This window comes from Dreissena polymorpha, chromosome 14 (assembly GCF_020536995.1).
Source record: "Dreissena polymorpha isolate Duluth1 chromosome 14, UMN_Dpol_1.0, whole genome shotgun sequence".
NCBI lineage: Eukaryota > Metazoa > Mollusca > Bivalvia > Myida > Dreissenidae > Dreissena > Dreissena polymorpha.
In genome coordinates, this window is record NC_068368.1 from 8,988,916 (window position 1) to 9,061,004 (window position 72,089).

The 72,089-nt window shown below is 35.8% G+C and overlaps 2 protein-coding genes and 2 long non-coding RNA genes across 6 annotated transcripts; all 4 read right to left on the reverse strand.

Moving 5' to 3' along the window:
• Nucleotides 1–17,490: 17,490 nt before the first annotated feature.
• LOC127858312 (microtubule-associated tumor suppressor candidate 2 homolog) lies at nt 17,491–40,821 on the reverse strand. Of its 2 annotated transcripts, XM_052395337.1 has the most exons (5): nt 40,709–40,821; nt 26,169–26,341; nt 23,777–23,896; nt 22,901–22,998; nt 17,491–22,223 (listed from the first exon to the last, which is right to left on the reverse strand). In XM_052395337.1, the coding sequence occupies exons 1-5, from the start codon at nt 40,767–40,769 to the stop codon at nt 21,842–21,844; spliced, it is 834 nt and encodes a 277-aa protein (XP_052251297.1). In that variant the 5' UTR covers nt 40,770–40,821; the 3' UTR covers nt 17,491–21,841. The 2 variants fall into 2 exon arrangements, with proteins under 2 accessions (XP_052251297.1, XP_052251298.1); XM_052395338.1 differs by lacking the exon at nt 23,777–23,896.
• Nucleotides 28,127–32,088, reverse strand: LOC127858313 (uncharacterized). The gene is made up of 3 exons (XR_008038847.1): nt 31,671–32,088; nt 29,801–30,025; nt 28,127–28,233 (listed from the first exon to the last, which is right to left on the reverse strand). It is a non-coding gene; the product is annotated as an uncharacterized LOC127858313 (long non-coding RNA).
• Nucleotides 40,822–44,075: 3,254 nt separating the features above from the next.
• Nucleotides 44,076–45,437, reverse strand: LOC127858314 (uncharacterized). Its single transcript, XR_008038848.1, has 3 exons — nt 44,864–45,437; nt 44,400–44,562; nt 44,076–44,240 (listed from the first exon to the last, which is right to left on the reverse strand). It is a non-coding gene; the product is annotated as an uncharacterized LOC127858314 (long non-coding RNA).
• A 16,486-nt stretch (nt 45,438–61,923) lies between these two features.
• Nucleotides 61,924–63,576, reverse strand: LOC127858222 (uncharacterized transmembrane protein DDB_G0285607-like). Of its 2 annotated transcripts, XM_052395207.1 has the most exons (3): nt 63,292–63,576; nt 62,358–62,596; nt 61,924–62,077 (listed from the first exon to the last, which is right to left on the reverse strand). In XM_052395207.1, the coding sequence occupies exons 2-3, from the start codon at nt 62,590–62,592 to the stop codon at nt 62,034–62,036; spliced, it is 279 nt and encodes a 92-aa protein (XP_052251167.1). In that variant the 5' UTR covers nt 62,593–62,596; nt 63,292–63,576; the 3' UTR covers nt 61,924–62,033. The 2 variants fall into 2 exon arrangements, with proteins under 2 accessions (XP_052251167.1, XP_052251166.1); XM_052395206.1 differs by lacking the exon at nt 63,292–63,576 and having other exon boundaries at nt 62,358–62,942.
• Between the last annotated feature and the right edge of the window lie 8,513 nt (nt 63,577–72,089).

The window sequence follows — 72,089 nt, forward strand, 5'->3', positions numbered from 1 at the left end:
TCGTTATACGGTTACAATCATATTCGCGAACCTTTTTATGAACAAAAAATACTCAAAAATTGAAAATCTTTCAGATTAAATTGAATCCAATTAACGAACACAAATAAGGACGAAAACAAACAACAAATTGATTGATTTTATGTAATCAAAATATAAAAACTGATTTGAACCTATTTGTCTGTAAAAACTTACCTTGTTACAGATTAACTTTATCCTCTTGATAAATGTAAATGTTTTTATTCATTTAATTGTTCCATCAATTTTGACACTCTTTGTTTCAGCATTTTTAACCCAGTGTTTAATTGCCCCTTTGTTTATCACAAACCGACTATCTCGATATGATCGGATACTGTCCAGACAATTGACATGACGCCTTAATCAGTGATCGCTCCGCCCACTTAATCACGTGGCTCAGCGGGAAGAAAACCTAGACAAGCTAACACCAAAATGGCTTCTTTGCCTATAGAATGCATATAGATTTACGCGATATTCCGGATGATTTTATGGACTTGTTTAACACCATAATACACTTGTAAAGGGGTTGATGCCATTTAGTTATTCTGCAAATGCAAAAAATATACGATTAAAGAGAACATCAGCTATTTATAACGGGTAAATCGGTACATTAAACACGCTCTCAAACGCTTGCGCGCTTACCGAAATCGAACCCGTTATTACGTGTCATGGTGGTATTTGCAATAAATTAACACTTCACCGGTATTTACCCGTGTTACTAACAAAATTATTACCGAAACATTCTCCCCCCCCCCCCTACCCGTGTATTTGACACGAAATAGCGCTTTATAACTGAGAATTCGGTGAAGTTTTACGCGCTTTCTGACGCCGGGTGGATTCCTCAATCCCACATGTTATTGCGTATAAAGTGATATTGATCATATTTAACATTGCTTATGGGACATTTATCAATCACTATAATTTAAAGCGCAAAAACAACACAGTAAGTTTGGACATTGTCTGATATATAATTAGCGTTGTACGAAATGGAATACGGTCAGGCTATTATAAATTAATAAGGCTACCAATATCAGACGCTCGCGAAGGTACCGACTTCCCCGAAGTTACCGCATTTATTGGTTAACTAATATCAGTAATAATTACTCTTTTATAATAGCATTTATCGATACGTCTTTATTAAAATAATAACATATGGTTTTCACTTGTTTCTGACACACACAGAAACGCGATTTTTAACGGGGATTTCGTAAAGTTACACGAATTGGGTACCAAAATTCTCAATTATTTTACATGCACACGTGACATAATACATACTTAATAATGCTTAGTTATTGCTTATATGACATTTCAAGTTTGTGAAATAAATTAATGTTCTATAAATGGGATCTCGGTAATTCTTGAGGCTTCCACTCGCTCTTGTCAAGACCGCATTGTCGCGTTGGAAATGGTATAAATTTAATTCATCTAACTTATCTTTCTGGTTACCAAATGTCAGAGTTGCATTAACCCTTTTTACACCGTTTTTTGCCATATTTCATTTCCGTTTTTTAATCCGAACAAAATAAACGAAACTCGTTTAAAAAATGAGATCTAGGCATTCGAGCTCCTAGTGTGGATTAAAAGCGTTTATTGGTGACACCACATAAGTGCAAATGTGTAGATACCGTTAATAAGATAATATATCACATGTCACCTTCAAATAACATGTATGATGTCAATTAAGTGCATTACTATCAGAGTAATAAAACACAGCACGAATTAGGCTTCATGCTAGGTTTTATTTCTCTTTAAGTAATGCAGATGAACCTCGCTTCTGACCTAGTAACTGATCAAACTATTTTTTTAAAGTGAAATATTATGTGATAATCATATCGATAACATAAACTATTTAAATCTGCTAGTATATCCGATAAAAAATATGTTAAAATTGTCTTTGACAGTGTTGACGTTCAGTTGTTCGTGGTGACGACCGCATGTATTTATACATCTCTTACACTTCTCAAGATCTCTTTTCGGCTTTGGAAACGATATAAATTAAATGTCACCAACTAATCTTTCAGGATATCGATTGTCCGAGTTACATAATCCCCATTGACACCGTTTAACCATTTTTAATCGCTTTTTTAAAGAGGAAAACAAAAGAAACTCGTTGGAATAAAAGTGAACCTAAACATGTAGCTTGTCTAGAAAATGGCGGACAGGTCGTTGCTAACGAGTGCGCCCGATTAATCGATCGCTGATTGGTGGATCAATTCTAGTGGGCGGAGCGATCATAGATAAGGCGTCATGTCAATTACTAAGAAAACAGTGTGTCATAAACCCAGAGACCTATGCTTGTATGACTCTGTATGGGGTCTCTGCATAAACAACATGTGTCTGGTCATTAAACACAATTTATGATACCTCCATGTCATCTCTTGGTATATAAAGTCAAAAACTTAACAATTGCTTAAACTTGCTTTAATTAAATATTTGAACATATTAAAAAATAGACATTTGTCCGAAATGGATTAACAGCTAGGAACTATTAAGTATATATAAATTAACGAGTGGAAACACAACAATAAAGTGTTTAATAACTATACATTTAAAATATTGTACAAGTTTACTACTACACAATTAACGTATTTAACGGGTACCTGCAAATGTAAACTCTGATATAATGTGTAAAGATCGTGCGTTACTGCAGTGTTCGAAACATCATCATGAAAACAAGCAATCGCATTTGGTCATCATAGGGATATAAAATACTTGCGATAAATAAATTAAATGTGTAGATTTATGGTATCATAAAGTGCTAGATTTGTATCGCTCAGTATCACTACAGAAGAGTTTTCAATATACATTTACATGCAAAGACATTTCAATTTGCAAAATATGCAGGTGTTTTTTTCAATTTGAATGCTTAAATTTATTAATAGTTTCATTCAATGCAAATTAAACGAAAATTCATTCAATGTAAAATAAAATTAAAACTACATTTCAAGATTGAAATGTATTAAGCTATTTTAGGGCTTTGTTTTATAACTGATTCAATGCACCCCTTACACTAAATTTCAATCGCTGATGAAAAATAACACTATCGCATCCACACCACTTATAGTAATATTCAAATTATTATATGTTTTATTATTTTTTAAATATCATTTATTAAAGACTTACTTAAAAAAAGAATACGGGTATTGATAGTTTTGTTTTCTGAAATTGTAAGTATTGTAAAATTGACGGCCAATCTATTTTTAGTAACGGAAAACCCCTCTTGTGACGTCACACAAAAACCTCCTATATCGATGATGTACATGTATTGCGTTGTAAATAAATATGGTTATGCGTAATTAACTGTGTTGAACCGGTTTGCCTATTCTAAGGTAAATATTTTGAGTTAGCACACATAGAATTTAATGACATGCATTTTTTCAAAAGATTATGCATTTATCTTTCCAATGATGTATGATGATATAGTGGGTATGCGCTTGATCATGGTAGAAATTGATATCGAAATTCAACAATTTTATATTTAATATAGAAGGAAATTAATTGCGCATGCGTTACCTGTAAGCACATCCGACCAAGTTAGTCGTCTGCCAGAATTTTGACAATTAACCATCAAAAACTCTCTGTATTGGAAAACATAACTGCCAGATGTCATTTGACCCAAATTAGGGCTGTTTGCAATTGGGCTGTTGCATTTGGGGTCATAAGGGGGGTAAATGCCGGAAAATCACACCGAAACCTGTTCCGAAAACATATTCTGAGACTACTTAAACACTCTGTATTGTTTTTCTATGACATTTTGACATTAATTTGCATCAATCTCAATAATGAACTTAATGCATGTCTCTACTTCATCTGTATTTATTTTTATTGTTTACTTTTTGTCAAGTTTTTGAGCCTTTTACTGTTAAAAATGCCTGCCAAGTTTGGACCGACACTGCTATCTGCCTTCGCCTTCAACCCCGTCAGACAGATCTATTCAGAATAACACTACTTTGCTTTAATTTTTTTGGATATCTTGCAGAGTTTAAGTAAAATCAAGTATTCAGCTGAAAACACAAAATGATAATAATATTATGCTTTCTTTCCCTGGAAGAATGTTGTTGTGATAGACCCTGTGTGAAAAACACCAGAGAATCTGTATTTAAGTGACCTCAATATTATGCGTTTACCTAAGTGTGCATTTGTAGGCGGTGTCGAAATGGGTCTTTAGCTCTGCCTGAACTGTCGTCCAATTGGTTTTCAAGTCCGGCTGAAGTGACAGGCCATCATAAACTGTACAGCATGACTGATTCGGAGACGGCCCTCAACACTCACCCAGTCGTGTCGAAAGGATCGGTGTCTTTGCAATTTAGTACTTCGTTATTTTCAATTAAATCTATTGTAAAATGATTTTTTAATATCCTGGCACACTTTTGTCACCAAAATTAGGAATATTGGGTATTTTACATTTACTGCACCTCTTAAACCACATTTTGTGGCGATAACTTTGCCAGTGTGCCAGACTATGTGATGCAGGCGTGGTGAATTATTCATTTGCAGCAACTTAAGCAACAAATGCTATTGAAAGCTTACTCTAATTGTATCTAACTTACATTAGTTGGCAACGTAATGGGTAAATGTGCACAAAAAAACTTTTTGTTTTCTCAGATAACACGGAATTGAGCACCCGGGCCAGACTGACACTTTCCGGAGCTGTCCGAGACGGAACTCGAGCCGAGGAAGCATAGGTCCAGGTGTGACAAAAGACTAAAAGCTCATGTCTGACAATGACTATGTTTTTTACTCATGAAGTCAAGATGTTGTTTTTTCATGCAAGCAAACCTTTTTGTTGGGTTAAATGACATTAGAAATGCTGCTTCTACATGGATTTACCTAAAATATGCCAAATTAAAAAAAAAAGTTTGTTCAATTCCGGTTCAAAACCTGCTTTTATGCACAAATATTGCCATTGATGATTTTTTTTCACATATGAAGTCATATGTTACATCAGCTTTGCCTATTAGAATCGATAGTGATGCCTTGTATGGAGTCTAAGTGCTGCATGTATGATATAACCAAGTTTGGCTTTTCTACCTTAATTCTTGAGGCGAAACGCTGTTACGCATGGCGCTTTCAACGGCAGCTTTTATGAATAGATCTGTGTGTCATTGTACCGGAATTTTGTGATCTTTCTCAAAACAGATTACACCTGTGGGAAAAGTGCCTTTTATTCAAATTTGAAGGGGTTGGGTTCTCTGGAAGGTCAAATAACCCCAAACCGGAGCTCCTGTTTTTAGGGTTACATGCAGTCAGTTTGATACTTAGCACTCATTGTTGAGTGCATGCTGCCTAGGATTTGTAAAATACATTGCAAATGGTTAGTTTTGGTATCAACTTGAAGGTTTATTTGTAAGAAATAAGAAAATAAGACATTTTCGTGCTCTACTTTTTGTGTTGATGGTTCCCAGCTTTGAAAGTAGGTCAAAATGTTTGTCTGCACAGCTGTCAAAACCGGTTTGCCTATTCTAAGGTAAATATTTTGAGTTAACACGCATAGAATTTAATGATATGCATTTTTTTTTAAAGATGATGCATTTATCTTTCTAATGACGTATGATGATATAGTGGGTATGCGCTTGATCATGGAAAAAAATGATATCGAACTTCAACTATTTTATATGTAATATAGAAGGAAATTAATTGCGCATGCGTAACCTTATGCGTAATTAACAGTGCTTGCAGTGTTTTAAGTACAGTATCTTCAGCGAAATACATAGATATAAAATTGATTTAAGAATATATGTTCAGATTATATATATATCTGCAGATAAAAATAAAATAAAATCTGATTACAAACCAAATTCAGTTCCAGAAATGTATGATCCCGACCACTGTTTTTATCATTAATTTAATTTAATTAATTAATAATGATACAATGAACAAAGAATGAATGAAAAGCCAAAAGCAAGCTGCATCATGCATATTTTACCTATGACCTGCTGTTTGTTTGGCTTTAACATTAAATCTCAGGACACAGGGGTAGCACATCACACAATAGTTATTATTTGACGCAACTTAATTCCAAAATGCATGATAACTTCTGACTTGAACGTACAGTTGCACACATGGTATACAAAAAATACAATTAAACATCCAGTTTTGAAGTCAAATCAATTAATATAACACATTTATATATGCAAGTGTCTATTTTACTGCTAATTTGCAACATCAATTAATACAGCAGGTAAAACTGCATATAATGAATTGTTAAAAATACACAGTTTATTCAAATATTAATTTCTTGTTCCAACTTCACATAATAGTGTGTTCATAAAATGGATATAAACAACCCATGCGAAAGACATTGGACCTCGGACAAATCCGATAAAATATGACGAGGTCCAAAAATATTTCCGAAATTGTCAGACCTTGTGTCCGACAAAAAAACAACAACATGTAAATCATTTAATAAAAGAACACGAAACTTAAAATATGTAAAAAAGGACTAATTTATGTTTACTTTTCTTCTACAGATTTTTTAACTTTAAAATAAATTAAACCAACCGACGAACTGGCTGTATTTGATGGTGACGTAACAAACTCCAAGTGTGATTCTTAGAACCAGTCAAATATTGCACCTTGTTTTGTGACGTAGGCGACACATCATTGAGTGGTTGAATTGTATTTTACTGTTTTCAAGCGTTGTGATGATCATTAATTGAAAGCGGGGAACCACATGACCGTTGCCTGTCCCATGTCAAGATTTGATAAACATTGTAAACATCATAATAATACGTCGTTATAATAAAACTATAAAAATGACGAGATTTTGTGCTGACGAAAATAAACAGTTTCACAGTTTTACTCTTTATTGGATACACAGTTATTGATATATTGCACAGCAACAGCCTGGAATAGAAAATAAGACAGAAATGCAGAAATCAGAACTGAATCCCAACCAGATCCACCGCATACAAAACAGGTGTTTGATCAACCATTGTTATTAACCGACCAATGTTGATGACAGGCTGCTGCAAGAGTATGAAGTGTTAACATTTAAGTATTAAGTTTTCGTTTACTTAACATATATTTATTAAGCATAGCTGCTTTAGAAGTAAAACACTCAACACTTTCATGGGTAAAATAACATGGGCAAAGGCAATGACATTTTAGCAAGACCCTGCATAATCATATACGCTATTTGTGCAGCCATAGTTATATGATACATGCCAATTTTTTTGTATATATTTAATGAACTGAATTTCAATAATTTTTACTTCATACAACAAGAAACCATCGGAGACGGTTGATGCTCCCCAAAGATTTTTTGTTACAATAGTGCACTTTATATTCAGATAAAAGGAAACATCTTGAGGGGCATAACTTTGGACAAAATAATACGATTGATGGTTTAGCAACTTAAAAATTTAAAAGGGCCATAACTCTCTAAATAAATCATCTAACCAGAACCCACTACTAACATGCCCATCTTCTCAAGGTAGTTAAGCTTCCAATAAAGCTTCATTGAATTCCAGTCAGTAGTTGGGGAGAAATAGCCCGGACAAGAATTGCACTATATGTACAGTTTATAGAAAATTTCAAAGGGCCATAACTCTGTGAACAAGAGCACCGCATAGCTATTGCCAACGCTCGACTGAGGGTGCTTGGATTATTTATTTTTTACCTTTGACCTTGAAGGTCATCATTTCCCTTGACCTTTTCACCACTCCAAATGTGCAGGTCGATGAGATACACATGAAAATGTTTGACCTTTGACCTTGAAGGATGACCTTGACCTTTCACCACTCAAAATATGCAGCTCCATGAGATACACATGCATGCTAAATATAAAGTTGCTATCTTCAATATTGCAAAAGTTATGGCCAATGTGCTTGGATTTTGTTTTTTTGACCTTTGACCTTGAAGGTCATCATTGACCTTGACCTTTACACCACTCCAATTGTTCAGGTCGATGAGATACACATGAAAAAACAAATAAGGACGACGCCGCGGAAGGACGAGAGGGCTATGACAATACCTAAGGTTTTCTTCAAAAACAGCTAAGCTGAAAATCATCCGACCATAACCGGCTGATAATATGCACATCTCCTGTTGGTAGTGAAGATTCCAATTAAGTTGCATTGAATTTCTGTAATAAGTTGCTGAGAAATAGCTCGGACAAGAATTGCACTATTTGTACGATGGGAAATTTCAAAAGGCCATAACTCTGTGAAAAATCATCCGAATATAACCGGCTGATAATATGCACATCTATTGTTAATAGTGAAGCTTCCTATAAAGTTTCATTGAATACCCGTTATTAGTTGCTGAGAAAGAGCTCCGACAAGAATTGCACTATATCGACAAGAATTGCACTATATGTACAATGGGAAATTTCAAAGGGCCATCACTCTGTGAAAAATCATCCAACTAGAACCGGCTGATAATATGCACATCTTCTCTTGTTAGTGAAGCTTCCCATAAAGTTTCATAGAATTCCAGCCATTAGTTGCTGAGAAATAGCTCGGGAAAGAATTGCACTATATGTACAATGGAACATTTCAAAGAGCCATTACTCTGTGACAAATCATCCGACCAGAAACCGCTGATAATATAGACCTCTCCTCTTGGTAGTAAAGCTTCCCATAAAGTTTCATTGAAATCCGGTCATTAGTTGCTGAGAAATAGACCGGGAAAATTTATGCACACACACACGCACGCATGCACGCACGCACGCGCGCGCGCGCACACGCACACACACACACACACACACACACACACACACACACACACACACACACACACTTGTTCAACAACTCATGTGAGCACCGAGTTAAACATCAGGAATATGAGGACGTCCCTTTCCCATGGGCAGAGCGCTTCGCCAAAAATGCGTTATTTCCATATTTATGCCGTTTATGGATTGCGCTATCAAGGAACTTTGTTACACCCTCTCTAATGGGGAGAAAACTAAAGCGATGAAATATGTGTAGTATACTTCTGAGGACTACACAAACAGGACCTTCATTTGCATATCATTTGCATATGTTGCACATATTTCTTCAATGCATACGTTATGAGGACTTTCGTTACAAGCCGTCAAACTGAGGACCTTCATTTGCATATTTTACACTCTAGTATAAAAACACGTTTTGAAGACGTTTTGAGGACCTCTATTTGAATCACAGTAGAAAACTTCGCCTGTACATTTCTGTTTTTCCAAGATTCAGGTTATTTCTTAGACTATGTTAATGCATTTGAATGAAACTTATCATAAGAAAATAAAATCAGCTAGCTACACATTTTAAGCGGTTGAAAATCTGTCGTCGGGTTTTCATGAAGCGAATAACATACGTTTATCGGCACGCAAATATTAGACGCCGAACACGTGCAAATTAAAAAATAATATTCTCCAGTCAGTATTCAAATGATTCTATTTCGATTGACGCGTTTGTCGACACTAAATGATGTAGTTGTATTTTCTTTAAATGACTTTTCCACAAAATAAGTAAGGAATTTTACATTTTATAAGTTACTAAAATAGTCGCATTTAAGCAAAAAGTGATTCATAGATATAACGCAGGAGTAACGAAGCAATACTACACGTTCAAACAACGATGATTACTCATCCGACAATTATGTATATTACGGAGCAGGTAATGCCACTTTTAAAGCTGTAACTTCTTCCACAAAGCACAGACAGACAGTCTTCAATATAAAATTTTCTTTCTTATCTGATATTTGTCGAACATAGTCAGTTTTATAATTGTTTCGATTTTATTACGTTGTAAATTATTTCTACGAGTTTGCCTCAGGAACTCTTTTTTATACTAGCTCTACACATAAAGAATCCTTATAGCATTACCATATTTAGTAACGTTTAAAACTGAAAATTTAAGTGTAACTATCATTTTTAAAGCGCACATCTTACCCTCAAGTCGCTTTTGGCAGACCAAGCTGTGGTACCCTTTGTACGACTCCGGCGTTTGGCAATACAAATTAAAAATAGTTACTTTCATCAATATACTGTTCATTTTTAAGCTCTTGATTAATTTCTAAGCAGCACACTATTTGCACCAGGAAGCCGTTTCTGGTACAATGCATAAGTCGCACTAAAATTAATTTACACACATATAGTAACGTGCAACATGTAATTTCGAAAGTGCGTTTCTAGACGTAGTTGCTAAGATCGAACATCCTTAAAATAGAGTTCTCTAGGTGTGAACCGTATACTAGTTTTGTGATTACATGTTCGATGCAAAGAAAAAGTTGAAAACGAATTGAGAAAAAATGTAATGTAGGGTTATTTTCAGCGATATAACTCTTCGCAGAATCGACCCAGTTCAAATCCACTATTTCATCATTAGCGCTATGTAGTATATTTTTACATTACTGCAGTGAGCAGTCATAGTTTATGTTCCCTATAAAATATGTCAAATTTAAGTTTGACTACATCACTGCAAACACGAAATAAGGAATGTCTAAATGCGTAAAATCGCAATTTACCGGTAATATAAAAATGCGACTGTTGCTATTGCGTTAAATACTAAAGCAACGATTGCAAAATGCGTTGACAGTACCTCCATAAATGCGTTGAAATGTTTCGTTGATGTGGCTACTTGAAAATACAGAGTTACAGTTAGCCATGTTAGAAATGAATCCATTTGGTTTATATACTTATAACCGATACGATTTGTTTCTTCAGGCAAGTGCGACGAATTTATAAGTAGTGACTTGTTAAACCCAAGTAACACTGGAATGGGCGCTTCCATGGCGTCCAAAAAAGCAGAACGCCGATGTGCGCGCCGTGCAGTCCACAGCAACGCTGTGGGTGCGCCATTCTATCGCCTCTTACGTCCATCAGAGCGATAATTTTAAATATTCAAAGAAATCGACGCGGCCCGCTGTCCGTGAGCGCGGTGAAGCCGCACCGTGATGTGTTGTCCGTACGCTGCACATGTTGGTGGTTTTTGCACTGTATTTGGCTTATATTACGGCTGCGCAATAGGGCTATGAGCCAAACGTTTGCTAGTGGAAAGAATCAGGCTTTATTACAGCCTCATGATTTAACTGTGATGGTGCTAGGCCCAATGGCAGACGTCATGTAATTGGCTGCTAGTGAAAGAATATGTTTCCTTGTCTCGCCTGTCCTTGAACCTGTCTCAGTATGAACATACGTCTGTAAATATGTATTTTCAAAGGAACTGATTGGACCATGTTAACGCTTTTAAATAGATTTAATGAGAAAATAACATCACAACGCTGACAATTTAAGCTTTTCTATATCCCGTCATAAAACTGTGTGATTGACAATTACGTTTATGTTAAAGACACGCGTCATCAAGAATGACAAAACTTGGGAGCGATTCCGAGTCGGGTGTGCTTATCCTTGTTGCATAACCGTATTGCGTATTGAGTAACCACTAAAACAGAGCTTGCCATTTTTAAGGCTAACGCTCTTTGGCAAACTGTGCTAAGGAAGTAATTCCTTATAACAATATCTTTGTTTTTAAGCTCAAAATAAATTTATAAGCAGCAGTGATTTCTGGCGTATGATAGTTTGTACATGAGACTGAGTATCAAAAGTCAATCAGTACAAAAGTAAACAAGAAAATGTACGTTGGTTAGATTGTTAATAACTCCATGGCATTTTTTTCACAGCAGCCGAGTTAAAGCAAAAACAAATTACAACGAGAGCGCCGATGGCGTTGAAAGTATATTTGCAAGATACAGAAAAGTTGCTGCTGAAGTAAATGTTAAGGGTACAGTTGACTGAATGAAAATCTAAAATGCTATCAAGAAGAAAAGATTTTTTCTTTGATTAAGTACAAATCAGTTAAACAGGAAGTGATGAAATATTGCAAAAACATCCTATATCAATCGGAAAATCGGAAACAACCACGGAAACATGTACCAAGCGAGCTTGGTATTTTGCGAGCGAGTTAATGCCCGGGTTTAAATGTTATTTCTGATTTGCCGGACGTTTATTAATGTTCTTGTTTTAAATTGGAGAAAAATAGTTCCCAACAGATCTGTCCGTTGTTTGTTTATTGAAAAGATGAAGTAACTCATATAACTATTACATGCTCCTTTGAGATATTTGTTGTAAGCGTAAGATGTAAACAAAGCGATAGCCTTTCAGGAATGTTTGAATAAACGAAGAAAATGTGTATTTATGTAAGTTTATTGAAAAAATGTACAGAAAATATATTAAACAAGGGCTGTTTGTAAAACATGCATGCCCCCATATGGGCTGTCAGTTGTAGTGGCAGCCATTGTGAGAATACGTTTTTTTGTCACTGTGACATTGACCTTTGACCTGAAAATCAATAGGGGTCATCTGCCAGTCATGATCAATGTACCAATGAAGTTTCATGATCCTATGCGTAAGCATTCTTGAGTTATCATCCGGAAACCATTTCACTATTTCGAGTCACTGTGACATTGACCTTTGACCTAGTGACCTGAAAATCAAAAGCGGTCATCTGCCAGTCATGATCAATGTTTCTATGAAGTTTCATGATCATAGGCCTTAGCATTTTTTAGTTATCATCCGGAAACCATTTTACGTTTTCGAGTCACTGTGACCTTGACCTTTGACCTAGTGACCTGAAAATCAATAGGGGTCATCTGCCAGTCATGATCAATGTACCTATGAAGTTTCATGATCTTAGGCGTAAGCATTCGTGAGCTATCATCCGGAAACCATTTAACTGTTTTGAGTCACTGAGACCTTGACCTTTGACCTAGTGACCTGAACATCAATAGGGGTCATTTGCCGGTCATGATCAATGAACCTATGAAGTTTCATGATCCAAGACGTAAGTATTGTTGAGTTATCATCCGGAAACCATTTTACTATTTCGAGTCTCTGTGACCTTGACCTTTGACCTAGTGACCTGAAATTCAATAGGAGTCATCTGCCAGTCATGATCAATGAACCTATGAAGTTTCATTATCCTAGGCCTGACGTTCTTGAGTTATCATCAGGAAACCATCTGGTGGACGGACCGACCGACAGACCGACGGACCGACATGTGCAAAACAATATACCCCCTCTTCTTCGAAGGGGGGCATAACAAGTTGATAGTACATGTATATATAATTATTTCCAAACCAGTTTTTGCGCACCGAAAAACAAAAAACTGGTTGGCTTGAACAAATTTTGGGACAGCGCTAGCCCTGGTAGATAGACCCCACGACATCAGTACATAATATAATCTGCAAATGTGGTCATTTGGAAGCAAAACCTGCATCCAAGAATGAGTCACTGTGACCTTGACCTTTGACCTAGTGACCTCAAAATCAATAGGGGTCATCTGCCAGTCATGATCAATGTACCTATGAAGTTTCATGATCCGAGGCGTAAGCGTTCTTGAGTTATCATTCGGAAACCATCTGGTGGACGGACAGACCGACCTACCGACGGACCGACATGTGCAAAACAATATACCCCCTCTTCTTCGAAGAGGGGCATAATAAGCAAAAGCGATATTTTTCTCAGCCGCATAAGTGTTAATAGTTTGATGATAATGAATATCACAAAATGAAAGTGAAAGTAGAACTGTCACAAATGACAACCTGTCAACGTGTTGTTTTTGCTGGCACGAGAGGGCGATAACACTCTGACAATGTTTTCACATTTTTACCAAAGGCTTTGTCAATGACCTTCATAGTATGAGCGGCTTTGTTATTTTTAATTGCTATCATGTAATTGCATGATTGTGTATATGATTACAATACACAAAGCACAAATAATTAAATTATTATATTGATATAAATATACTGATTGAGCTTATATTAATCTGATAACTATAGCCAGGGCAATTAAGGACTTAAAATACAATTTTTTTGTCCTGAATTCATCAAGACTTGAGATATTTATGCACATAGGGTATCAAGATATGGGGTGATCCACAAATAAAAAGTATTTTTGATCTGTGTTGTGCAAGCTCTTTTTCCATGACTGAAAAATGAAATTTCCATGTGGAAAGAATGTCAATTTTTTCTGAAGTATTTCATTCAACTATTGCATAAAATGAATTATTCTGCATATAATTTGCCATTTTGATAGGTGTTTGTTAGGTGATAAAAAGGAGATGACCAGGGATCCTGAGAAAAGGGATACACATTTGAGATCTGGTCAGTGCTCCATATGAAAGTGGTAAAATGATATTCATTTTATATTTGACCAGTGCTCAAGAGAAAATGGGTATACATTTAAAAAAAAAATACCATTAAAAAATGTTTAAATACCTCTTGACTGAGGCTCTTAATTCATCTAGCATGAACATTTGTACTACAATGTATATCTTTTTAATACTAATAACATTAAATGTAAAAATTTAATCTAGCAATGTGTACAGATACTACTTAAATATATTTGACTGTATTGAATGTAGGAACTTGCTAAAATATCCATTAGAAAAAGATCAGGGGGTGAAATATGCATTGCCTGAAGCTCTGACCCTGGGGCTATGTTTATATATCAAACACATTGATTAAAGAAGTAAAACAATATATTGATACAACAGATGGAAAATCATCCCCTCTTAACAACATGATACATAATTATGTATAATATTTTTGGATCTGGATCTGCACACAACAGGACCTTTCGGTATGCTCGCTGCGGGAGAGAGATGGGAGTGACTTAAATTTTGGATTTAATATAATTCACTGAAATTCATCATTGAAGTTACAGTATGATCTCATTTGATATACATGATGTACATGATTGTATCAAGCAACATATATTAAATAATTATCAGTATAAATTACTGTTTTGATTTCAGTATCATTTAAATGATTTCAATCAAGTTTATCATTCATATTATACATTAATTTTGTAAATATTATCAATATATGTATACTAGATGCAAACATAGTTGAAATAATACAGTTTGATATACTGTATAATATAATTGACCAGTCCCCTTTTACGAGATCGCTCCGCCCACTAAGTTGTGTTTTCATAAAACGCTTTATCCATTACTCCGACAGTCTTTGTTTGTCGGACCATGTGGCCGCAATAAACGAAATCTTATTGGTTATTTCGTGAGTTTGATTGACAGCTGGCGACTGGTCAATTATAATGTAACTACACATCCAAGCAGTTGATCAAACCATTGCAGCCAAGCCACCTGGTGTGCCGACGCACCAGCAGAAAATTCAAATGCCTTCTGACTTAGTGCATTTTACTATTATAACATCTACATTAGTTAAAGATACATGTTTACATTTGTATGTATTTGAAATTTGTTTTTATCTTTAATGACATCATCTGACCATGCATGTCCTAGATTTCAATATCAAGGCCCTGGTCTGAAACATTGGTTACATTTAAATGAAACTGTTACCAGGCTTCTGAAATTAGTTTTTATTGAACTATGTAAGGAAATCTAAATCAGGCACTGATTTTTCTTGTTTTAAAACAGTCATCATTAAGATCAGTTGTGGCGTGTTGGTAATGACCCATTGTTTGCTTACTTGGCACACCCTTAATACTTTCCACAGTTCTATAATAGCAAATCTGGATTTAGGTGATCTTCAATAGGACATTCACACTTTAGCTCTGTCACAAGAATGCTGGTTAAGTCAAGTCATATATTTAAATCTAGGCCATATCAACTCAAAGTGTCAAAGACAAATGAAAGATGCGTTTATAAATTATTGTCCCATTGTTTACTACTGCTGTGAGTTTTTATATAATATAACTCATGATGACCATCAATCATGTGAAAGAAAATTCACATTATCTTAGTATATCAGTTTTAGAAGCCTTTTAGATTACAAAGTATGTTAGTTTTCAATGTCGCTTCTGGGGATCAAACCCGCAGTGCAACCTTCTGCAATCAAAGTCTACACTCTAACACTAGGCTTTTAGGAAGATTCTGAAACAAATTATCCCTCGAGTGCAACCAAACCAAAACTTAAGTCATATATTGCCGACTCGGTTTTATTGAGTCGGTTCATGAGAGATAATGGAAGGTGCAACATCTCTCATGCCCCCCTAGCAGCGCCTTAAGCGGTATTCAATTCTCAACACGACAGCGCTGGAGTCATTGATCCCGAGGGACCAGAAAAAAGTACTTGATTAATGTTCGAAATAAAATCATTTGATTAATGACAATTCTATTATTTGAGCCAGGTCACAACAAGAACTGTGTTTGTGAAACACAATGTCCCCTGCTGCGCTTTGAAGCCATATATTTGACCTTTGATCTTAAAGGATGACCTTGACCTTTCAAGACTGAAATGTGCAGCTCCATGAGATACACATGCATTCCAAATATCATGTTGCTATCTTCAATATTGCAAAAGTTATGACCAAGGTTAAAGTTTTGGGACAGAATGACAGACAGACAAGCCAAAAACAATATACCCCCGATCATTCATCCGGGGGCATAACAACAAATTCTCTGAGCAAGGTTCCACAACTCAGGTTATGTTGCAAACATTAGAACGAAAATATGGAGATGCCCAGTTTATATTGTAGTTAGTACAATTGCAAAGATTTATCTCTCTAGCACAAATGTTTGAGTTACGCATGACACAAAAAAGTGGGACAGACGGAAGAGCAATAGCTATTCTATATCCCTCCCTCTCATAACAAGGGGGCACAAGAATCAGATGTTGGCAACATGGTGAGATTGAAAGCTTACATTTACTTTATAAGTCAAGCTAAAAGCAAACAAATATTACAGCCTGATTAACAAAATCATGATTATTCTTATTGTTCAGTCCATACAATTTCATAAAGTTCCACAGGTAAAACGTGAAATTCTTATTTTGTTTCCTTAAAAGTTGATGAATCTATTATTAATGTTTTTTCTCCATGTCTTTATTTTGTTACTTTCACTGACAGCACTTACACTAGAGTTAAAGGGACTGTCAACCAGATTGTCGAAAAAAAAAGTTCTATAATACTGAATTTTTTTTACAATTATAAGTTTATATTGACTAAAATATCACTACTGGTATATTACATTACTTGGAAATAGTTAATATTTTTAGTATATTCTGTAATAAAATTTTGCGATGTGAAATCGAAAGAACATCGCGAAAATAGGTGACATAACAATATACACACTATAAATAACGCAAGTAGATTGATCATTTTATATATAAAATATATACAATTCACTTCGCATGCACAATTTGCATTCCTGGGTTTACCACGTGACAATGATGATCAATCTACTTGCGTTATTTATAGTTAGCTGGTAGTTACCTGGATCACATACCCAGTAAACTTTTATTAGCAAATATACTGAAAATATGAAAACTTAACAACTTTTTCAAGTAATGTAATAGACAATTTGTGATATTTTTATCAATATAATCTAATAATTGTAAAAAAAAAACACGGTATTTTAGAACTTTTCTTTTTTTCGTCAATCTGATTGACGTTCCCTTTAAGGCATGTAGAGTTGCAGTCATATTGGCAACTTTGCAACTGTAGCTAATGTCAACAAATACTGCGCAATAGATGACGCACATTGAATTGTCCAGGTCAGCATAACACAAAGTGGAAAAGGCAGTTCCAACTAATATTCCTTCATTAAATATTTACAGGTACAATTACGATGGAAAATAACTGAACACACTCATTTGCATATATATAGTATTTTACAGGGCATTTAAATACATTTTCAAGTTAAACAATACAAATGCCATCGATCACAAACTTCAAAATATAAATAATTTAAACTAGAAATTGTATAACCATATTCAATTTGTAGTTTGAAACAACAAAGATCATAAATCAAAATGCACAATTGACTGGAACACAAAAGCACTCATGGATGTGAATAATTAAGGCATATTCAATCCAGACACTGACAGCACAGATGAAACATTCACATGAAATACCAAACCATCTATTATAGTTAACTACGCATAACAAATATTTAACAATAGAAATAGAAGATTTTCATAAACAGGATTTAATACAAAATGATGTTAGGATTTCAATTCCCACTTGTTTATATTTAAATCAAAGTGGCAAATAACTTAACAAATGACTGTAGACACTTGTATCCTAGACCTGTTATCCTTATACACAGTTTTCCAGGTAATTCATAAAGTTTTGTAAAGTAAACTCACACTTACCGCTCGACTAAAACAAACCTATAAACATCACAGGAATTTTAACCTTAATTACATCTGTTAGGTACAATATATATTTCAACAATAATGAAACATGCCACATACATATTAATACATATATTAAAGAGAAATAACACAATTTACATATTGGTCCCATTGAAAATGACAATTTGAATAATTTTTCATGTTAACTCCTCCAGAACAAGTATCAAGCAGGGATTTTTGCCGGCTACAACTTTTAACTACAAGTTTCTGTGAATCTAATGTAGATGGGACTTGTCGTAACTTCAAAATTGTAAATCATACTCTTTTTTTGTTGGGGGGGGGGGGGGGCACTACTTATGATTGATATATATATTTTGAACATTATCTAATGACATAAAGCAATTTGCAGGTCCCATATCTAAACTTTGAATATAATTTGGGTCTGTGATGTATTATAAAACAAGCGATGTGTTTGTGAAACACTTTGTCCCCATATATTTGACCTTTGACCTTGAAGGATGACCTTGCCCTTTCACCACTCAAAATGTGCACCTCCATGAGATACACATGCATGCCAAATATCAAGTTGCTATCTTCAATATTGCAAAAGTTATAGCAAATGTTAAAGTTTGACGCAAACACACAAACAAACCAACGGACAGGGCAAAAACAATATGTCCCCCACTATAGTGGTGGAAGACATAAAAACACTTCACTTTGGTGATTGGGAGTATGTGCTAGAATAAATATTAAAGTAATTGTTTGTGCATATATGGAAAAAAATCAAAAAAATCACCAATCATCATGAACATCTAAGTTTGATAAGTAATCAAAGGTTATATGAGGGGTATCATGTGAACATGCCTGCACACTCCTGCAGTCTGGTCAGTAGTTATGCTGACAATCAATAATAAGTTATGAAGCCAAATAAAACAAGAGCACCGCAGAACGGGTGCCACGCTTGGCTGCGGGTGCAGTTTTGAATAAATTAAAGCTTTTCAGATTTTTTTTAGAGGTCACAGTGACCTTGACCTTTGCCCTAGTGACCCAAAAATAGGTGTGGCATGTAGAACTAATCAAGGTGCAGCTACATATAAAGTTTTAAAATTGTAGGTTGAAGCACTTTGATTTGAGAGCCAATGTTCAACAAAATGTTAAGGTTTTAGCATGACGCGGACGACGAGCTGGCTAAGACAATACCTCGGGTTTTCTCCGAAAACAGCCGAGCTAAAAATGTGGAGGTTCAACTTCCTAATGTATTATAATCACAGGGAAACAAAAACAAACAAGCGATTGCCAAGCAATATTGTCCCCTACCAGTGAAACTCCCCATTGTCAGTAAAAATTTTATATATTTTTTTTTATATATATTTGTTGCCATAGCAACCATAATTCTTGACGTAGGAACAAAATGAAATGATGTGCATAATCTCTATCCAGGTTACAAGTTTCATGAAAAAATATGAATAACTTAAAGTTATCGCAGGATCCAGAAAAGTGTGTCTGACTGACAGAAAGACAGAGCGCACACCATAATTCCCCTCCGGTTTCAGCAGCAGGAGACAAATATGCAATTGTAAGATGACAATGTGTGATAATCACCTGAATGAAACAGTTTTATGCATTCATTCATCTGAAACTAGAGCTTTGTCACAGACGTGACAAATACCTCCACATGCCGCATTGACACATAATATTTTGCATGTCGCCTTCACAAAAAAACAGCGGACACCATGCTCAATTTTTAAAACGCACTTAGTGACCCCTTGACCTAGTTTTTGACCCAGAAAGGCCCATGTTCTAACTTGGCCTTTAGATCATCTCCATAAAACTTCTGACCAAGTTTGGTGAAGATCGGATGTAAACTACTTGAATTAGAGAGCGGACACCATGCTGAATGTTAAAAAACGCACTTGGTGACCCCGTGACCTAGTTTTAGGCCCGGAATGGCCCATGTTCAAATGTGTCATAGAGATCATTTAGATAAAACTTGTGACCAAGTTTGGTGAGGATTGGATGAAAACTACTTGAATTAGAGAGCGGACAACATGGTGAGGTTTAAAACGCACTAAGATACCCCGTGACCCAGTTTTTGACCCGGCATGACCCATATTCAAACTTGACCTAGTCATCATCTAGATACAACTTCTGACCAAGTTTGGTGAAGATTGGATGAAAGCTACTTGAATTAGAGAGCGGACAACATTGTGATGTTTAAAAAGCACTAAGTGACCCCGTAACCAAGTTTTTGACCCGGCAAGGCCCATGTTTGAACTTGGCCTTAAGATCATCTAGATACAACTTCTGACCAAGTTTGTTGAAGATCGGATGAAAACTACTTGAATAAGAGAGCGGACAACATGCTGAACGTTTAAAACGCACTAAGTGACCCCGTGACCTAGTTTTTGACCCGGCAAGGCCCATGTTCGAACTTGGCCTAGAAATCATGTAGATACAAATTCTGACCAAGTTTGGTGAAGATCGGATGAAAACTACTTGAATTAGAGAGCGGACACTTAATACCGACCGACAGACAGACCGACCGACAGGTTCACTTCTATATACCCCCCTAAACTTCGTTTGTGGGGGTATAATAAAGCTTAATTGAAAACTAAGCAAAATAATTTGATAACATTAATTATAAATCAATACTCTTCGAACCTTCTATAATTGACATGGATAGAGGTAAGAATTTCCTCACTTTGGCCATGATTAATTCAATCAGACCCATTTAAAATTGACTTCTACGCTACTAACAGTCAGTAATATTGATTCAGTCCTGCTTATCTGTTCACTATCATTTTATCAATTGGGGAGTTTATTAGCACGTAAAAAACAGAGATGTTTTGACTATCACCTCATAACAATGGACAAGTTAATTGGCAAGTGATATTCAAGGCCTGCACACCAAAGTGACCGCCCCCCCCCCCCACCTGCCCACTAGGAATGATCTTAGACATGCATTACATACACTTGTACACATGACTGACCGACAAACATTCCAAAGTTGTTGTTTTTTTAATCAGATATCTTAGAATTGACATGGCAACGAAATTGTGAGTCTGGGGAAAAATCCCCCGCAACATTTTATGCTTACAAATAAAAATGGTTTTGCAGTAATTGCTTTTCAACACAAACACTGTAACTACTTAAACGAAAAGTTTGTTCAATACAAAAAAGATCATACAGTTTTTTCTGTGTGACCTCTACGTCTTGCTGATCCTGTGTCATTTTCTTCTTCAATGTTTACTGGCAGTTTTGAAGATGGGCAGGAAAGAGTTTCAGATCGAAGTGTGTCGACAGAAGTAATGGAAGAGGTAGAGTAATTTGTATCAGAATCAGTATTGGCATGTTTATTATTCATCACACAGAAATTTTCGTTGAACACATGGTCACTTTCCGAAAATGGCACTATTTCTGGGACAGCCTTTGGCTCTGTTTTTTGTGGTGATTCTCCACTCTTGCACGTGACAAGTTCAGACTCAACGGACGTCTGGACATCGCCGTTTACGCTGTTGGAATTGGAATTATCCGTTTCCATTTTCAAAATAGAAACTTGTTCAGTTCTCAATCTATCACTTACTTCTGGAGAAACTGACTTCCCATGCGATTGTTTATCTGTGTTGGATTTGCTCCGAGGAATCTTGCTGACTACTGCTTGCGATTGGTTCTCATCCTTTTCCATTTCAACACACCAGGACTGGGACATGGCAGTGCAATTACGACCATTCGAGCGCGTTGGCGAACTTGACAGAGAACCACTACCTGGTGACCACGACTTCGTGAGTGGGTTTTACACACTTTGCTTTGCAAGAGGACTAGTGGCCCTGTGCTTCATTTCGTCTATTAAATAATTTCCAGAACGTCTCTTCATTTTTTTCTCATCCCGATCGTCAGCACTCAAGGACAAAGTCCTTCTGGTGGCAGGACTTTTGGAGGGACTGCTTTCCGAACTAGACGGCGTTCTCAACTTTCTGCCAAGGCCGGGTGAAGTTAGATCACCGTTGGGGGACATTCCCATTTTCTGGTACAACTCCAGGGTTCCCAGGTCAGGGTCGGTGAATGACTCGGACAGTTTCCACATCAGCTCCTCGTAATCCATGGACAGGCGCTTGTTTGCTCGCGATTCCTTGTCGTACTTCTTCATCAAACTCGGGCATCGCTCATGAAGGACTCTGAAATTTGTGGAAAATGTTCTTGTCCAAAAATGTGTATGCACAACCAATATATGTTGACAAATAATGTTATTAATAAAATGTGTCAACAGAAAACTTGGAAGTGAAAGTCCTATCCTAAAGCTATCCAACAAATGTTGATATTTTCAATCAGACTCAAAATAAGTTACATAAACATTTTCATCATAATGTGTTGAAAGTTGTAGTCTCAAATATAAGTTACAAGTATCTAATGCTTTTGAAAAACAGGTTTAATGCATGTGCGTACAGCAACCTTTTCCGCCTAAACTGGATATTTGCAAAGAAGACTTCCTTTAATAAAAAAAAAATCATTAAAAGCAGAATTGTCATCCCTCAATAACTTATGCAGACTACACAGACTAATCTGGGATATATATTTTTCTAATGTGACCTTGGTTGTAGGAAAAATTTACTAATATAATGCATGTGCGTAAAGTGTCATCTCAGATAAGACTGTGCAGTCTGCACAGGCTAAACAGCGACATTTTTCACCTAACTGGATTTTTTGTACAAAATACTTCCTTCAATAAAAGCGAAAAGTGTCATTACTGATTAGCCTGTGGAGGCTGCGCAGGCTTATCAGGGACGACACTACACACAAAAAAATAATCCCAGTACAAGGCTCATATATAAACAATACAATAAAGGTTTCCTACTTCTCATGGTCTGTCTTCATGCTAATAATGGCCTCCAAGTTCTCCTTCTTCTGCCGCAGACTGATGATCTGTTCCCTAGCAACGGGCAGCTCCTCAAGCTGAAGGTACAAACGTGAGTCCATGAACTGTGCAATTAAGGCATCATTGGAATACAGGTAAAACAGGTTAAAATAGAGTTTGTGAACTGTGCAACTGAGGTATCATTGGAAAACGACTTTCAAATATCAGAACTCTTGTGAATCATTTATGCCCAATCATGAAGTAAAATGTAAAAAGTGTTCTGGTAAATATGAAATCTATGTAAAACTGTTTAAATATCTGATCGTGAGGGAAGATACAAAAGTAGTGTAATGGCTGACATCATAAAATTCATATACCATGATATCTTTGAATAGGTGGGACAGGGGGGAAGGGTTGGGAAGTATGGGGTAATAGGCATGTGCAAGGCAGGTAGGGCCATTGCTTACCTCTTTACCACTTTGATGGGTTTAGAAAACCAAATTAAATTTAAGACCTTCTTCAAGTTTTAAAGCCCTGGACCCTGTGATACAGATTAGCTGCAAACAGCATAAAACCTGAACAGACTGCGAGTTGCATACAGCCATTAAAACTTGCTTCTGAGCAGGCAAAGGTTAACCCTTTCAGTGCTGGAACCAAATTTTGAAGGCCTTTGCAAACAGTTTGGATCCAGATGAGACGCCACAGAACGTGGCGTCTTATCAGGATCCAAACTGTTTGCTATTCTGATAGTATTCTTTGAAAAAAATTTGAAGAAAATGCTAATTTTAGAAATTCAGCAGACGACATTTTAGCAGACGACAAATTTCCCAGCATGCAAAGGGTTAACTATGTCTGCAACTGACAGATGAGCCTTACCTTATTCTGCAGCTCAATATTGTGGGTGCGTAGCTTGTTGATTTCCTCGTTCTTCATTTCCAGGACAGTCTTTAGACTCTCTATCTCCTGCGGCAGACTGCGGTAGGGGGCCAGTGCGCACTGAACATGAGACACAAACCATATGTACCCTGTGATATAAATATACCGAACAGTGACTTTGATTTCTTACAAATTTTACTAAAATATCTGTGTTATATTCACTCACCAAAGCATGGTGTTGAAATATGTGTGTGTCTGAAACTTCAGTTTGCCGGTTATGACAGACAGAAACTGCAATTTGACAGTTTAATAAACAAATGGCAACATTTTTATGATTCTATTTAGCAAAAAAATATTCTTTATAAATTCACTTAAAATATCACCAAAATGACAGGAATTAAAACATCCTACTATATATTTGGCTCAAGACCATTTCAATATTTGGTTAACTACAAACACAAACACATTTTTTTGGCCCTTCTGTGTAAGATGGGTTTTGACATAGATTTCTATAAATTATTACCTACATACAGTGGTAAATTAGACTGTCACTGGAATTGCACATATTTTCAAGTTTAAGGCTATGCAAACTTAAACAAGAAACCGTCGGAGACGGGTGATGCTCCCCAAAGGTTTTTTGTCACAATATTGCACTATATATTCAGATAAAAGGAAACGTCTTGAGGGGCATAACTAAATTGGACAAAATAATGCGATGGATGGTTTAGAAACTTAAAATTTCAAAGGGCCATAACTCTCTAAATAAATCATCTAACCAGAACCCACTTATAACATGCGCATCTCCTCAAGGTAGTTAAGCTTCCCATAAAGCTTCATTGTATTCCAGTCAGTAGATGGGGAGAAATAGCCCGGACAAGAATTGCACTATATGTACACTTTATAGAAAATTTTAAAGGGCCATAACTCTGTGAAAAATCATCTAACCAGAACCCACTTATAACATGCGCATCTCCTCAAGGTAGTTAAGCTTCCCATAAAGTTTCATTGAATTTCCGTAATAAGTTGCTGAGAAATAGCTCGGACAAGAATTGCACTATATGTACAATGGAAAATTTCAAAGGGCCATAACTCTAAGAAATATCATCCGACCCGAACAGGCTGATAATATGCACATCTCCTCTTGGTAGTGAAGCTTCCCATAAAGTTTCATTGAATTCCCGTAATAAGTTGCTGAGAAATAGCTCGGACAAGAATTGCACTATATGTACAATGGAAAATTTCAAAGGGCCATAACTCTGTGAAAAATTATCCGATGAGAACCGGCTGATAATATGCACATTTCCTCTTGGTAGTGAAGCTTCCAATAAAGTTCCATTGAATTCCGGTCACGAGTGGCTGATAAATAGCCCGGACAAGAATTGCACTATATGTACAGTTAATGGAAAATTTCAAAGGGCCATAACTCTGTGAAAAATCATCCGACCAGAACCAGCTGATAATATGCACATCTCCTCTTGGTAGTGAAGCATCCCATAAAGTTTCATTGAATTCCGGTCATTAGTTGCTGAGAAATAGCCCGGACAAAAATTGTGCACAGACGGACAGACGAAGCGGCGATGATATGCTCCCCCCAATTTGTTTGGGGGGGGAAGCATAAAAAACTCGAACTGAACATATTTATGAACATTTTTTTTACATTTGGTTTGTGATCAGAATGTTTCATTCGTAAACAGAAATAAATAAATTGTGTATCTAGCCTACAAAACACAACACTCTTTAAATGCTGAATATCTTGGCTTGGGTTTCTACATAGCCGTATTATATAAACATGTCTGCCTTACACAATTATTAGGTTTCAACAATTAAAGGCAAAATGATAGACAAAAAAAGACGTATGCCTATGGGGCACTGATGTCCTACAGTCTACTTTTGTCTCAAAACTCTGGTTTAGTAAAAACACCTGTCAATGACCAACTTATACTTATGAAATCTAAGTGTGACCTTGAAATTTGAGGTAATGTGATGATTGGTATATGTGATACTCAATCTCCTCATGGTAGTCATTTGTGGTAAGTTATCTACAAATTGAATAATGAATGACAAAGTAACAGCACTGACATGCTGTTTTAGAGTCAAATTCGACCTTTGACCTCTAAGTGTGACCTTGACCTCAGCTGCAGGAGACAGGTGTAAAACAAAATGCCATCTCCTCATGGTTGTTCTACAAGCTTTTTCTTGTATTTTATATAGTGACCTAATTTTTGACTCCACAGGTCCCAGTTTTGAACTCAGGCGATGTAAAAGTTGACAGCTTATGACCCATGCCGAAAATAAAGAAAGGTACAAAAGCTAACTAGAAGTACAAAGGTGATTTTAAACAAACGCGAGAAATCTGTAAACCAGCCACTTTACTACTATAAAGATCTACTACCTGTACTTTGAAGTCAGAGTCCCTCTGGAGGGCCTCTTCGCAGTGTTTGGCGCGATCACGCAGGCGGTCACACTCGCTGCGCAAGGTCTCCACCTTCTCCGAGAGGGTCATCTTGATGCCATCAAACCGGCCCGTGATGTCCTCCAGCTTGTCCTGGTGCTGCTTGTGGAGCTCTGAAGTGCAAGGGAGGCAACTTATAAATTGAAGAGTAGTCTTTTTTTCTATTCAATTACTTAATCTGTTGCTGTTTGAATGTGTGGAGCTCTGAAGTACAAGGGGGACAATGCATACAAAAATACCTGTACCATTGTATCAAAGAGAGTTGTCTTTCTTATGCAAATTTGCAATTTTAAGAAGGGTTTGCTATCTGCTTACTACCGGTACATTCTGTTGCCGTCGGATATAGTGGAGCTCTGAAGTACAAGGGGGACAACTCATGAAAATACCGGTCTCATTTTAGCTGACAGAGTTGTCTTTCTTATACAAACATGAAATTTGACGGAAAAAAAAATCAATATCATATTTCAATGCCTGCTGTTTGAATATGTGGACGTCTCAAAGTACAAAAGCGATAAATCATAAAAATACATTCCTCTTTGTGAAAGATGTGGCATTGTCTTTCATGAAAAAAGCTAAAACAAGTATTATAACTTATATAACTGAATTTAATTTAACATATACATACAACTATTAGTAATGGTTTCCCTCCAATAAATACACTTATATGTTGCTATTTGTTAAGAACAAGGGGAAACTAAAGGTAATCATATCGTTCACTGCAAGTGGGGCTCTTAAGTACACAGGGGACTCCTGAAAATACACTTTACAATCTGTCAGAGTGGTCAAACTCAGGTGACTGCTAAGGGCAGGTGACCACTTGTTTGATGGTTGTTTTGCTGCAAGTAACAAACTCATTCAGAGAAACAAACACCTAAAGCATAAACTTTGATAAAAAGTGTTACAAAAATATATGTACACTTTTCAAGTGCACTTGCATGTACATGTAGTTAAAATGCAATATGAAAAAAATCACATTTAGCTTTGCAAAAATTGTTACTTTTATACATACCATACAGGTGCATTTAAATTTGCAAGTCAAGCTCCATTTGATCTCTTGTGTGCCTGATAATAACAACAAGGCTCCCTATAGTGTTGCTATTGACACAATATCAGCGATTATGATCTTTTGAATTTGTCAATCTCTCATGAAATGGCTTTATAATGCTTGATTGGTCATTCCTGTACGAAATGTTCCGCCCGGAATCGCAAACTAAATTCCGGGCGTAAAAAATATTTCCAGGCGTATTTTTCTATATATGATTTTAAGAAGAGGGGCGGATTCCGGGCGTAATCCGGGCGGAAAACAGGGGCGAAATATGTAAATGAGGTGGGACGGAATTTTAAATTACGGGCGGAAAGCAGTTTATGGGCGGAATTCAGATTACAGGCGGAATGTTAAAATTACGGGCGTAACTTAGATTACGGGCGTAATTTAGATACCGGGCGGAAATCGGATTACATGCATATTGTAAATATACCCATATAAGGACAGGCCATTTGAAAAAATAAAAGGCGATCGCAAAAGCTCACCATGAGCACTTTGTGCTCAGTTTAGCTAAAAACTAGTCAAAATTATGACAAGATACATTTAACATAGTATCTTTATATTTATTTTAAGATAATACATTTTAAAAACATGGATCACCATTTTATACTTCTGCAAATGCGGAACAAATGCTGAAAATCTTTGCATTTTTTCCGCAGTCACAAAAAATGTGGAACTTATGCGGAAAATGTATGCATTTTCGTTCCGCATTTTGATGATACTTTTAAGATACAATGTAGTTTTCAAAGACAAACAACAAAAATATTCAATATATATACATAAAAAATAATTTGATAGACATGCACTTTTTAAAAAACAAACTGTTCTTATACATGGCCAAAATAAAAAAGTTCACTCTTTCACATTGACTGTGTTTTTTATACTGCTTTCTTGAGTAGGAATTCCTCTCTATCACAGTATTGTTCAGGTCCACGATTCTCCCCCATCCTATGTCATAATCTGAAATGCAATTTGATATTAAGTACAACTACAGTTCACCTATTGCAAATACTGTTAACAACTTATGTAGAATTAATTGCTTTTTCAAACTTTTTATCTAATCCAGGGCCCCATCTAGGATTTGAAAAAGACAGGGTCCAAATTTGGCAACTAAGTACACTTTTGAACGTGCTTGGATATTTATCCCTGTGGAATATTTTCAAATAACATGTGCAATATATGCGCATATTATTTAATATTACATGCATTTTCATTTTAACAAGGGCTGTTTGTAAAACATGCATGCCCCCCATATGGGCTGTCCATTGTACTGGCAGCCATTGTGTGAATACGACTTTTGTCACTGTGACCTTGACCTTTGACCTAGTGACCTGAAAATCAATAGGGGTCATCTGCAAGTCACGATCAATGTACCTATGAAGTGTCATGATCCTAGGCAAAAGCATTCTTGAGTTACCATCCGAAAATCATTTTACTATTTCGGGTCACCATGACATTGACCTTTGACCTTGTGAACTCAAAATCAATAGGGGTCATCTGCAAGTCATGATCAATCTACCTATAAAGTTTCATGATCCTAGGCATAAGCGTTCTTGAGTTATCATCCGAAAATCATTTTACTATTTTGGGTCACCATGACCTTGACCTTTGACCTAGTGACCTGAAAATCAAAAGGGGTCATCTGCCAGTCATGATCAATCTACCTATAAAGTTTCATGATCCTAGGCATATGCGTTCTTGAATTATCATCCGAAAATCATTTTACTATTTCGGGTCACCGTGACCTTGACCTTTGACCTAGTGACCTCAAAATCAATAGGGGTCATCTGCGAGTCATGATCAATCTACCCATAAGTTTCATGATCCTAGGCGTATGCGTTCTTGAGTTATCATCTGGAAACCATTTTACTATTTCGGGTCACTGTGACCTTGACCTTTGACCTAGTGACCTCAAAATCAATAGGGGTCATCTGCGAGTCATGATCAATCTACCCATGAAGTTTCATGATCCTAGGCGTATGCGTTCTTGAGTTATCAGCTGGAAACCATTTTACTATTTCGGGTCACCGTGACCTTTGACCTAGTGACCTCAAAATCAATAGGGGTCATCTGCAAGTCATGATCAATGTACCTATGAAGTTTCATGATCCTAGGCCCAAGCGTTCTTGAGTTATCGTCTGACAACCACCTGGTGGACGGACGGACCGACCGACCGACCTACCGACCGACCGACATGAGCAAAGCAATATACCCCCTCTTCTTCGAAGGGGGGCATAAAAATATTTTTTTAAATTGATAAAACTAGTTTCACTGTTAAAATAAAATTAGTTTATTGAAAATTCATTGAATATTCTGTAAAATAATGTGATCAGAACCAATTAAAAACATGACTGGGGGTCAAAGGGGGCAGGTTTGGATCTTAGTGCGGCAAGGTACTGAGACATCCTGTTATTGACAGGCCTAGCCCTGAGGATCACTAATCGTATAATTCGAATTAATCTTTATTTTGAACTTAACTATTTCAAACTTATAATACAATAACTTGTATAGTAAAATTGTGATTTACCTATCAACAAATCCAGCTTTCCTTTGTCAAGGACCGCTTTGTGCTCATCATCCGGGCGCGCACACAGAGCAAATATAAAAAAGTTTATTTTTTCACAACATGTTTTTTTCAACACTGTGCTTTCTTGCAAACAAATTCTTCAATTTGTGATGTGGCTTTTGAGGTCCGAGAAGGGAAAATTTGTTATGCCACCAGCAACCTTTCTCCCTGATCCTATGACATAATCTGAAAATGAAATGTTGATTTAAGTACTTACTATATATTTTAAAGAAATTTGTGTATTTCATTTTAGTTTCAAACTGTGTTGTTTTTCCTTCAGATGCCCGTCTACTTTTCATCATCCTTTTACATTTCCCACTGGGACAGTACACAAATACAATTACAACAAGAGTTCCGCGGTCGGATATGACCGCATTGAAGCCGGATTTTTGATTTAAATGACAGGAAAGTACCTTTCGTGTTTTTGTCAAAGCAATACTTAAATTACTGAAATATTGTTCAAAGGTCAAAATGAAATGTAAGTACTTTTCAAGGCATGAGCAAACCTTGTGTTATGTTTTGAATGCATGCATATACATGAACAACAATAACATTTAAGGTCACAAATATGAACTTGAATTGACAATTAGGAAAGTTTTTACCTACCAAAGTTATAAGAACTTTAACATTTTTACATTCAAGGTCACAGTGACCTTGACCTTAGAATGAATGACCTTGAAATGACCAGTGGTCATCTAAGTGTGCTTGCAAACCTTCATGTCAAGTTTGAAGACTCTATGTCCAAGCATACCAAAGTTATAACAATTTTAACATTTTAACATTTAAGGTCACAGTGACCTTGACCTTCAAATGAATGACATTGAAATGACCAGTGGTCATCTTCTAGTACTGGCCAATCTTTATTTCAAGTTTGAAGACTCTAGGTACAAGCATACCAAAGTTATAACATGAAATAAGAACTTTAACATTTTTACATTCAAGGTCACAGTGACCTTGACCTTCAAATGAATGACCTTGAAATGTCCAGTGGTTACTTACTAGTTCTGGCCAACCTTCATGTCAAGTTTCAAGACTCTAGGTCCAAGCATACCAAAGTTATAACAACTTTAACATTTTTACATTCAAGGTCACAGTGACCTTGACCTTCAAATGAATGACCTTGAAATGTCCAGTGGTTACTTACTAGTTCTGGCCAACCTTCATGTCAAGTTTCAAGACTCTAGGTCCAAGCATACCAAAGTTATAACAACTTTAACATTTTTATATTGAAGGTCACAGTGACCTTCACCTTCAAATGAATGACCTTGAAATGACCAGTGGTCATCTGTTAATCCTGGCCAACCTTCTTGTCAAGTTTGAAGACTCTAGGTCCAAGCATACCAAAGTTATACCATGAAATAAGAACTTTAACATTTTTACATTCAAGGTCACAGTGACCTTGACCTTCAAATGAATGACCTTGAAATGACCAGTGGTTCCTAACTAGTTATGGCCAACCTTCATGTCAAGTTTCAAGACTCTAGGTCCAAGCATACCAAAGTTATAACAACTTTAACATTTTTTATATTGAAGGTCACAGTGACCTTGACCTTCAAATGAATGACCTTGAAATGACCAGTGGTCATCTGTTAATCCTGGCCAACCTTCATGTCAAGTTTGAAGACTCTAGGTCCAAGCATACCAAAGTTATACCATGAAATAAGAACTTTAACATTTTCGAGCACGCCGCCCGCCCCCCCGCCCGCCCGCCCGCCCCCCCGCCCGCCCGACAACATCAATTTATAAGCCGAGATTTTTTCGAAAAAAATCCGGCTAATTATATCAGTTAATAATCTAACTAATAGAGGAATGAAGGAGTAAAAAAACAAACCTTTTATGCTGTTCTGCAGTATTCCAAAAACACAGGAATTTGGTGAGACCAAATCACAGTTAAACCTGAGCCAATTTGAACCTCTTTTGCAACAAACTTATTGTTCATTTCCACATTATGTGTATTAAATAGAAATTGTTTTTGACACAGTACTCCCTGAAAGACATTTTTTCACTACAGTTTAGTCCTCATTTTGCTTAAGTATTATACTGACAATTTAGTTCAGAGTCAGTAATTTGCTTAACCGCTCTAATGTTTTCAAACTGCAACTTCTACCACTCACTTCCTGTACCACTGACCAATCCACTGAAGCCTGATAAGCCCAGATGGTTTATAAACATGTACAGATGTGACTCAGCCTTTGGTGAGTATTGAATGGGCAGCACAATACCTGAGATCAACTCAGCTGGTTGTCAGTGTTTATCTGAGATTAAATTAACATTGGTTTGGTATAATTATGTACATAATTATGGTCTTTTCAGACTGGGGAAATCTTAACTACTATACAAATTTTTTTTATAGAGTAACATGCAGAGAAACTGCATTCATATTGATGATATAAACAAATAATATTAAACTAGACTGTTGTGTGTTTAATGTTAAAGGAAACCTTAAAATGATGAAAACATTACCAAGTCTTGTTCTTTATTAAACTTTACAGTCATTATTGTAATTATGAAATAATTATTAAAAATGAGCAAAATTTTCAAAAAAGAAGAAGAATTAAAGAAGTGAATTAAAAAAATAAGTGCATATAGATTTGTAATGCATGGTCATCCCTCAGACTTAAAATTATAAGTGGAAACTGTAAAAGTCAGCAATAGATAAAAAATTTTTAATTAAAATGTGTTATTGTTATCTCCTAATTTTTTTTTACCAGCAATATTGCCAATAATAATGCAAAATCTAAGAGTATAATTCATGATCACAAGTTCACAAGTCTGTCTCCTTTTCAGCTTCTCACAAATTAAGTATAAAAATACTACAAAATATGTTTTAGAATCAGAACATGAAAATCATAAATTAGATCAAAGCTTTATGCTGAATTAATTATACTGTGACTGAAATAGTTGTGTCTATAATGAATGTTCATTGATTGTACAAATGTATAAATAAAATTAAATATTTTTATTTAAAAACGTTTATTAAGTTATCAGTTACTGGTAATATTTTGTTCAGTACTTTGGTTTAAATTAAATTTATTAAGTTATTGTTCAGCTTCATAGAAATTTGCTAAGTCCAATATTACTCTCTATAAAAACTACTAAGTTCAAAATTCAGTCATGTGGCTTCACAAATATTTTATAAGTATGAAATTCTGCCCCACGAAAGAAACAAAGTGCAAAATTCCGTCCACAAATCTCCATCATACAAATTCTAAGTATAAAAATACGCCCGGATTTGTTTTATGCCCGGAAAAAACAGTTGAATTACGCCCAGAAATAATTTTAGTTCCGGGCGTAAAACTCATTCCGCCAGTTGTGCGGTGTAAATTCCAACATTACGTGCCAATTCCGCCCCGATTACGCCCGGAATCCGCCCCATTATTTCGTACGGGTTGTCGGCTCGGGTACTACTTACATGTACCCCGGGTACTCTTAAGTTTACTTACATGTACCCCGGGTACGGTAAATATACGTAATTGTACCTGGTCGATATTAGACTGTACCCGAGTTGTATTCCAGCCCAAAATCCGATGTCGTAAAACGCGCTACCGATTATCTTAAACAAATTTCACTTAAAAAAAACTGCATCAACACGCTTTTTTAGTGTGAGTTTCGATAGGCCATTTTACAGAAAATTGACATAAATGTGAATATAATTGAATTAAGAAAACAGCCGACAACGACCGATTTAGCTTTACATTTCCCGGGTACATTTTAGTATATTTACCGTACCCGGGGTACATGTAAGTATACTTAAGAGTACCCAGGGTACATGTTAGTAGAACCCGAGCCGACAATGACCAATCGAGCCTTTATAATGACTGCGGTTACTGATTGCCACCAAATGATATTGTTATTGTTACAGGACATTTTTTTTAAAGCCCTCTGCATTTGTGTTTGATGTAATAATGTTACTAATATTATTTGTATTATACCTTGCAGATGTTGCATTCAATGTAAATTACAATTCATTCATTTGTTGTTTGTACATTAATGTTGTATGGTAGACTGACCGTTCATGCCATATGACCCCTAAGTCCAGTAACACTGTATTAGTAGGGTTTTCTTTTCACTTAATATATATATTGCTGTTTGTTAAGTTCTCAACACAAGAAGGATAACTCTTTATTTTAATAAATACACTGTTCACTGTAAAAGATAGTTGCCTTTCCTGAAATAATAGTAAGCAAGGTTTTCTCTTCAATAAATATCTGTTTCTTCTTATGAAGTTCTGTGGAACAGACAGACAATTTATAAAATACTATTCTGGTTTTGAGATTGATTTCAAATTAAACTAGCTTCAATATTGCAGAAGTGACATTACATGAGCAATTTTGACCCATATATTTGACCTTGAAGGATGACCTTGACCTTTCACCACTCAAAATGTGCAGCTCCATGAGATACACATGCATGCCAAATATCAAGTTGCTATCTTCAATATTGCAAAAGTACTCATAAAATGAGCGATTTTGGCCACATATATTTGACATCTGACCTTGAAGTATGACCTTGACCTTTTACCACTCAAATTGTGCAGCTCCATGAGATACACATGCATGCCAAATATCAAGTTGCTATCTTGAATATTGAAATACTGCAAAAACGTACATTAAATGAGCGATTTTGACCCATATATTTGACCTTTGACCTTGAAGGATGACCTTGACCTTGACCTTTCACCACTCAAAATGTGCAGCTCCATGAGATACATATGCATGCCAAATATCAAGTTCCTATCTTCAATATTGCAAAAGTTATTGCAAATGTTAAAGTTGGCGCAAACCAACCAACCAACAGACCAACCAACAGACCAACAGACAGGGCGAAAACAATATTTCCCCCACTACTATAGTGGGGGACATAAAAACGCAGTCTAATAGGTATCCAATTAAACTATTTGTTGTTGCCAAAAAACCGCTTTTAAGCAAACAGCTTTCAAGCCACCGCATGCTAATTTTGCCAATGAAAACAACCATATACATGTAGCTGTAAGCTTAAATTTATTAATTAATAACCGCCATACTTGCAGTTTCAAGTTGTGTTTCTTTCTTATGTCATCAACTTAAATCTCCGATACAAAATATCCGATACCGAAAATCAAAAGCAGAGTTAATATGACGTATTTGATGATGTAATAACTGATGTCATCGAAATCTTTTACGTAGACATTTTATTAGAGTTTCTCAGAAAAATACACTGTGGAAATTTGGAAAAGTTCAGGTTCACTGAAGGCGAGAATTTTTACAATTGTGAGTATACCATGTATTATATATCATATTTTAATTGTTGTGTAGTATATCGTATAACGTTCATCTTTTTTGTGAAGAAATATGTTTAAACCATTGTATATGCATGTTATTTGTACCCGTATTTCATATCAGTGGCTGCAATGATGTTGTTCATTTAATAAAATCTCCGTTATGGTCTGGTAACGGAGATTTGGTAAAATTTTATTTACAATTATTTTTTAAATAACAACTCGCATATGCGTACATCTTTTATAGTTTGTGAAAAAGATGTCATAGCTAACTTTTTTTAACAATTTTATTGAGTAAGGTGTTTAAAATTGCGTGCATTGTGGTTTTCATATGCTTTTAAGGAAACGATGATACACATAGCAAATATCAGTACATGTGTCTTCAGTATAAAATAAATATTCATATAACTGGAGTCAGACGACAATAAATACATCAACTGAAGTTTTGAGATAATTTCTAAAACGCATTATAGTTGTTTTAACGTTTTTTTTTAGGGTCATATAGCGTAACGGACATTTAATTTCGGTAACGGAAATTTTATACTTTCAGCAACAACCATGGGTAAAAGCCGAGCCGAAATTCAAAAAGCATATCGCGAGATACTGAAAGAGAAAAACAAGGAAGACTATTTAAAGAGGGAAAGGGAGCAAAAGCGGCGCAATTATGTGTCGTCTCATCAGTTGTCAGAAAGAGACCGAGAAGAAAGAAATAGAAAAAATCGGGCCAATTTAAGAGAGTTTTATGCCAGAAAGCGGGCGGAAAGAGCACATCAAGACAGTAGCCAAACTAGTGTTTATGAAAGTCGGGGAATTGAGGAAGACACCGGATCAGAAACAAGCGACGAACGCCACACTAGAAATGGAGGAAATGAAACTGATCGCGGAAGATTACTAGTTCGATTAGATTTTAACGAGATCAACAGAGGAAGGCAAAAGGCAGCACTGAAACGGTGGAAACGAGATAGATCAGCTGCAGTATCCCGAGTAAGAATCCTTGAGCAAGAAAGAGACAAGCTTAAAACGAAGTTAAAAAGTACACAAAGAGCGTTGCAGAGAGTCAGAAAGAGTACTGAGAGTACTAAGCATGTACCAAGTGTTGAATTGACACCGAGTAAACAGACAGAACGAGACATGGAGGCCGCAAATCTGACTGCTGAACAGGAGAAACTCAGGCGTCCCATTCTGCTAAGTAATGTATTAGTAAGTGAAATTAGGGCGTCAAAAAAGAACACACCGAGAGATAAAAAAGCAGCAATTTACAATATAGTAGCCAGGAGAATAGCCAAGAAGTACAGAACAATTAAATACTTGTCTATGAAAACCGGACTTGGGCGAAATCAACTAGGAAGAGTCAATAGCAAAGTGCATCAGATTGGAATTAAGAAGCGCCTGAGTAAGCTTGAAAAGAATCGTGAACAGGTAATTAACTTCATGAAGCGTGAAGACAACAGTCGCACACAACCAGGTAAAAGTGACGCAAAGAAGACTGCAACAGGATGTAAGCAACAGGTGCATATATTAACTGATTACCTGTTTTGTATCTGAAATTCAAAGCAGAAAACCCATCAAATGACATTTCCTTTGCAACATTTTGCCGATCTAGACCATCTTACATATATAAAACAGCAATGCTGTCAAGGGTTTCATGTTTATGCTTTAAACACCAAAATGCATCGCTTTTGGTGAAGGCCCTGCGAAAACACATTGAGATTGTCGCAAATCCAGAAAAAGTTGTTGAAACAAAGATTTCTGAAGATATGTTGAGAGAGAAGCTACCAGTTGAGGTGTCGGTAAGTCAGTGGACGCGTGTAGAAACAGAGGATAAAGGCAAAAAACGGACTGTGACGCGGATAGTAGAAAACATTGTACCCAGAGATAAGTTTATTCATGACACAACTACACAGCTAGGTGACTTTAAAGAACATGTACAAAGAGTTCACATTCAGTATGAACAAATAAAACTGTTGAAGCAAACATTACCAGAACATCACTTTATCATACAACTTGATTTTGCAGAAAACTACACCTGTCGTTCTCACGAAGAAGTGCAGAGTGCCTATTTCAATCAGTCAGCCGTTACACTGCACCCTATGGTTGCATATTGGAAGAATGCTGATGGTGAATTGTTGCATAAAAGTTTTGTAACGGTCTCAGATGAGGCCTCACACAAAGCGTCCACAGTGTTGGCCTTCATCGATGACCTCATTCCAGAGTTGAAATTGATTGATCCGCAACTGGAGATGGTTCATTACTGGAGCGACTCGCCGTCATCGCAGTACCGCAACAAATATATTTTTAATGCAGTTGCCAACCACTTTGAAACATATGGATGTCATGCCCGGTGGAATTACTTTGAAAGCGGGCATGGCAAAGGTCCATGCGATGGATTAGGAGGCACAAGCAAACGGATGGCGGATGAGGCAAGCAGAAGCGGCAGGTGCGTCATAAGCGACGCGCACAATTTCTACAACTGGGGCAAGACATCGAATATGACAAATGTCAATTTCCGGTTTGTTTCTCGGGATATTTGTGAAGCAAGAGCGGTATCTGTTGCCAGTCAAAGTATTAAGTCGGTAGCCGGTACTATGAAGCTGCATGCTGTGGTTGGTTTGGGTGATTGCAAGATATTATATCGGAATACCAGCTGCTACTGTGCTGATTGCTTAACAGGACAAATGGGTTGTTCATGGTCAAAGGCGTCAACCCAAGAAGACATGAAAAGCCCAACAACCAACAGTAATACGATTATTGCTGAAAATAGTTCAAGGCCTCTTGAAAACCCAATGCCATCTGAGATAGAGTGCGAACATGATGATTTTGTAGCTGAAAATAGTTCAAGGCCTCTTGAAAACCTTACACCATCTGAGGTAGAGTGCAAAAAGGATGATTTTGTTGCTGCTATATACCAGGGAAAATGGTATATTGGGCAAGTGTGCGATCTTGCCAGCGGAGAAGTTGAGATTAACTTTATGCAAACGAAGAAACAGTCGTTTCAGTGGTCCAGCCAGAAAGACCAGTTATGGATTGTCAAAAAAGATATTCTTTGCACCATGCCTCCACCAGTTCCCACAGGAAGGTCCAACAGAATGTTCAAGTTTGACGACGATGCTCTACAATCTGTTGAACAAAACTTTCAAGCTCACATGCAAAATTGTTAGGGTGATTACAAGTATGAAGGGTCAACCTGACTTATTTGACGTTGATTGTTGATATTTTCTTAGTCATTAAGATTACCGTTTAAAAAGTTTTAATCTTTTTTTAAGATATTGTATGAGGCAAGCAATAAATAACGACTTTGGTTACTGAACAAAATATCCGTTACTCAAAAAATCTCCGTTACGTGGTGCTTTAAACAAGTGCAATAATAAACATAAATTATAAAATAAACCCAATCTGATTCAGAACTGGTTTTAGTATTATTAATGTTTAGCACTAGTCTGACTTTTATCATATAGTCATATTAGATGTGTAAGAAAAAGACTCAAAAACTAAAAAACTACATGATATTAAAACTTAATAAATGTGTAAAAAATAAAAATACATATTTTATGAGTACATTTAGCGCAACATATCCTCAAATAATGTTAATTGTCAGTTCTTATTATCATTCATATGTGTTCAATGAAATTATAAATGTGTTTTATAAATGTTTCAAAAATCATATTTTATTAAATTTCCGTTACAAAAATGGTCGTTACATTTGAAATGCTGTGTATACTATAGACTACCATTTGATATGTCATGAAATGTTAATGATGTTAAAATATCGACGTATTTTTCTTTAACCAATATTCTTAGCCCTGTATCTACTCTTAGTAAGTTAATACGCAATTATACATCCATAATATTTAGAAAAGCATGTAAAAAGGAAATTAATGTTTTTCATAGGTAGATTTTCAAAAGGTATACATTAAAACAACATTGTCAAAAATGATTTTTATGTTAATGTTTTTTTAAATTCATGTGTTTTATGAATTGCATATTATAATCGACACCCTTTTTGCGGTTATTAAACATTATAAACCAACCTAAACATTTGATGGTGTATTGTAACGGACATTTAAATAAACATTTTTTCGCTCTATTGGTAGTGTTCTTTATATACCGATTACTCATAAACCCTTTGAGTTATGCATATGAAATTTTACATACATGTAGAATATGATTTGTTCTAGCATTTGAAATACATTTAATGAACAATTTTCTCGGATTACTCTTTGCAAGTTCATCAGGTATGGTGCACCTAATTAGTGAGAAATCGTCCCAAACTGGCCACAATCGCCTTAATATGTCTTTTACTGTGACACAGTTCATTTAACTTTAACAAGAAATATCTTTAAAAAAGATATACGGCGTTGATTGTGGTTGAAGTTTATGGAAGGTAAAGATTTAAATGAATGAGATCAAGGATAGCAAATATCTTTTTCTGTGCAGTTTTTAGCTGCATCAAACGCAGTACGGGATGTTACGCGGAGTTTTCGCGACTTATTTCACATTATTATATATTGCTGGTCATAAAGCTATAGATACAAAACAGAAAACCCAAGTCAACCGGCCACACGCGAAGTCTCCGTACATATTTTACATATGTATACGCGCGTTCTTCGAACAAACCTGTTTGAGTAATTTATCGGGCATTGCTACGTGTATTTGATTCGATTATTAACAGTATCGAGAATCATCGCGCTCATACTCAATACATAAGTCAATATGCTGCAATAATACATTAGTAAATATGATGGAATAATTCTTGTTAATTAAAAATAATATTTATCATGGTATTGTTAAAAACACATTAATAATCTATTATTGACATGCCATAAAATAATATCGCTGGATATCTTCATTTCACATCTTTCTGGTGGTAAAGAAAATTCCAGTTCACCTTGTTCACGCTATATTGTCTTTATTATATAACTATTATGTTACTGACTGCGAACTCCGAACAGCACATAAGGTCTGACCTGTATATAAACTCTGACATTCAAACACACTAACCGCGAACTGACCCCTTATACCTCGCGGGTTGAAATGCAATACATTAAAGTGAGGCATCGCTTCCACTGCTCTTTATACTTTTACATATAACATGTTGACAGGAATATGGAAGTCAGTACTAAATATGAGAACATGGCCTTTAAGTTCACAACGTTCTCGCGCTGAAAATCCTCTGAAAATAAAGGTGCACGCACAAACTGTATTGATGGCGAGATTAAGTGTAAAACTGTTCTATCTATTAAGCCTTTTTATAAAAGATAAAACTGTTTCATGCTGAACACGCAGTAATACAGTGTTACAAAGACGCGGACATGTTTCCAATGTTCTAGTGGAATTATGAAATCAGCCAATGCAGTCAATGAAGTGTATTCATCTGTACTTGGCCGCGGGAAGTTTTATTTGAATTCTATTGGACGCTAACAAAGGTCAGGCTAAGGTGAAAAGCTGGCGTATTCAGCTAACGCCGAAAAATAGAAAGAAGATAGCTAAAGAAACTTCAGCGTACAGTTTATATAGTATTGACATACCTGTACAAAGTTGCGCCAGTCAAAAATCATAAAAAGCGACATTTAAAGTTATGGAAGCCAGAACTAGAAAGAAGAAAGAATACAAACCAGTAAAGGGTTTGTAATCAATGTTGAATTTCAGGGCAGCTTGGTGATCTGCAAATCCCATATGATATGCTGATATCGGGTATCATAGTCATTCAATAAGTCACAAAATGCTCGAATAAAATTTATAAAGCAAAATGTGATTTAAATTGATAACTAAAAATACCAGTATGCCAGTTTTGCCGTGTCAAGCTGTCAAGATCCAGAAAGTCCTTCATTCACATCGAACATACTCTTCGAATTCCATCCATTGTAGTCATTAGCGATATTTAGTGAATACATAACTGATATATCCAAAATAACAGTTTCTAAATAGCCAAACAAGCCGATTTATGACATTCTCTCATTGGCGCGGCCTTTGTTGGAATCACGTGGGCGGGTTACTTCCAGCCCGTAGTTCTAAATTGTTTTACGAACGAAATTTGTTTCAGTTTCTTATAACGTTTTTTCACGTAAAACGGTCTTAGAAAAATTCACTAAAAATGGTGTACGCAATATCTTTGGAGAAAAATGTTAGAAAAACGTTTTTAAGTGAAAAATTGTAAGAATAACAAAATGCCATGTTAAATGTCTATTCCGTCTGCCCAAAATCTGGTAAGGCATCAAAAAAGCCAACCGATTTGCGCAGTGTTTTTGAAATACGGTATTACTAAAGTATATTTGCGTAAACGCAAATATACTAAAAACTACAAACTGTCATTTATTTATGTATGATTGACAACGTTTCACAGGAACTTACGTTTTCTACTGTATGCTTCATAAACAATAATATGGGCCTTGTTCTGAGAAAACTGGGCTTAATGCATGTGCGTAAAGTGTCGTCCCAGATAAGCCTGTGCAGTCTGAACAGGCTAATCACGGACGACACTTTTCGCTTTTTTTGGTATGTTTAGTTTCAAGGAAGTCCCTCCTTACCAAAAATCAAGTTTTGGCGGAAAGTGTTGTCCCTGATTAGCCTGTGCAGACTGCACAGGCTAATCTGGGATGACACTTTACGCTTATGCATTAAGCCCAGTTTTCCCGGAACAAGGCTCACATAATCAAAAATGTAGTACTGTTTATTGTTTATGCATATTAATATGGAAAAATTTACAAGAGCTTTCGACATGTTCTTCAATTAAGAGATAACAACATAAAAAAGGTTATTCTACGGACATATCTTATGCCATCTGACATTGTAAAACAAAATAACTGATGACATAGTATTACAACAAGAGGGCCGTACGCTGCTCACCTGAGACTTTGGGGAATTGAACGGTTCTGAGCATCTTTTGTGATGTTTCCGAAACCATTTTCGAACTTGCCGGGAAATATCATTAGAACAACTGTACTGAGCAAGTTTCATGAAAATTGGACAAAAAATGCGACTTCTAAGGTTTTCACAATGTTTCGCTATAGCCATCTCCCTTGTCAAAAAAGAGGGCAAAACCCGGTTTTAATCCGTGTTAAAACCGTGTTAAACCCTGCGGTATTGGCACCGGGTTAAAGCGTGTCTTTTAAACACACTTTTTGCTTACCGACTTGGTTTTTTGTAGGTAAAACCTGGATTTCACTCACATAAACCAACACGCTTATACCTTCTTATACCAACTTAAACCAACTAAAACTAACTTAAACCAACTTAAGTGGGTTAAAAGTGAGTGTGTTTTCCTTCTCTTTGTTGGCTTTTAAACCCGCTTCTACACAACAAGTCGGTTTTTCCTGTTCTAAAGCGAGTTAAAAGTGGGGTTTTGTTTAAGCGTTATGTGAGCTAAATGTGTGCTTTTCACAGATTGAGCGCAGTTTAAACTTACTTTAAAACCGTCTTATACCAACTTATGTTGGTTAAAGTGATTGTGTTTTCCTTCTTTATGTTGGCTTTTAAACCCGCTTCTTCATATCAAGTCGGTTTTTCCTGTTCTTAAGCGAATTAAAAGTGGGTTTTTGTTTGAGTGTTAAGTGAGCTAAATGTGTGCTTAACTCAGATTAAACGCGGTTAAAACATGCTTTAAAACCGAGTTTTACCAACTTAAGTTGGTTAAAAGTTAGTGTGTTTTCCTTCTTTATGTTGGCTTTTACACCCGCTTCTACACATCAAGTCGGTTTTTCCTGTTCTTCAGCGAGTTAAAAGTGGGTTTTTATTTGAGCATTAAGTGAACTAAATGTGTGCTTTTCACAGATAAAACGCAGTTAAAACTAGCTTTAAAACCTGTTAAATGCTCAGTAAAAACCCACTTTTCACCCACTTGAAAACTGAAAAAACTTTTTTATGATAAGAACAAAAATATCATAAATTAAATTCTAATTACTTTTTTAAAGGATAAAACATAAAACTTAACATATATATCCATATACACAGCATGATTAAACTATTTTGACAGACATGGCATTGTTATAATAAAATATAATAGTGTTATAACATAACATTGAACACAAAGAAAGAACTGAAAAAAGTAATATTGTATGGAATAAATACAAACAAGAGATGTGTTTGTCAGAAACACAATGCCCCCTACTGCGCCGCTTTGAAATAAAATTTCTATTTATCATTTGGCAGGTATAGAAATTATCTCTCTTTGCTTATTACTTCCATTGGATTTTGACCTCTGACCTTGAAGGATGACCGTGACCTTGCACCACTCAAAATGTGCAGCTCAATGAGATACACATGCATGCTAAATATCAAGTTGCTTTCTTCAATATTGCAAAAGTTATGACCAATGCTAAAGTTTTCGGACGGATAGACAGACAGACGGACAGTTCAACTGCTATATGAGACCCTACCGGGAGCATAAAAATAAGTTAATGTTGTTGAAACAGGTGCAAATCTATATAACAAAGTGAAAACAATGGTTAAATAATCATTTTAACAGCACATTTTATTTACAAAGACTTCAGTCTTCTTGAGCATCAGCCGCAGATGCCTTAAACAACCCCTCATCTTTTCTTCAACATCAACCAGAGGCTTGTCAAAGGTTTTGGCTATGACATCTGAACAAATATAATAGACTATTCATTTTAAAAACATGCAAAAAAAACAACAAAATCTGTTCTTAAATAGAAAACACTCTAGCCAGAAAAAGAGGTTAAATATTTGCATATTAAGGAAGTCAACACAAATGAGTTTATTACTGATTGTCCTGGAGACAGTGACTAGAGACACGGACAAAGTTTTTCAATCCCTGTCTTCATGAATAAAAAAAAAACTATTGTTAACTGTCACTTGGATTATAAAAACTCCCCCTTTTCACAAATGATGTAATATAATGATCATTTATGCGACTGTAAACAGTAAGTGATCTGAAAAATATTTGTAGAATGTGTATTGAATTTCTATATGGATAACTGGTACTTCAAATTTTTATGATGAAGAAAATACCAATGATTGCATTTCTCTCAGCGGCGGGGAGGCTTGGTCTTGGTGACCCAGTTGTAGTTGTTGCTCCCTTCATGGAGCATTAGTCACAAGCTGGTGGAAAGTGAATAGTCGGCACATGGCATGTGCGATGGCCATCACCTCCCTGGTTTCATGCTGGATTTCAGCTTAAATGATACTCTGGAACCAAAAAAGAAAAGGAGTTTTGACAAAATATTAAAAATTGGTAATTTTCCAAAGCTTGTAATTTACTTTCATCACATTTCAAACTCTAAAAATATTTGTCACATTGGTCAGAATTGTGACGCTTTTAAAATGCAATAACCTGTATAGTTTTACCTCTCAACAAATCCAGCTTTATTGTTCAAGGACTGTGAGGGCGAGGTTTGCCCACTTCAGTTCCCCTCAAGTTGGCCAGCTCGTGCAGGGTAAAAGCCTGGTGTAAAAGTCCATACATCAGGTAGTATGATTACCCCTTTTGCTCTTGGGGCAAGAGTTTAACCTTCAAAATTAAAATATGAGGGAAAGAAATCTGTTCAGTAATAACCAGAAATAGCTATAAATAACAATAAAGATGACAATAATCATAAAACACAACCACAATAATTCACTGTACACAACATTGACACTTTGTCATGTGTATGTTCATCTATTTTTGCTTCAAATTGTGTTGTTTTTCCTTTAAGTTGCAATACATTAACTTATCAATTTACATTTCCCAGTGACAATACATAAATATAATAATGATCATAATTAATTCAGTAAACTTAATAAAAAAAGGATGAAGAAATGACAATACAAACCTGTTAAAACTGTTCTTCAGTATTCCAAAAAAAAACAGTTGAACTTCTTTTCCAACAAACTTATTGTTGATTTCCAAATTGTAGTAAAATACACATTGTTTTCATCACACAATACTTCATGCTGACAGTTTTTCAATACATTTTACAGAACAATTATAAGTCTTAATGTTAATTTAATTAAGCTCAATTCAATTGCTGAAACCAGCTTGTTTTTCAAAAGTTGTTGTTTTCAAATAATTTCCTGTGCAAAAAATTGAACCAATCAGAAGTCTTATACCTCATTCCAGCCTTATGTCTGGGCAAACCCTATCAGTAGCCTTATCTGCCCCTGATAATCAGTACCCTCATGTTTAGCTCTGAATGCCTGACAGATTGTTATCTGTTTATTGTTAGTGGTGTGAAAAGGGGTGTTTATAGGTATTGTCTTGTTATTTTGTTGACTGTTTATGTAACACAGGTCATGTTTGGCATCTTATTATTTTATTGCAAATTAAGAAAATGGATATAATGGTATCATCTGAAAATATCAAAATTTGCATACTTATGTACACTAATAGATTATTTCCAAAATAATGTTTCCAATACCATATTTTTTAAATATGCAGATTTAACAAGTAAATACTGTTTTAAACAAATATAAACAATCATATAAGATTGTTTTAAAATTTAAAAAAATAAAATAATTTTAAGACATAAAACAATCATAAGATATTGTTTATAATAAAAACAAATATATAGAAAAAAATCAAAGCGAAACACAAACTCTTTCATTTTAAGGTATAAAACTTAGTTTTATCATTTTTATAGTTTTTGGCAGTGATACTTGTTGTCCATCTGTGAACCTGTGATGTTCTGAAAGAGCAATTTTCATCCAATATTCACTAAAAAATTATGGGGAGCACATACATTTACAATAGGGACAATGGCAAACAAGCTGTAAAAAAGCCCCTTTACAATTGACTTGTATTATATATGGCTATAAACATGAAACAAAGACCTAGTTGAATAATTATTGTTTTATTGATGAGTATTATTTATAAACAAAAGACCAACTTATTGAAAAGTGTGTTTAAGTGAGTTTTTTAGCCTGGTTTCAGCTCTCAAATTATTTACAAAAAGACCAATTTAAACTCGCTTAAACCCACTTCTGTTTAAAAAGGATCAACTTCTGTTGTAAAAGACTCGCTTATAAAACAAAAAGACACACTTAAACACACTTAAACCAACTCATAAATAAAAAGGCTCACTTTTGACACACAAAAAACTTACTCCTTACAGAAAAAAACTCGCTTAAACACACATCTTCTTAAAATAACCAACTTTAAACTCAGTTAAGCACAGTTTAGCGCACATAAAACTCGCTTTTAATAGCAAAAACCAACTTCTGCTGAGAAAAACGCAGAAAAAACACAGTTTTATGTTGGTTTAAGTGTGTTTTGGTATGAAAGTGGGTTATTTTTTTGACAAGGGATATAGGGAAACTTGCACCCCCTGATGGCCATGTTTTTCAACTGACCGCAAACTTTTTCAAACTCGGAAGATATATTATTAAAACAAGTAACCCACAAGGTGGGACCAATCTTGACCCCTGGGGCATGATTTGAATAAACTTTGTAAAGGGCAACCATTTGATGTTAGATGCCGAATACCAAACCTCTGTGCCTTGCAGTTTCAGAGATTTTTTAAATAAGTTTTCAGTATATAAATATCAGGAAAACAAGTAACCCCCAGGGCGGGCCAGTTTTGACAGTTGCATGATTTTAACAAACTTAATAGAGAACCACAATATGATATTAAATGCCAAATACCAAACGTCTGGACCTTACCATGTCAGAGATTTCGGAAATTTTCACTACACAAATATAAGGGAATTAAGATAGCTTCAGGGTGGGCCAATTTTAACCCAAGGGGTATGTTTTGAACAAACTTGGTAGAAGACCACTGTAGGATGTTACATGGAAATTAACCAAGTCTGGCCCTTGTCCTTTTAGAGATTTTTGAAGTTTTAACTATATATATACAAGGGAAATCAGATAGCCCCAGGACAGGGCGAATTTAAACCTCAGGGGTATTCTTCGAACAAACTTGGTAAAGAACCACAATATGATGTTACATGCTAAATATTACACTTTTGGGCCTTGCTGTGTCAGAGAAGATTTTTAAGTCATATAGCTACAGACTAGTACATAAATCACATGTCCCCGGGGTGAATGGTCATTTTTGACCCCAGGGGCATGACTTGAACAAACTTATTAGAGGACCAGTTGGGGCATTTGACACACCAAATATAAAAGCCCTCACCATTGTGGTTCAAGAGAAGAATTTTGAGGTTTTTATTTTTAATATCTAATTCAGCTATGGTGACCCACATATGCAATTAACCGGACTGATTTGAAAAACTTTGAAAAATGGTCATCCAAGGATCATTCCCGTGAAGTTGCATCAAAATCTGCTAAGCGGTTTAGGAGGAAGAGACGTTAGAAGAAAACGTTAATGGACGCACTGACCTACGGACTGATGGACGACAGACAACGTGGGATCCTAAAAGCCCCCATGAGCACTATGAGCTTAGGTGAGCTAAAATGACAGCCACTAAAGTTTAAAAACTTGAACAACAACTAACATTGTTTAAATAAATGCCTCTAGTGAGTGTCTCTTAACTAATGATATTTAAACTTACATAACTTGACCCCCCTAGTACTAAGTTAATGAAAAGCTAATTTTAATACATACAAATATGTATTTAAACAACCTAGGGGTCAAATAATTTTTATCAAAATAGCAAACTGGTAATAGGATTAAAGAACATATAATTATTTGTTAATTTGATGATTTAAGTTCTTAATATATGGTTAGTCAATCCCTGAAATGTTGCAGATGACAGAAATAGTAAAATAATTTAGGCTTAAAACAATTAATTTTACGGATAAACTACCTTAAATAACCGTGTAATTCTATTGAAGAAAGAAAGTACATTAACATGACATATTTCAGCATACAACACAGACGAAATTATACACAATATAAACGCCAGGCTTCTGTTAAGTGTCACACTGTATGAGCAGTTTCTTATTAAGTTATGACATAATGTTTTTTATATAAAATATTTCATCTGTTGGCATGGCACTTTTTGTATAAGTTTTTACCCTCAATAATCTCATAATTTCCAGGTAACAGTTCAATGTGCAGATGCTTCCTTAGTGCTTTAAACACTGCCGATTTATCTCCTTCGTAGATTTTCTGTTTAATTCATTACTTGATAGTGCATGCTTTAACAGATGGGTACCAGAACATTCTAAAGGACGGTCCTCTGTGTCCTCTTCTCCCTCTTGGAACACCTATGGTTTCTACAACAAACACAATTAAGGCTATAATTAACAAAAACAAGACGAACATATTAAGCAAGAAATGTATGTGAAGTCCTCACATGCACAATATATGACACTGTGTGTTGATTCCTTATTTTGTAAGTAACTATTGAACAAACACAGAGAACAATTACATATGAGCACCAAATATTTTCGCACAACATGCAGTAACTTGAGTTTGTGATAGTTCTCTGTGATCTCGATCTTGCAGGTGCACACGTTGATCTTCTTGATCCCGTGGGTGCACGGGTTGATTTTTTTAGGCATCATCATGGCCATCATCTCCTGCATCACAAGAAAGCTATTAATGCTTTATTGCAATTTCCATTATCATATCTGTCTATCTGATGCAGTTACAAAGAAAATAATAAGAGACCATGAAACGTAAGAATTATATTCGAAGTCCTCACATTCACAAAACTAAGAATTGTGTGTTGAGTCCTCATTTTGTTAGTAACTATATCTGATGGAAGAAATTTATAAAACAAAAGCACCGCCTTGCGGGTGCAGACCGCTCATCTATTTTTCTTTTTAAAGGTGTAGGGACCTATCTCAATTTCAATCACAAATGAGGGAGGGGTGGAGTGGAGAGGGTTGTATAGTGTGGGGGTGTGGTCATTTATTATATTATCTTCAAAAAATGCAAAAAAAAAATATTTTGTTTTTTTTTTTTGGGGGGGAGGGGCGGGATTCTCTGGTGGGATGGTTGGACAAGATTTCAAAAATAAAATAATAAACATAAATATTTGTGTTTTTTTTTCACCATGTTTGAAAAAAACAAGAGATGTGTTTGTCAGAAACACAATGTCCCCTATTGCGCCGCTTTGAAAAAAAATTGTTGTTTTTTTACCTTTGACCTTGAAGGATGACCTTGACCTTGAACTTCCACCACTCAAAATGTGCAGCTTTATGAGAACGCTGCTTTGAAATATAAGTTTTTTTACCTTTGACCTTGACCTTTCACCACTTAAAATGTTCAGCTCCATGAGATACACATGCATGCCAAATATCAAGTTGCTATCTTCAATAGTGAAAAATTTATGGCCAATGTTTAAGTTTTTTTCGGACGGACGGACAGACTGACTGAGATACTGACTGACGGACAGTTCAGCTGCTATATGCCACCCTACCGGGGGCATAAAAAGTTATGGCCAATGTTAAAGTTTTCGGACGGACGGAATATTTGACATTTGACCTTGAAGCATGACCTTGACCTTCACCTTTCACAACTCAAAATGTTCTGCTCCAGGAGATACACCTGCATGCCGAATATCAAGTTGTTATCTTCAATAGTGAAAAAGTTATGGCCAATGTTAAAGTTTTCGGACGGACGGACAGACACCATATATTAAACATTTAACCTCGAAGGATGACCTTGACCTTCACCTTTCAACACTCAAAATGTGCAGCTTCATGAGATGCACATGCATGCCAAATATCAAGTTGCTATGATAAATATTGAAAAAGTTATGACCATTAAAGTTTTCGGACGGACGGACAGACTGACATACTGACGGACAGTTCAACTGCTATATGCCACCCTACCGGGGGCATAAACCAAATTTATTTGTTAAACCACTTACTTATTTAAGCATGATAAATTCACAATGATTTCCTAAAATGAGCCGTTTCATCAAAGCAAAAATTCTTTAAATGAACAATTTTGTCTATAAAAATTCTCAATTTGGTCAGACTACATTTTCCCAAAATAGGCAGAAAAACCCGTGGAAGTGCCTATATACAAAATCAATAAATCAAATCGATTTATTTGGAAAGTAAAGTATTATGTAACCTCTTCGGACAAAACACTGGTAACTAAATGATGAGAAAAAAAATGATGAAAAAAAAGAGTTGTGTAATGAGCTTTATCTATACCATACAACAACAATTCACTTACAAGTTCTATATGCTAAACATTATAAATATATTTAAATCAACTTAACAGAAAACAGGTTACAGTCTTGAGAAATATTTAAACTTTTACAGTTTTGACTGTATTTTGAAGTTATTTTGCTTTGTAACTCTATATTTATTTAATTTTCAAATACAGCTACCAATTAACATAGTGCAAAATCTGTGTTTATTAAATTGTGCTTTGCATAGATTCATAGTATGTACAGTATATAGCAGCCACAGTCAGTTATTGAAAATCCATGTATCACAAAGACTTATGTCAATTAAAAATTCTTTAATAAGAGTTTTAAGAAACTCTTGTCATTACTATTTTAAAGTCTCTGGTAAGTATGTTCTACCATTTTAGGCCAGCCAGCTTCAGCGATCTGTCTTCAGGCCTGCTTATACACTTTCGTACTTGAAACTGGGTGACACCAGATAAACCCAAGTAGGCGTATAAAAAGGAATATGATATAAAATTAAATGGATGGCTTCAATGACAAGCTGACACAAACATGTCATTAACATGCAAATAACATAAACTGGATATTTAGCTATTATGTCATATTGAAATGACTAGTCTCAAATTTTGCAATAAAATAACCCATTTGGCTTCAAGATATATTAGTTTTGCAAACCTGTAAAATATATGCAGTGAGGAAATGTTGTTTTTCATACATTTAATCTTAGCTGGTAGAAGATTTTTTCACAATTTATACAAAAAACAAAAACAAGAATATCAGTGAAACTGATGGATGCTCCCCGATGATGCGCTTTGTCAATCTATGTGTTAATAACAACCTAAAAAATATTTTATTAGCCTCTGTGACCTTGACCTTGACCCCAGTGACCTCAAACCTCATCAAAAGGTAGAGAGAAACTGTTAGAAAAGTATGACGGAAAATCTATTATTAGCCTTGGTGACCTTGAGCCCAGTGACCTCAAACCTCATCAAAAGGTAGAGGTCCATGGAAGGTACCTACATGCCAAATATGAAAGAGATCGGTAAAGTAACAAAAGCATGACAGAAAATCTATTATTAGCCTCGGTGATCTTGACCTTGACCCCAGTGACCTCATCAAAAAGTAGAGGTCCATACAAGGAACCTACATGCCAAATATGAAAGAGATCGATAAAGTATTGAAGGTGCTATGTGAAACTGTAACAAAAATGTGACGGAAAAATCTATTATTAGCCTCGGTGACCTTGACGCCAGTGACCTCAAACCTCATCAAAAGGTAGAGGTCCATGCATGGTACCTACATGCCAAATATGAAAGAGATCGGTAAAGTATTGAAGGTGGTATGAGAAACTGCATACATGTCAGACGTCCCGATCTCGGCGGGACGGTCCTGCTTTTGGGCCCTATGTCCCGGCATCCCGATATGAGACTTTTTGTCCCGACATTCGTAAAAAAACGATGTAAAGTCTTTAAGTTCCCAATAAAACTCGTTATTCGAGCTCTGTCTGGCTAAACCTTACAATCGCTAATCCCTTTATTGCCCCAATTAACAACACGCTTCCGCTACTCGAGTGCACCAGTGTTGTTTCTGACACCTTATCCACAAATTATTGATTTTATCAGGCATTAACACCACGGTGTTTAAATGATAGGGGTCTCTTATTGCTATCGAAAGATGTTCATGTATCATACAGAAATAAACGCCATAACACTATTATCCTGTGTATTATACCACCTAAGATTATAAAACCTGTCAAAACACCGATTGTGTACATCAAACAAATTGGATGCTGAACAATACGCATCAATGTTTCACATAAATTAACGTTCGTTTTCAACTGATTTTCAATAAATAATTTGTGACATTTTGCATCAATTCAAATTTGAAGTAAATTGACAATTGGTTGAATAAGAAAAGTGACGATGCGCTCACATCGCGTCACACAATTAACATATGTGATGGGGGATATCCCTGTACCGATTGGATGACAAATCGAGGCATATCCCCAAACCCCACAATTCAGTTCATTTTAATTTAGTTTGCTTACTTCCGGAGGATGGAGAACGCTGTGTTCACGAATTTCTAAAAAACATGTATTGTCAAAATTGGACAGAAAAGTAGAGTTTTTGTAAGTTATAAACTGACTGCTGACTGAAGTAAAGGTGGAATGATTGATCGTTTTAGGTGTCCTGCTTTGTGGTCAAATTTCCCGACAATTATTTATGGAATGTCCCGATTTGCACCTGAAAAATTCTGGCATGTATGAGAGGGAGCTGCTTTTCTATTTTAATTAACAATGACCCTATCAAGGTCACCGTGGTGTAATGGATATGGTGTCCGCCTAGCGACCGGGAGGTCACGGGTTCGATCCCCGCTGTGGGAGCATTCTTTCGATCTCCCATATAGACACCAAGTACTGGTTCTAGGCCCAGGAAACGGACTCAGAGCATTTCAAATAAGTAGGAATTACTTTCTATGCAATCGAGCTAAAATAAATAGGTTTAAACTAACAATGACCCTGACCTCACAAGCCAAAATGCATTTCAAGGCACATCATGATGCATGCTTATTATAGACAAAGATTGGTCAATATAAATTTATAAACATATGTCATTATATTTTCAAATCAATAATCTTAGTAATTTTACACTGAACTCTAACTGTGAGGTGTTGTAAATTTAAGGAATGAATACCCTAATAAGAGCTATGGATAAATATGTGTTTGCCTTTAGGGTGAATCTGTTGGACTCATACAATAATTCAGAAGGTGTTGATAATCCACTAGTTTTCCATGAAAATAAGCTGAGAAAGAAACAGTTGTTTGACAAATAGATTTATTAGATATGGTTCAACAAGTCTGCACCAACTGAGTCCAGGGTTTGAACCAAGAGTTTGTTATTACAAAAGTGTATTGTTACCATGTTCACCTCAAGGAAGAGTTATTCTGTGATCTTGTGTTACCTTTTATTCAAATCAGACATTATAAACAATGGCAAGCCATTCAACTCTGTATTGCCGTGTAACTCACACAAAGGTTAATGTGATGTGCTACTCTGATAGCTATCTAGTAAACAACCATTCAGGGAAGTTATTTTGTCTTAAAAGCCAAATACAAATACAGCGAAGTTATTTATCGTTATCATGATTTAACAAATACCAAAAAACAGGAAGTTTTCGATGTGTCTATTGCAACGCTTCACAGGATAGAGATCTTGTCACGCAATCTGAATAATTCAATCTGAACTAGCATTACACACATAACAAAACGTGCATTCCCTTCACGACCACATGAGAGTTTTTGCGCAATTTTATTTGAAAAACAGGAAGTTAATATACATTCCTTCAGTGGATTTGTTTTCGAACGAACACACTTAGATGTTCAGAAAAAGGTAACAAAGTAGTCAAGAATTACATCCCCTACCAGTGAACCTTGATCAAGTGAATATACAGTGCACTATACAGATACTGTCCTTCACTAAACAAATACAGTGCTTACAGTGCTCTCGATCAGGAATGAGGAAACATATGTACTCTTCAAAAAAGCGGGGTAAAAAAATGTTAACTGAGGAGACATGTTTATTTTGGTTGATTATCAATTTTAATTCACAAGAGATCATGTAAAAATAATAAATGTATAGTTTCACAACTGGCACAACCATGAGTTAAAAATATATATATGTGACATTAAGTAAAGGTGGAATGATTGATTGATCGTTTAAAGTGTCCTGCTTTTTGGTCAAATGTCCCGACAATTTTGTATGGAATGTCCCGATTCGGACCTGAACAATTCTGGCATGTATGGAAACTGTAACAAAAGTGTGACGGAAAAATCTATTATTAGCCTCGGTGACCTTGACCCCAGTGACCTCATCAAAAGGTAGAGGTCCATGCAAGGTCCCTACATGCCAAATATCAAAGAGATCGGTAAAGTATTGAAGGTGCTATGAGAAACTGTAACAAAAGTGTGACGGAAGTGAGAAGTAAGGAAGGACAAACTGGCAACTATATGCTCCCAAAAATTTTCGGGGAGCATAAAAAAATGATATCAGCAGGAAAGGGCTAATGTCAACCACCTATTTCATTTAAATTGGTAAAATACCACTATATAATGTTACAACCGAATATCAAAACTCTGAGCCTTGTGGTTTCAGAACAGCAGGTTTAAAGGGACCTTTTTGCAGATGTTGGCATATATTTAAGTTAATCATTAAATGCTTTATATTGATAAATGTAAAACATTGGATATAAAAAGCTCCAGCAAAAAATCAAGAATATTTTAAAGAAAGAAAAAAAAGTAACCCTCAACTGTCTCGCACCACTGACCCCTGGAGTAAAAGCCGATTGCTTTGACAACTCAGCCAGCTCTGCTCATACAATGAGTGATGTTTTTTATACTTTCAGACCTGTTTACCCTACCGATTGCTTCTCAGTAGCATGGAGGGCATCTCTCAGTAGTTTTGGGCTGTTGTCAGTAGTTTTAAACTTTTCAATCATTTTGAGCATTAAAACACCATGACTGGGTCACATATCAGTTTAACGGTACATAAAGCATTAGATGAATCTAGTTGCTAATGATTAAATCTGTTAAGTGATTGCTTTGCTTTGATTTGTTACAGCCTGTGCCATTTGGTTTGGGAAAACTAGCGTGATAAACCAAGAACTTGGAAAAAATAGCGCGATAAACCATGAAATTGGGAGACATTCAGCATTATACATATGATTATAAGTAACAGAATTAAAATTGTTTTTAAGTGCATGTTTGACAGCATTTTATATTATAAAGTGCTGCTTCAATGTCTTCTTACAATGAGGATAATATTTAGTTAATATCCATCCACACGCATATTAAACTTGCAATAATCTATAGATTCTTAAATACACCATTTGATCATAAGCTCTTTAAGAATAGCTATTAATTTAATTCAGTATTTTTTTAAAATAAATATCATAAGGGGAAAACAAACAAATATTGACAAACATCCTTTAGTGTTCTTGTTGTGTTAATGATATATTAAATGGAGTTAAAATAATATATTTTATTTGTTTACCCAAAGACCTATAGAATCTATAGGTCTTGGGTTTACCTTTCAATATTTTGTACTTGACAACCTCAGTTCAATGCTATTTCATTAAACTGTACAGCGTAACAAATATAATTAAGCAGAATACGCATATGGATCTGATTATACACAGATCCACTAACATATAAATCAAATCATGTTCCATTTTCGAACGATACTCATCTGATTATAATAAATGCTTTAACTTTGTGAGTAGACAATTTCCAACACTCGTTTCCGTTACGCACATTCACTGTGCAGATTTCTGATAAATATTTTTTTCAAATCTCAAACGTATAATGTTGCGTTAATTTACACACACATTACATTATTTTCTAATAACCATATGATATCCGTTGTTAATTTTAATGGTATTTATTATTTTCGCCGTTTATCGCAATTTCTCGTCTGCTTGCCGCCATCTTGGACGTGTGTAAAAACAGGCGTGCTCAATCCTGATACATCGACTATCGTCGGTATTCTCCGCAATAGAGAGAGATATGTGTATACTGGATAGAAACGTAAAATCGTATATATTCGGCTAAATTTGCGAACCAATACGTAAGTCAGTTGTCGTTCGACGACAACTCGTCAAACTCAATCAGCACTCGTTCCCCGGGAGGCTTGAATTTCAACGTTTTTTACTACGCAAGCGCCAAAATGATTATGATTTATACATTACCCGTTAAGACCGAAAATAAGCAAAAGTACGATTAAAAACTAAAATGTGACCATTTTGATCAATGGATCCGTAGTTTTTCAGTACAAATCCGTAGTGCGTAGTTTAGCCAAATAATCCGTAGTAACTACGGCGAATCCGTAGAAGTAAACAGGTCTGTACTTTATATAAAAAATTGTAGTATCACAAAGTATAACAACAAAAACAGAACTCTCTAAATTATTTAATCGCTTCACGTCACAACTCTTTTTTCAGGAGTTTAAATCATCAAAAGATGCATATAATGGATATTTTAGAGCATGGTAAATGTTCAGTATTACTGTTTCCTCACAAATAACATGACTTCAATAAAAATTTGTGAACCTAAAACATTTTTTTCTTTTGTCAATTTACCACAACGTGAAAAGGCCCCTTTAAAAAATGTATGTTTCTTCTAAACTTTTCATTTACCATAACATCCCTTGCAGCATGGCTCATAATGTTGACGTATTATCATTAAAAGAAATGTTGTACAGGGCCGCTACATGTTATTTTCTCCCTACCACTGTGGGGCAGTCACTATCAATTATATTCAAACAACACAAAAACAAACAATATTAACTGCCATGTTGTAACAACTTAATGGATAAAATAAATTGCCTTTTCAAAATCATAATATGTCATCTTAATGTAACTTATATGCAAAACAACTGAACTGGATCGTGGCTTTTATGCAAAACTGTCATTAAATTTCATCAATAATAATAATAATTATAATGATGAAAAACATGTAAATGCCCGTTTCTCAAATACACCAATCAGTGAAAGAAATATGGACACATTTTTCTCCACCATCACAATATCTATGAACATGCTCTCTGTATCCACATACAAAGAACAAAACAAATAAGTAACAAGAGATATTTGTAAAACATGTTTCCCTCCACTCCCACACCCACACATTGTATGATGCCTATACCCTAACGTTATAAATCAGCCAGCACAGGAATTCAGTACATTGATAAATATATAACTGGATCAGTTGATTGGCATATTCCTCTTTTCTCAATGAACTGCCATACTAATTTGCATGATTGTAAGTCAAAGCAATCTGAACGTAGTCCAAGCAAATTTGTTATGTTATAGAACAGACCTACAGATCTTCAAAGTTATTGTTAGATTGCATGATGAATAATTAAGTTAATATCCAGACAAGCATTTGATGAGCAGATTTAATTTGGATCTTTAAGTGTGACTTAAACCTTTGAGGTGGGGAGACACATGTTACATGAAACACAAATTCTCTTATGGTTGTCATTTCTGGTAATTTATTTTAAAATTGCATTGTGAACAACTATTCATTACATCATCTAAATTCCGCATTTACATAATAACTTTCCTATGTTATACTTTAAATGCATTTTTTTTAAACAGGCAACAATAAACAAATATTATAGAAGACACAAACACGTTTTATTTCATACTATTTAAGGATTGTATTAAATGTTGTTTCCTTTCATATGAATATGAATGCATGATAATACTAGACCCAATACTGCTAGTATAATTCAATACCCATTCCTTATAAAAATGACTATGCAATATAAATATATATAGTTAAATAGCTGATTTGGACGACTTTAATGAATATTAAAAAAATTTGTTTGGGCCTGTAAATTATGTACTGAAAAATAAAAACCTTTAAGCACAAGGCAGCAAATAAATGTGATCTACATAACGTAATTTGAAATCCTAACAGTTTAATGTTTTATTATTGAAAATCACAAATTGTTTTATGACAAGAGGGCCAGAGGCCCATGGTTGCTTAACTGAGACTTCCAGGAACTTAACTGCTCTCAGCAATGTTTGAGATTTTTTAGAAACCATTTTCAAACTTTGCCAAATATCAACTAGAGAGTTCACATGGTTTTGCCATAGCCATAATATAGAAAACTGCCCAGCCCCCTAGTGGCCATGTTTTCAACAGATGAGAACCATTTTCACACTCATCCCAGATATCATTAAAACAAATGTTCTGACAAAGTTTCATGAAGATTGGAAAAAATATATGACTTCTAGAGTGGGAAAAATATGACTTCTAGAGTGTTAACAAAGTTTTACTAAAGCCATATAAGGAAAAATGCCCGCCCCCTGGTGGCCATATTTGTTTATGAACCACAACCATTGTCAAACTCAGCCAAGCTATCATTAGAACAAATGTTCTGACCAAGTTTCATAAAGATTGGACCATAAATGTGAATTCTATAGAGTTAACAAGGTTTTACTATGGCCATATAAGGAAAAATGCCCCGCACCCTGGCGGCCATGCTTTTCAACGGACGGGAACCATTTTGAAACTCAGCCGAGAAATCATGTGAGAAAATATTTTGACCAAGTTTCATGAAGATTGAACTAAAATGTGACTTATAGAGTGCTAACAAGGTTTTGCTATCGCCATATAAGGAAAAATGCCCCGCCCCCTAGTGGCAATATGTTTTGACAAACCATAACCATTTTTAAACTCAGTCAAGGTAATTTCAGAACAAATGTTATGACCAAGTTCCATAAAGATTTGAACATAAATGTGACTTATAGAAGGTTAATAAGGTTTTACTTAAGCCAAATAAGGAAAAATGCCTAGCCCCCTAGCAGCCATGTTTTTCAACGTACAGGACCCAATTTGGAACTCAGCCCAGATATTATTGGAAAAAATGTTCTGACCAAGTTTCATGAAAATTGGACTAAAAATTTGACTTCTAGGGTGCTAAAAAAGTTTGACTATAACCATATTAGGAAAAATGCCCTGCCCCCTAGCGGCCATAGTTTTCGACAATCCATATTAACCATTTTTTTTAGCTCAGCCGAGCTATCATGAGAACATTTTTAGCCAAATAGTGAAAAATGCCCCTCCCCCTGGTGGCCTTGTTTTTCAACAGACCGGGACCATTTTCAAAATCAACCACTATATCATTAGAACAAATGTTAATTCTGACCAAGTTTCATGAAGATTTGACTATAAATATGACTTCTAGAGTGTTAACAAGGTTTTACTATAGCCATAAAAGGAAAAAAGCCCCGTCCCCTGGAGAGTATGTTTTTCAACAAACCGGAACCTCCCTCAAACTCAGCTGAGATATCATTAGAACAATTGTTCTGTCCAAGTTTCATTAAGATAGGACTAAAACTAAGACTTTTAGAGTGTTAACAAGGTTTTACTATAGCCAATATTATATAATTATACATATACATGTATGTCAGGTAAGAGTTGTTTTGTCGAATCTAATCATAAACAAGGGCTGTTTGTAAAACATGCATGCCCCCCATATGGGCTCTCCGTTGTAGTGACAGCCATTGTGTGAGTATGTTTTTGTCACTGTGACCTTGACCTTTGACCTAGTGACCTGAAAATCAATAGGGGTCATCTGCCAGTCATGATCAATGTACCTATGAAGTTTCATGTTCCTAGTCATAAGCGTTCTTGAATTATCATCCGAAAACCATTTTACTACTTTGGGTCACCGTGACCTTGACCTTTGACCTAGTGACCTGAAAATCAATAGAGGTCATCTGCGAGTCATGATCAATCTACCTATCAAGTTTCATGATCCTAGGATTAAGCGTTCTTAAGTTATTATCCGGAAACCATTTTACTATTACGGGTCACCGTGAACTTGACCTTTGACATAGTGACCTCAAAATCGATAGGGGTCATCTGCGAGTCATGATCAATGTACCTTTGAAGTTTCATGATCCTAGGCATGAGCGTTCTTTTGTTATCATCCGGAAAGCATTTTACTATTTCGGGTCACCATGACCTTGACCTTTGACCAAGTGACCTCAAAATCAATAGCGGTCATCTGGGAGTCATGATCAATGTACCTATGAAGTTTTATGATCGTAGCCATTAGTATTCTTGAGTTATCATCTGGAAACCATTTTACTATTTCATGTCACCGTGACCTTAACCTTTGATATAGTGACCTGAAAATCAATAGGGGTCAACTGCGAGTCATGATCAATCTACCTATCAAGTTTCGTGATCCAAGGCATAAGCGTTCTTGAGTTATCATCCGGAAACCATTTTACTATTTTGGGTCACCGTGACCTTGATCTTTGACCTTGTGACCTGAAAATCAATAGGGGTCATCTGCGAGTCATGATCAATGTACCTATGAAGTTTCATGATCCTAGGCATAAGCATTCTTGAGTTATCATCCGGAAACCATTTTACTATTTTGGGTCACCGTGACCTTGACCTTTGACCTAGTGACCTGAAAATCAATAGGGGTCATCTGCCAGCCATTATCAATCTACCTACCAAGTTTCATGATCCTAGGCATAAACGTTCTTGTGTTATCATCCGGAAACCATTTTACTATTTCGGGTCACTGTGACCTTGACCTTTGACCTAGTGACCTGAAAATCAATAGGGGTCATCAGTGCGATGATCAATCTACCTATCAAGTGTTTTTTAACCGTTAAAAAAAATAAAATTGGGGGGTGGGGTGGGTGGGTATAGTGTGAGGGTGTGGTGGTCATTTGTGAGATGATCTATAAAAAAAAAAAAAAAAAAAAAAAAACATTTCGGGGGGGAGGGGGGGGGGGGAGGGGGGGCACGGGGGATGGTTTGGGTGGAGTCTATTGTGGTATGTCAGGTAAAAGTAGTTTTGTCAAAGTTAATAATCAATCAAATCTTATCATAAATAAAGAAGTTATGGCAATTTTAGCAAAATTTAATTATTTTACCTTGAGAGTCAAGGTCATTCAAAGGTCAAGGTTTAACTTGCCAGGTACAGTAACCTCATGATAGCATGAAAGTATTTGAAGTTTGAAAGCAATAGCCTTGATACTTTAGAAGTAAAGTGGATCGAAACACAAAATTTAACCATATATTCAAAGTTACTAAGTCAAAAAAGCGCCATAATTCCGTAAAAATGGCAACCAGAGTTATGCAACTTGTCCTTTTACTGTCCCCTTATGATAGTTTGCGAGTGTTCCAAGTATGAAAGCAATTTCTATGATGCTTTAGGGGTAAAGTGGACCAAAACACAAAACTTAACCAAATTTTCAATTTTCTAAGTATAAAGGGCCCATAATTCTGTCCAAATGCCAGTCAGAGTTACGTAACTTTGCCTGCACAGTCCCCTTATGATAGTTAGTAAGTGTTGCAAGTATGAAAGCAATAGCTTTGATGTTTAAGGAATAAAATGGACCTAAACACAAAACTTAACCAAAATTTTCAATTTTCTAAGCATAAAAAGGGCACATAATTCTGTCAAAATGCACACCAGAGTTATCTAACTTTGCCTGCCCAGTCCCCTCATAATAGTAAGTAAGTGTACCAAGTTTGAATGCAATAGCATTGATACTTTCTGAGAAAAGTGGACCTAAACGCAAAACTTAACCGGACGCCGACGCCAAGATGATGAAATACCCGTCTGTAGATTTGCCACCGATTTTCATCGTTTTACATGGAAAAAAGAGTGGCAAACGGTGGAGTATTGGAACATCAAATTTGATGAAAATTGGTGGAAAACAGTGAAAAAAAAGAGGACAGTATAAGAATTTACATCATCGATGGCATTTGGTGGCATTTTCTGGCAAACGGTGGAGTATTGAAACAAAATGCCATCGTTTGCCATCCAGTGGAAAACGATGTAAAATTTTACATCGTTTTCCACAGACCATGGCAAACAGTGCAGTATTGAAACAAAATGCCATCGTTTGCCATCCAGTGGAAAACGATGTAAAATTTTACATCGTTTTCCACAGACCATGGCAAACGGTGGAGTATTGAAACAAAATGCCATCATTTGCCATCCAGTGGAAAATTATGTAAAATGTTACATCGTTTGCCACAGACGATGGCAAACGGTGGAGTATTTGGACAAAATGCCACCGTTTGCCATCCAGTGGAAAATGGTGTAATATTTTACACCGTTTGCCACAGACGATGGCAAATGGTGGAACAAGATGTACAATTAGTCATTGTTTTACGGATATTGATGGCACTTTGCATCCTCAGTTTGAATGTCACCGAACTGAAAAAAGGATAAATAAAAAACAAATTAGGTAAAGAAATAATGTATAACAATTTATTATTTGAAGTAGACAACGGATATATACACTCTTAACAAAACAGAATATTTCAAGTACTCTAGTGTTTCACAGTCCTTCGTTTTATTTCACTCCTCCCTTTACAGGCGGCGAAACAACTTCTTTGCAGCCTTACTGGCATCTGTTATGCCAGTGATGTCTAATAGCAGCTGGGCCTGAAATAAATGTTTACATTAAATTCTGTACCTTTATATAACAAGTTTGAATTCCTTACTTTCCTTTTTGCTCAGAGAAAATTAGTTCTTTTACCAGCACTTGTCTGTGACATAATAAGACATTAAAATAATTTTACAAATTACAGAGTAAAGATAAAATTGTTTGAATCTGTTATAAGTGAATTGAGATCAGTTAGCAATAACTAATGCTTCAGTTTGCCACCGCATACTGTAGCTTTAAGTTATATACTTTTTGTAATAATTACTTTTGTGTACCCACCATAATTATGTCCTGTTGACAGGCAGGTCTTGACAATCTGGTTGAGGATCTGGTTGTTGTTGCTGGATTTGTTTTTGCTGCGGTTGTTGTTGCTGGGGTGGTTGTTGCTGCTGCTGGGTTGATTGCTGCTGGAGTTGTTGTTTTCGCTGCTGCAGTGGTTGATGCTGTTGGAGAAGTTGCTGCTGTTGGAGAAGTTGCTGCTGAAACTGTTGCTAATGCTCTGTAAGTCGGCCATCAAGCTGTCGAAAAAAGTATGACAAACCATAGAAATCAATAAATCTGTAGTCATCTACCCTTAATATTGAAGTCCTGCTGGTTACTCAAATAAATGTAATTTTGATCTTATATCACGTTTTGAATAAGTCAATTTAGGAGATAAAGTGTCAGGTTGCGGGATAGCTCAGTCTGTAGAACACCAGCCAAGTTAATGAGCACTTTTTGCTCAGGTTAGATTAAAACTAAACACAATTATGACAAAATATATTTAACACATTGTCTTTTTATTTTAACTTAATTTGTTGGAATGATTAGTACAAATTTAATATTGCTACAATTATAATGATGTTTAATTCTAATTGCTATTGGTATGAAAATGCACAGTGAAACCTAAACATTTAATTTATTAATTTATTAATATAAACATTAACATCATTAATGAGCATTGAGTGCTCATCATGCACAGCACAAAACTCCCTTTAAGCATCAGTTCCCTAGCAATGATTAACTTCTAATACTACATTCAACCTTATTAATTTCTACACATTAGGTCTAATTACTTCCTTAATCAAGCTGCAAACTGCACTTATTGTAAATTCGTATTACATCATTTAAATTAATATTTGCCATAAATATAACATCCAAAAAAGGTCTACAATGATGACATAAGAAGCATTAATTTTAAGGAATATTTAGAAATATTATGAAAAGCACAAACCTTCAGTTGTTGTTCTATTCCTAGACAGACTGCTGAAACACTGCATTCATCACTCTTTAACAACACTTCATGTCACTATCCAAATGATATCAATTATACATTATTATTTTAAGAAATTGTTGGTAATGGAATAACTCATCTCTACTGTTTGTGAAATTAATTTAATTTCATTTTAACAACAAGTTTAACCTGTATATTTTCCAACATGTGTACCGTCCAGTATTTCAAACCAAGAGGAAAACCATCTGTGTTTGAATTCAGCCAATCAGAAAAGGCTGTTAAGCCAACAACACACAGTGGTTATCAGATAGTTTGTAAACCTCAGCTGTAGTGGCTGTAGTTTGATATTCAGAGAGAGTGTATGTAACTTGAACAGGGTTAAGAAATTTTAATTTGTAGAAATTGCTTTGCAAGTTACAACAACAACAACTGCTGCTACAACAACAACAACAACTGCTGCTGCTACTGCTGCTACTTCTGATGCTACTACTGCTGCTACTACTGCTGCTACTACTGCTGCTACTACTGCTGCTACTACTGCTACTACTGCTACTACTACTGCTACTACTACTACTGCTACTACTACTACTACTACTACTACTACTACTACTACTACTACTACTACTACTACTACTACTACTACTACTACTACTACTACTTCTTCTGCTACTACTACTACTTGTAACTACTACTGCTATTACTACAACTATTACTACTTCTACTACTACTACTATCACTACCACCACCACCACCAACACCACAGATACTACAACAACTACAAAACTGCTGTTACAACAATAACTACAACAATAACAACAGCAACTACTACTACTTCTACTGCTACTGCTGCTGCTACTACTACGACAACAATGATGACAACGACGACACCGCCGACTACTTCTACTGCTACTACTGCTACTACTGCTTGTACTACTTCTACTTAACTACTACTACTTCTACTACCACTGCTACTGATACAACAACAACTTCTCCTACAACTACAACAACAACTATTACTATTACTACTACTACTTTTACAACTACTACTACTGCTACAACTCTTATCACTACTACTACTACTAGCTATACTACTGCTGCTACTGCATCTGCTACTACTAATACTTCTACTGCTACTACTACTACCATCATACCACTACTTCCGCCACCGCCACTGATACAACTACAAATGCAACTGCTACTGCTCTTACAACAAGAAACAGCACTCTGAGATTTGTTTTTTAATGCATATGTCCAGAATACTTGTAAAAAAATGTTTTCCGCACACATCTGACTTCTGAAATAGCCTGAAATAACTAGTCCTAACTTTCCGCATATAAGTGTATTTTCCGTATACAAAATCAAGCTTTGCAAACAAAAATCTACTTTCCGCCTATAAAAACCAAATGTTCGCAAAAATATGCGGAAAAATTTTCTTGAGCAATAAAATTCCGCAATCTCATAAAAATTCAAATATCCGCACATTTCAGTCTTTTTCCCCATTATTCCACATATTTTCTTCATTATTCCGCATATTTTTGCATATTTTTACTCGTTTTCCGCATAGAATTGCAAAAATGTTATTTAATTATATGTACATTCAATTTAAATTAAAAGAACTGTTTTTCGTTTTCTGTTCTGTCAGAGAGCATTTTGTTTGAAAATGTTCTAAGTTTTTTTTCCATCGTTTGCCAATCAGGTTTTCTTGCAAAATTTTCTAAGAGCCATTTTCTCCTATTCAAAATGTACATTTTCCACTTAAAAAAATGACAAAGTCCTATTTTTCACCGTTTGCCATCAAATTTCCACCGTTTTACATCGAATGCCACTGTTGATTTTCATCGATTAGTGGAAAACGATGGCATTTCACCATTTTCCATCGTTTTCCATCAAATTTTCACCGTTTGCCACACTTTTACATGGCAAACGGTGGCATTTGGTGGAAATTGGTGGCAAATCTAGAGACGGGTAGCTCATAATTTGTTTTCAAAACATAGATGAGTTAAAAACTGGAAATGTTATGTTAGAAATAACTACGCATTATTAAGTATGAATTATATCACGTGTGCTTGTAGAATAATAGAGAAGATTGGTACCAACTTTGCGTAACTTAACGAAATCCCCGTTATAAATCGAGTTTTGTGTGTGTCAGAAACAAGTGAAAACGATAATATGTTTCTATTTTACTAGAATCGAATCGATGAATGCCACATAATAAGATCTATTATTACTGATATAACCAATTAATGCCGAACTTTGGAGAAGTCGGTACCTGCGCCTGCAGCCTCTGATACAGGTAGCATTACTGAATTCCCCTTCATCCAGCGCTACTTTATATATGACCAAACTTATTGTGCTGTCTTGCACTTTCAATTTTAGTGATTGATAAATGTCCCATAAGCAATGTTTAATATTATTAATATCACTTTTATACGTAATAAAATGTGGGATTTTGGTACACTCGGTGTCAGAAAGCGTGTAAAACTTCACCGAAACCCCAGTTTAAAGCGCTATTTCGTGTCAAATACACGAGTGGAAATGTTTCGTAAATAACATGGTTGAAGAAGTGTTAATTTATTGCTAATACCAACATCACACGTAACAACAGGTTCAATGTCGGTCAGCGCGCAAGCGTTTGAGAGCGTTATTCATGTACCGAAAAACCGGTTATAATTAGCTGATTTTCATGAACTCGGTCTTATTCAACACAAAAATGAATGAACTTTGATCAGAAATTCAGTAATTGTTTGTTGTTATGTACAGGTACCTTTTTGAATTTCATTTGTATAAATAATATAGTAACCTTAGTACATCTTTATTATATTATATATGTCATTCCCTAAATTACCCAAATGAGTTAAAAAAAACGGGGGCGAAAACCCCAATTAAGCTCAAAAGTAGGGGGTGAAAATTTTTGCTAAAACTCTATTCAATTTACAAAAACCCTATTGTTGTCAAAAACAGAGAGTGAATTACCCAATATACCCCAAAAGTTATCTATAGCCCTGATGTCCAAATATGTGAACAAGTCCCTTTAATTGCTGATCACCAGTGCATTTTAAATTGAAATTTTCAGATATTGGTTCTCATATTGCAACCATTACTAGTCAAAGGTTTTGAGTTACTTGTCAGGTATGGTATACAAGCAATTCAATGGATTGTAGATCTTTTCAAATTGCCTGACGCACTCTACACTCACACAAAGAGATTTGCGGAGCAATTATATCTAACTTATATATTACAATTTACAGGTATTCACTGGGTAGGGTTATTTTATTGTAGGAGCTATTGAAGCATGGGTACTGAATAATTTTTAAATGTCATAATGGACCAAAGAACATTTTTAAGGCATAGCATTTCCATTATAATTATTCAAGTGTGTTATCAATTCAAATCATCAAATAAGCAATGTCAATTTTGTGCCATTAGTATTGTCAGAGATAAATATGTTAAAAGATCTGTTATTCAGCTTTTAAAAATGTATTTCACATTCCAATAAATCTAAGTTAAATTTGATACTCCATGGACATTTCTCTTTTGCAAAATTATTGTAAAGCTATTGAATTGGTCACAAGTGATACATTATCTTGTGCTTCTAAATTTCTTAATTTTATAATCATACATGTACTTCAAATATTTATACATAAACCATAAACTGCAATAATGGCGTTAAGCTTTTCCATGGTTTTAGATAGAGTTTAACAGTCCGAATATTGTTGGTCTCACAGTAAGTGGTTATTTGTTGGAAGAAAGTGTCAAGACAATGAAAATAAATGAATGCCAAAATGTGTATATGGATATCAGTATGTAATATCTGAATACTATAATGATAACCATATAAATCAGTTATGATGGCCGAGTTAAGTCTTGTCTGTATATTCTTCTAGCAAAGATCTTTAATAAACAAGGGCTGTTTGTAACTGTGACCTTGACCTTTGACCTAGTGACCTGAAAATTAATAGGGGTCATCTGCGAGTCATGATCAATGTACCTATGAAGTTTCATGATCCTAGAAGCATTCTTACGTTATCATCCGGAAACCATTTTACTATTTCGAGTCACTGTGACCTTGACCTTTGACCTAGTGACCTGAAAATCAATAGGTGTCATCTGCCAGTCATGATCAATGTGCCTATGAAGTTTCATGATCCTAGGCTTAAGCATTCTTGAGTTATCATCCGGAAACAATTTTACTGCTTTGAGTCACTGTGACCTTGACCTTTAGCCTAGTGACCTGAAAATCAATAGGGGGTCATCTGCCAGTCATGATCAATGTACATGTACCAATGAAGTTTCATGATCCTAGGCGTAAGCATACTTGAGTCCAACTTTTTACTGCATTTTAACTTCAATCAAGGTTTATTATGAATTTAACTTGAGACCATATCAATCAGACCGAGTAAGTTTTCTTAACTTAAGCACTCTACTGCATTACTGAAACATGTTAGGAGGACAGTAACTTCAACTTAAATACCTTAGTTATGTGATCAGATGTGACAAAGACTGTGAAAATCTCTATTCTGTCAACTTAAAACCGCAAAATAATGCTTCAAAACAAAATGTTACATAACTACCAAGAATGAAACAACATCAAAAGAGTTACTTACAGGAAACATAACATTTTTGTCTTTAACTATGAACACAGAGGAAAGGACGCTGACATTTTTATTTTTTACTTTCACTTTAAAGACAGGCTTTTCTGTAATTACTAACAATCTTTTAAATTTTACCTCAGGAATGTTTAACCCATTTATGCCTATCGTCTTGAAAAAAGGCCTTGGCAAACAGCTTAGACCCAGATGAGACGCCGCATGATGCGGTATCTCATCAGGGTCTGCACTGTTTGCTTAAAGGAATTTCTGTAAGAAATATTCTAACAAGAGCTGTTTGTAAAACATGCATGCCCCCCATATGGGCTGTCAGTTGTATTGGCAGCCATTGTGAGAATACGTTTTTTGTCACTGTGACCTAGACCTTTGACCTAATGAAAGTTATCATCCGGAAACCATTGTACTATTTTGAGTCACTGTGACCTTGACCTTTGACCTAGTGACCTGAAAATCATTAGGGGTCATCTGCTAGTCATGATCAAGGAGGGAGTGAGAGGGGGGTATAATGTGGGGTGTAGTATTTTATAAGATGTCTAAAAAAAAAAAATCTTTTTTTTTTTGAGTGGGGGGTGAGAGGGGGGTATAATGTGGGGTGTGGTAATTTATTAGATGTTTAAAAAAAAAATATTGGGGGGGGGGTGGAAGATAGGGGGGGTGGGGGGTAGAGGGGTGGGGGAGTGAGAGGGGTGTAAAATGTGGTGTGTGGTAACTTATTAGATGTTTAAAAAAAATAATTTTGGGGGGAGGGGGTGGGGGTTAGGGGGTGAGAGGGGGGTATAATGTGGGGTGTGGTTATTTATAATATGTTTAAAAAAAATTGGGGGCGTGGGGGGGTAGGGGAGTATTGAGGTGAGAGGGGGTAATAATGTGGGGAGTGGTAATTTATTAGACGTTTAAAAAAAAAAAATGGGGGGTGGGGGGTGGGGGAGGTGGGGGGGGGGTAGAGGGAAGTGAGAGGGGGGTATAATGTGGGGTGTGGTAATTTATTAGATGTTAAAAAAAGATATATTTATTTTTATTTTTTTTGGGGGGTGGGGGTTGGGGGGGTAGGGGAAGGGTGAGAGGGGGGGTATAATGTGGGTTGTGGTAATTTATAAGATGTTAAAAAAAATTGGGGGAGGGGGTGGAGGGTGGTGGGGGTAGGGGGGAGTGAGAGGGGTGTATACTGTGGGGTGTGGTAATTTATAAGATGTTTAAAAAAAAATAATTTGGGGGTCGGGGGGGGGTAAGGAGAGTGGGGGGGTAGGGGGTTAGAGGGGGGTATAATGTGGGGTGTGGTAACTTATAAGATGTTTAAAACAAATATATTTTTTTTTGGGGGGGGGGGTGGGGGGTTGGGGGGGGGTAGGGGTGTGAGAAGGGGTAATAATGTGGGGTGGGGTAATTTATTAGATGTTTAAAAGAAAATGGGGGGGTGGGGAGGTACGGGGGTAGGGGGGAGTGAGAGGGGGGTATAATACGGGATGGGGTTATTTAAATGTTTAAAAAAATAAAATTGGGGGGGTGGGGGTAGGGGGGTAGGGGGGTGGGGGTAGGGGGGTTGGGGGGGGGGGTAGGGGGTGGGGGGGGTGAGAGGGGGGTTTAAAGTGGGGTGTGGTTATTTATTAGATGATGTTTAAAAAAAAAATGGGGGGTGATATCCTCTATTCATTAAACATGAAATTTTAACTTATTGGATTTGTTTCCCCTGTATATAAGAAAGATATAATAGTGTATTACCTCCCCTGTTCTGCTTATATTTATATTAATCAACAAAATTAAACATTAACACAATATTTAATATACAAAATATACACACAAAAATCATATTCTGATAATATTTTTACTGATCCACTACATTTTACTCAAAGGATGATGTTTCATTGGACTGATAATTATAGATTTAGGATTACAGACCAGTTGCTTCAGTTATATTGTTCAGAGTTCGCCCTGTTGGCCGTGTGTGCATTCTTGAGTTATCATCCAAAAACCATTTTACTATTTCGGGTCACCGTGACCTTGACCTTTGACCTAGTGACCTCAAAATCAACAGGGGTCATCTGCAAGTCATGATCAATGTACCTATGAAGTTTCATGATCCTAGGCCCAAGCGTTCTTGACAACCACCTGGTGGAAGGACCGACCGACAGACCGACATGAGCAAAGCAATATACCCCCTCTTCTTCGAAGGGGGGCATTAATAATAAGTCATATATATAATAACTGTACATTCAAAAAAATCACTTTTGATGAATAATAACTAGGGATGAGACCGAATATCTGAATATTCGAAAATCGGCCGAATATTCAAATCCAAAATATATAATCTAATACTCTATTTGTATGCAAAGATACTTCTAAACAAGTTATACGTACATGTACAAAGTCACAGTTCTGGTTAAGTACAGACGACTTTCCTATATAGGTCATTGTTTTGATAAAAGCTGCCATCAATAAACGAGATGAAAATTAGCAAACGGGAAGGCATAAGGAGAGGGACCAATCGCCAATTTACTTATGATGCAATATGTACAAAATATTTACTGAGAATCAGTCGAAAATGAAAATGAATTAATGTGAAACATCAATGTATATTGATAAGCATTCAATTTGTTTGATATACACAATCTGTGTTTTGACAGGTCTTTTTACCTCTGGTTGTATAATAGACATTATCTTTGGATTTGATTGGGTCGCAGTCCGCTTTTATTTCAGTGCAACACATCTATAAACAGCAATTAGCGACCCATATCATAAAACACCATGGTGTGAATGCCTTATAAATTCAATAATTTGCCGATAAATTGCTTATAAGGTGTCAAAAACTACACTGGTGCATTCGAGTAAAAGTAGATGGTAATAAGGGGCAATAAAGGGATTATCATTAGTGATATTAAGTTTTACCAAGATAAACCTTGAATAGCGATTTTTATTGTTAATTTGTAGAACGTTCGTTGTGTTTTGCGAATGTCGGACCAAATTGCCTCATATCATGACGCCAGACCAAATACCCCAAAAGCGGGACTGTCCCGACGAGATCGGGACGTATGCCATGTTTGTGTTCAATGCTTTATCCATTATATTAAATCAATGTTTATTTAATCAGAATTTATTTGCTAAAATATTAACCGATTAAGTCGTCCTGGTTCTTAATTCTATAAAATATTGGCGAAAACAAAAGCATAAATATTAACGATTGAAAGTAATCCAAATCAATTACAAGTATTGACATAAAGTAAAATTACGGTTATGACATTTCTGGAAATATCTGGAAAAAAAAACATCATTTATTTAAAAGGAAGATATAATTATCAATAATATTTTTTCTAAAATTATTACTCTATAAAGTGTTTCAAAGCTGCACATATGATACTATCTATAGTGGCATTAGTGGAAATATGGATGAGCACGTTGCTCCGGACGGTCATAGTTCGGACATTTTAATATATGGTTTAAAAATCGAATATTTGAATATATTCGAATAATGACAAAAGAATATTTGAATATCATTTTCAGTATTTGTTCCCATCCCTTATAATTACCGATCAAATTACTAAAATCCTTAAGAAAGTGACATGTTAAGTACATGTGTTATAGCTGCTATCAGCATATGCATACATGTAAATCTAACATGTGTGTATCAGAGTTTATTTTCAGGTCCTACCGGCCTCTTCAAGAAGTCTTTATGGTCCGACCTGCCCCTGTGACCTTTCAGGGGAAAAATATAAATTTTGAGCCAAAGTAGGTTAAATTTACCCCGGCTTCCCGGGTATTAGCCAAAGATATAATTTAGATCCAAATATACCAGTGCACAATGGCCAATGAGACCTTAATGTGCACTGGTAGTTGACAATTCAAAGACAATTTCTTGTCTGTACGCAGCTCCACCAAAGGAGTGCAAGCAAGCAGCTCTGCCTTTATGGCCCCTCTCGCTGTCACCGGCCGTCGTCTTCATCCCCGAGACAGTTTCCCCAGTGCGTTAAGCGTACTGAGTAACGCTGTCCCGGGGTCCCTCAATAAGGCCACCTCGAAGTTCCAGGCATTCTTCAATACCTCCCCAGGAAAAAAGCGTGTTCTGGTCCGCCCCGTATTTCCTCCACACTGGTGGTCTTGCTGTCCCACTATTCCCGTCCCCCTACAGACGGGACCTCTGGCAGGTCCGGGTCAGTGAGCTCCCGACAATAAACAGCAGTTGGCTTGTACTACGACCGC

Excerpts from the sequence above, each read along its gene's own strand:
- LOC127858222 (XM_052395206.1), bottom strand. The coding sequence starts at position 62,646 with ATGACTACAGATTTATTGATTTCTATGGTTTGTCATACTTTTTTCGAC. Across the intron at positions 62,078-62,357 it reads GTCAACAGGACATAATTATG|GCCCAGCTGCTATTAGACAT; the intron begins GTGGGTACACAA and ends CATTTATTTCAG.
- LOC127858312 (XM_052395337.1), bottom strand. The coding sequence starts at position 40,769 with ATGGGATTTGCAGATCACCAAGCTGCCCTGAAATTCAACATTGATTAC. Across the intron at positions 26,342-40,708 it reads TGATTACAAACCCTTTACTG|AGCTCCACAAGCAGCACCAG; the intron begins GTTTGTATTCTT and ends CTTGCACTTCAG. Across the intron at positions 22,224-22,900 it reads ATGAAGACAGACCATGAGAA|AGTCCTTCATGAGCGATGCC; the intron begins GTAGGAAACCTT and ends CACAAATTTCAG.